The 72,089-nt window shown below is 35.9% G+C and overlaps 2 protein-coding genes and 1 long non-coding RNA gene across 3 annotated transcripts; 2 read left to right on the top strand and 1 right to left on the bottom strand.

Annotated features, from left to right (window-relative positions):
- Positions 1-409: 409 nt before the first annotated feature.
- On the top strand, positions 410-7,316 carry LOC110883395 (probable LRR receptor-like serine/threonine-protein kinase At3g47570). The gene is made up of 3 exons (XM_022131161.2): positions 410-764; positions 1,247-3,555; positions 6,834-7,316. The coding sequence occupies exons 1-2, from the start codon at positions 410-412 to the stop codon at positions 3,145-3,147; spliced, it is 2,256 nt and encodes a 751-aa protein (XP_021986853.1). The 3' UTR covers positions 3,148-3,555; positions 6,834-7,316.
- A 1,693-nt stretch (positions 7,317-9,009) lies between these two features.
- On the bottom strand, positions 9,010-10,039 carry LOC118491386. The gene is made up of 2 exons (XR_004891549.1): positions 9,760-10,039; positions 9,010-9,373 (listed from the first exon to the last, which is right to left on the bottom strand). It is a non-coding gene; the product is annotated as an uncharacterized LOC118491386 (long non-coding RNA).
- Positions 10,040-19,008: 8,969 nt separating this feature from the next.
- LOC110883396 (probable LRR receptor-like serine/threonine-protein kinase At3g47570) lies at positions 19,009-34,824 on the top strand. Its single transcript, XM_035989269.1, has 3 exons — positions 19,009-19,819; positions 32,193-34,058; positions 34,127-34,824. Exons 1-3 carry the CDS (start codon positions 19,009-19,011, stop codon positions 34,498-34,500), a joined length of 3,051 nt encoding a protein of 1,016 aa, XP_035845162.1. The 3' UTR covers positions 34,501-34,824.
- Positions 34,825-72,089: the final 37,265 nt, after the last annotated feature.

Raw genomic sequence — 72,089 nt, 5'->3', positions numbered from 1 at the left:
TGGTAAAGATTGATAAGGAGCGCTATAGAGGGACCCACTTGATTTAAACCAATGATTTTTTTTAATTTTGTTTAATAAGGGGCTTCATCCACACCATGCGAATTAAAGGGGGCTCCATAGCTGAGGTGGATCCTAGGTGACACTGGCGTGGCCTGATAAAGCCCTTAAAGCCCCTAGAGGACTCCAACCACACCCTCCAGCCTTAGAACATATTGAACATTATCCTGCTTCTTCCTGACATTATTCTGCATGTAAAATGGATGTAAGCCAACCAATCACGACTTTATCTTGGATTATATTTCTAAATTCCACCAGCTAGCAATCTTAAATTCCTTGTATTGTGGCTACAAAAGGCCAACGATTATACTTTGTGATCATAAGTTCTTTTTCAAAAAAGAACTCGTACCCAATGGTTAACTTATCATCCTTCTCTTCTATTCATTTCCTCTTTTATTCTCTTGTTATATCTCTCTCTTCCACTGTCATATGTGGTGGAATTGAGACAGATCATGAGGCTTTGCTGAAGATTAAGTCGTTGATCACTCGAGATCCATATGGAGCTCTAACCTCATGGAACGATTCTCTTCATTTATGTGACTGGAGTCATGTTTATTGTGGGAAGCGGCATAGAAGAGTGACTTATATAAACTTGTCATCGCAAGGTCTAGAAGGCTCACTGTATCCTCATGTGGGGAACCTGAGCTTCCTCCGGACGCTTTCTCTTGGTAACAACAGCTTTCAAGGAGCCATCCCTCAAGAAGTTGGTCATCTTTATAGGCTACGTCAACTTTATTTGTACCAAAACAAATTTAAGAGAGTTTTACGCTAGAGGTTGTAACTTAACCGGAACCATCCCTCATGAAATCGGTCATCTCTCCAGGTTGACGGTCCTCAGTCTTGCAATTAACAAGTTCTGTAGGGTAATTCCAACTAACATATCCGGTTGTTCAAACCTTGAAGAGCTTTATCTTTCCGATAACGAGCTAGTTGGAAGCATACCCAAGGAGATCAGTACCCTCACCAAACTTACCGTTCTTTCACTTTTTAATAATAAGCTTACAGGTGGAATCCCAACCATCTGTTGCTGGAAATCCCTTGGGTGGGACCATTCCGGACACCTTAGGCCTCATGAAAAGTTTAAAAGAAATTTACTTTGGTGGTTGTAATTTATATGGAACCATCCCTAATTCTCTTTATAACCTTTCACTCCTAGTTAATATTAGCTTGTCTAATAATCAATTGACAGGTGGTCTTTATTCGGCCATAGGTGCAATGCTTCCTAATCTTTTTTGGCTTCAATTATGGGGTAACCAACTAAGTGGACCTCTTCCGGCATCCATTTCTAATTGTACGAGTTCAAAACTTCTTGAACTCAATAAAAACAAGTTTAGTGGACACTTGACAGTTGACTTTTCAAAGCTAACGAAGATGGAAATTATAAACATCGAAGATAACCTCTTTGGAAGCAAAGAAGCAGATGAAATGAAGTTTAATGATTCTTTGAAAAATTGCAGAAGATTAAAGAGCTTAGCATTTGGTAATTGCGGGTTTCAAGGAGTTCTCCCTAGATCAATTGGTAATCTTTCTAATCAACTCTATGAGCTAACATTTTATGGAAATCAGTTACATGGAAACCTCCCTAGTTCAATCGGTAATCTTGTTGGCTTGAATAAGTTGTCATTAGGAGGAAACCAATTCACGGGAAATATCCCTTCAACCATTGGTAAACTTCAAAACTTGCAAGACCTTTATTTGTATGAAAACCAACTTTCAGGGCAAATTCCTGATTCCATAGGGAACTTGTCATCATTGCTAAAACTTTCTTTATCTTCAAACATGTTAGAAGGGGTAATTCCATCAAGTCTAGGAAATTGTCATCATATATTATCCTTGTTCCTTAATGACAATAAACTTAATGGGAAAATACCTGTACAACTTCTTCAACTTTCAAGTCTCTCCATAACATTGGATCTTTCTCAAAATAACCTGTTTGGTTCACTTCCAACTGAGATTGGAAACCTCAACATGTTGACTACTCTGAATTTATTTGATAATAATTTTTCTGGTAACATTCCTAGTAGCCTTGGTGGCTGTAGTAGCCTATTACGGTTGTCCCTCAAAGGCAATTTATTTCAAGGTATGATACCATTATCATTAAATTCCTTGAAAGGATTGGTGGAACTCGATATTTCTCATAACAACTTTTCGGGGCATATTCCTAGATTTTTCGAAAAGTTTAAGTTAGAATATTTGAACCTATCATATAATAATTTTGAGGGTGAAGTTCCAATGTTAGGAGTGTTCGCTAATGAAAGTACATTCTCTGTTTTGGGGAATAGAAGGCTTTGTGGTGGCATTATTGAACTTGGGTTATCCAAATGCAAGGAGACAAGTAAATTTACAAAGAAGCTTCATCTCTATTTAATAGTCACATTGATCGCATCCGCACTTTTCACCGCAACATGTTTAGCATATGCTTGGTGTAAGAAGAAAAGAAAGAGCCATCTTTCACCATCGTCAACAAGCGAACGACACCTAAAAGTTTCATACAGTCAACTTCTAAAGGCTACCAATGGGTTCTCCGAATCCAATTTGATTGGAACTGGTGGTTATAGTTCTGTTTATAAAGGAATCCTTTTTGAAGATAATGACACATTTGTTGCAATCAAAGTTCTACATCTTCATACTCGAGGAGCTCAAAGAAGCTTTATGAGGGAATTTGAAGCATGGCGGAATCTTCGACACAGGAATTTGTTGAAGATTATAACTTCATGTTCAAGTATTGACTTTCAAGGAAATCCATTCAAAGCTTTGGTATATGAGTTCATGCCCAATGGGAGTTTGCATGATTGGTTGCATTCAAGTGGAAATACATCAAGGCTAAACCTTCTTCAAATGATAAAAATTCTTATGGATGTAGCAAATGCACTTGATTATATTCATAATCACTGTCTACCAACCATTATTCATGGTGACCTGAATCCTAGTAACATTCTACTCGATAATGATATGGTGGCTCATGTTGGAGATTTCGGTTTAGCTCGGTTTCTTGGAACTTCATACCAAAACAACTCAACTGGGATTCGCGGTACAATGGGTGACATTGCTCCAGGTATAATAGGCTTTCATATTTACTTACATTATTAACTTTTTTATAATGTAATTGCTTGTAAGTTGCAGAGTATGGTCTCGGGAGTGAGATGACAAGTAATGGGGATATCTACAGTTTTGGAATACTAGTTCTAGAGGCGATGGCCGGGAAACACCCAACTGATGACATCTTTAATGAAGACCTTAGCCTTCATAAATTTGCTTCAATGGCCTTGCTAGACAATGTAATTGATATCATTGATGTTAACATTCTAAACCTGTATCAAGATGATAGAATTGTTCTGCAAAATAATGAAGAAAATGCCAAGAAAATAGAGGAATGTTTGACTCTAACAATTAAGATTGGAGTAGCATGCTCTGTGGATTCCCCAACACAAAGGATGGATGTCAAAAAGGTTGTGCGTGAATTGCAGCGGATTCTCGATACACTTGAAAATATTTGAGGTACGTTGTTCATTATTCAGGTCTAGGAAAGAGATGGTGTCTCATGCATGTCATCTCGGGCTGTCAAGCCGAGCCAAGCCAGGTTAGGCTTGAGCTCAAACTTAAACGAGCCCGCTTAGCTTGACTCATTTATATCATCGAACTAAAAAGTGGAGCTCAAGCTCGACTAGTAAAAAGTTTGAGCCAACTCTAGCCCAATCGAGCCAACTTTAACTCATTTTCATAATTTTTTAAATATTTACAAGGATTGATAATATAATAAAAAATAAACATTATGTATTGTTTTTGTTTTTTTTTCTAATATTTTAAACACAGAATGACATACTAAAAACATTATATGTGTCTTTTTTTTTTATATGTTACCTAATTAATTAAAACTTAAAATGTTAATACTTTAACTACCTCCGTCATATTTTAAATTTTAATACATATAGAATTTTACCAATATATACAAAATATAATAATTCAAGCCGACTCACGGGCTCACGAGCCAAGCCAGCCCTAGCTCAGGCTTGGCTCGGCTAGGTTCGATCTAGCTCGGACTCGGCTCGTTTACAAATCGAACCGAGCCAACTCGTTTACAACCGAGGCGAGTTTTTTCAAGCAAGCCGTGAACTTTTTAACACTCCTAATCAAGTTTCACTTTAACCATTTCTTTGACATTGACTTGATCTTTGATCGTACTTGAATCTAAGTGGCTTATGATGATGCTAAATGTGTTGATACTAGAGTTGATATAGGAAACTTATATATTGTAAGGCCATAGGGTATGATGCTTGGGTTGGGGGAAAACGCCCAAGCCATCACCCCGGGTGGGCTTGGGTTGGGGCGTGGCCCTTGGGGCTTGGCTTTCAAGCCGGGCGTGGGGCGGGCTAGCAAGGTGACATGGCAGGCTCTCAATGGCCAAAGCAATCTAGCCATTTCGCATGCCCCCATGTGTCAACTCATACCCCCAACCCAAGCCCCCAACCCAAGTCCCACCATACCCCATCCAAAGTGGATTTGAGAATTGAGTTTTGAAATTTACACGTATCAACCAAAGCCCCAACCCAAGTCTACCATACCCCACGGTCTAACATCCTAAAAAGCCTCCAAATGACCCCTTAGAATTTAAGACGTTATTTGTATATTTCAGATACTAAAAGCTAAATTGATGATACATAAAATTAATTTGCCACACAACAATATTATTAATAAATATTAGTGGTAATATTTAATATAAAATTAAATTGCAGACAACAATATTACTAATACATTCTTATCCTTAATTCTACGTCTCCACGAGCTCCTGTCATGGACCATGTTCTCAGAGAGGTGCAATCTTTGCAAATCCTTCATAATCCACTCATCCACTCTAACTGGCTCTATCGTCTGCCTCCTCTTCACATGCCCAAATCATCTCAATCTTCTCTCCTTTATCTTATCTGATATACTAGCTACTTCTAACCTCTCCCTAAAAACATCATTTCTTATCCGGTCTAACCTTATGTGTCCACACAATATCATCTGCAAAAAGCAGGCACCACGGAAGAGCCTCCTGAATTAACTTTGTCAACTCATCTAGGATAACTACAAATAGAAAAAGGGCTCAAAGCAGACCCTTGGTGCAGTCCTACTTCCACCGGGAAAAAATCAGTATCCCCTATAGGCGCTCGGACACAAGTCTCAGTCCTAACATACATATACCTAATTAAGTCTATATACTTCCCAGAAACCCCTCTACTGTCCAAACTATCCCAAACCAGTCTACGTGGCACACTGTTATAGGCATTTTCAAGATCAATGAACACCATGTGTAGGTCCCGTTTCTTCTCCCTATACTTCTCCATCAATCTCCTTAGAATATGTATTGCTTCCGTAGTCGATCGCCCTGGCATGAAACCAAATTGGTTTACTGTGACTTGAGTTTCTCTCCTGATTCTTGTCTTAATTATTCTATCCCATAATTTCATAGTGTATCCTAGCAACTTAATCCTTCTGTAATTCCCATAACATTGGGCGTCCCTTTTGTTCTTATACACAAGTACTACTACACTATTCTTCCATTGATATGGCATTTTCCCAGATTTGAAAATAAGATTGAATAAAATAGTTAGCCAATGTACTCCTTCTTCTCCCAAGCATTTCCATACTTCAATCGGTATGTTATCTAGCCCAACTGCCTTAGCCCTTCCCATCTTTCTAAGGGTTGTTCTCACCTCATCCCGTGTGATACGCCGACAACTAAAAACAACTATATTCTCTCTCCTTCTAATTAAATAATATTTTTATACCTTTATTATTACCTTTTCTCTCACCTCCATTCACAACTACTTTCAAAATATAGTAAAAAATTATAGAGAGTGGATAGTGTCCCCTCGAATATACATATACAGATGAAGAATAACATTTTCTCTCTCATCCATTCACAACCATCTACAACCACCTTTTATAATATAAAAATCTCCTTCTCGGAATTGATGGATAGGATGTGAATGCTCTTAAAACACATTTTCATTCTTATCACTCTCGATCATTCACCGCCTTCTCTCATATCTCTCTCTCACCATTTTTGGCCACCACCACCATTCTCCCCCATTTTCAAATATGGAAACCAGGATTCCAAGAGTATATCCATCATTTTTGCATCATTCCCTACAATTTGATATGTGTTTGTTTACCATTCTTACATTTCTATCTTTTATTTTCAATAAACTTATAAAATCATGTCAAAATGTTCAAAATCATGAACATGTAAACTAGTATTCATCTCGCTTTTAAAACAATCATCTTTCACAACAAAACCATTTCTACAAACTTTTAGGTTTCAATTTGATTTTATATAAAGTTAGGGATGAAAATCATGTTTTTAATTAGTATAGGATTTTGGATAATTTCATATGAAACATGCACATTAGAATCAAGTAGGATGCATTATCATCATCAACATATTGTACAATCAAAAATTTCACAAATAGATAATCCTTGTATAACCCTTCAATAAACGTTATGGGGTAGAGGTAAGACTGTCTACATCTTACCCTCCTGAGACTCTAGCTATGCTATTGGTGGGATTTACTGAGTATGATGACGATGATGATTGATATCAATTGTGACACTAATGAAAGGACGTAGTCTGCTAGGTTTGATTATGCGCTCATGACAATTGCATCACCCTACTTCTGTACTTATTTAACATTGTTGTCTAAACTTATGTTGATTACTACAACAACTATTTATTTTAATCCTACGAACTCACCCACTATTTTTCGTTGCTACTTTTTTCGTGTACTTTTCAGGTAACAATAATGAGTGAAGTTTAGCACGACTGAGCTCTAGAAAGTGACTTGAATCGAAACTTATGTGCATTGAATGTTTATTTATCTGTAAGACACTTGTTTTATTTGGGATTATGTTTGGTTTGTTTTGGTTTGAAGACAAGTACTGCTTACCATTTGGTGTCGACCTATATCGCGACATATTTTATTGAGATGTATTTTAGTATTTTCTTTTGTATTGATGTGCCACGATATGTGATTTTTCATAGTTTTTAAATTAGGATGAAAAAAAATTGTGAGCTCTTTGTTTTTTAGAGTAAAACCACTCAGTTAGGGGGAGGGAGTTGTTGCACTTTTCTCAGATTTTTTTTGTTTGCCACATTAGCGTCACATAAACTTTTTCCCTACTTTTCCTGGTTGTCCCAGAATAAATAAATGATGCTATCCTAATTTTCCTCTTAACTCCCCAAAACTAAATTATTTTAAACTAATTTAAATTTTAAAATATTAATATATTTACCGACCAAGGATACATGAACCTGTTCACAATTTTCACACCCCGAGTTTTCCCCGCTTCCAACCCCCCCCCACCCCGTGGCAACTTCTATCAAAAGAACAAATAAACATAACATGAATAAAGAACATGCTAGAGATCGAACTAATGTAAAAAAGAGCCATGGGATGATTTAAAAGACCTCATAGTCTAAACATTATTTCTGCTTACTATATGTTGCATTACCTTCAAAGAGCAGTTGAAGAAACAATCATGTTTGAAAAAAGATGTTTGCAGGCATTTATAGATTAATTAGGACGACAGGCTTAGGCGCTTAGATAACAATTTTACAGATGCATTTATTAGCTTGTTTAAATTTTTTCCCAATTTAAGTTTTAAATGGGTATTAGACCATGATTAATGAGCTTTATAGGAGCATGAAGTGAATTGATAATGCCCTTAACACCACCCCATGGGCTTTTAGTGGCATGAAAAGGGGGGAGAATTTCTAATATAATGCCCAATTAGAAAAACAAAATTGGAAAGTAAAGATGGAATGTGGGCATTAAGAGACATTAACCATTACACATTTTTTAAAGGGGTTATGATTTTGATGTGGCAGAAAATGCCCGTAGGGACATTAACCATTACGGATAGCCTTACAGGCTTTTTTTTTCTTTTACATAATGTTTCAATTATAATATGATTAGTTGTAAGTCACTCTTTACATTTTGTGTTGAACTAGTTCTTGACCCGTCGCGCGTTGCGGCGGCATAAAAAATTAAAGTAACTCGAAGTTATACCGTCTAATATTTGACCCGACTCGTTTCCGAACAAATATTTTTATGTGTTGAAAGTCTTATAATTGTTCTTGTATATATATATATATATATATATAGGGGGCTGCTAGAATGAGAACCACCCCGAGTTGTAAGAACCGCGAGAACTACACCCCACGGAGCGCCGTTCGCCGCGATTTTTTTTACAAGTAGATGTGTGCATTATAAACACGGCCGTAAAAAATCACGGCGAACGGCGCTCCGTGGGGTGTACTTTTTTACACCTCAAGTTTGGTGTTTTTTAATTTTTTTTCTTTTTTCTTTTTTTTTTCACCAAACTTGAGGTGTAAAAAAGTACACCCCACGGAGCGCCGTTCGCCGTGATTTTTTACGGCCGTGTTTATAATGCACACATCTACTTGTAAAAAAAAAATCGCGGCGAACGGCGCTCCGTGGGGTGTAGTTCTCGCGGTTCTTACAACTCGAGGTGGTTCTCATTCTAGCGGCTCCCTATATATATATATATATATATATATATATATATATATATATATATATATATATATATATATATATATATATATATATATATATATATATATATCGGTGTTAGAATTTGGATGCCCTAGCACAACGTACATCACTATCGTTGAGCATAATACCATGCACATTAGTGACATCATCCCCGTCGAGCACACTATATCATCTCTCTTTATATGTTGGAAAACGTACACAACAATCCTATTCTACAAAGGTCGACCTAGAGGGGCCATAGTAACACAATGAACTGGCAGTTTCCTGCCCGACTACGGAAATGTTTATTTTAAAAAAAATATTAACTTTATAAATTCTATTTTCCTAGACACACGACTGCTTAATAAAGTAAATAATTAAAACTTTGTTAAAGTAACTCTAATGCTACATGTATAAAATATAATTTAACTATAAGTGCAAGCAAATTAAATAATTTTTATGTACTTGTTACATTTTAGAAGTGAAGAAATTAAAATGGTAAATTAACAAAGGTGAGTCACATTCACACGCCGGAGAATGTAATAACGGTCACCACTTCTCATTCCGTCACATTCACACGCCGGAGAATGTGAGTCAGCTCCACCATGAAGGAGCGCAAATCATCTCGTGAGAGTGAGTCGGCTCCCGTCGGCGCACCGATTGTCCTCTCGGCTCCACCATGGGTATAGATTTTTTTATACTCTGTTTTGAGTAATACTTGTTCATTTCCGATTTGTCTCATATTCCAAATATTGGATAGATTGATTGTGGTTATCCTATCCCAAATTGAGTAGAAATTATTCATTTTGTTTAATAGTTGTTATAGCATTCCAAGATCTGGATTGATGGATCGTCTTTATCCTATTCCAAATTAGGAATTAGGATAAAATTTGTTGTTAAGTGGATATTGAAATTTAAAGCTTTATGTTTCAGTTGATGATTCTGAAAATCAGCTAAAATCATGTTTCCAAAGGCTCATTTATGCACTTATACTCGTTAATAATCCAGATTCACGCATAATATCGGATCAAATCGTGTTATAAATGGAAAATTGTATATTTTCAATATTAAATCAAAACTGAATCAAAGAATGCAATTTAGGTTTGATTTCTGTCAAGTTTGTTATATCCTCCAATCCACTCAATTCATACCGAAAACTCACCGAAAGTTGTTCCTGGTTGCCGAAATTGCAGAACTTTGCCGGATTTCTTCTGTTTCTTCTTTTACTCGCAACCGATACGTGTTATTGGTATCAAATGATTCGGTTTTTAATATAGATAAAAAACCCCAACTTATTTTACACTATACAACTTGGATTTGGGGATTAAAGGGCTAGGGTTTCGAGTTGGGTATTGAATAAGGAAGGTGAATGATGGTGGTGAAGGAAGGTTGTTAATGTTAATTGGGGGATTATATATTATTTTTCTTTTTGAGTCCCTGTGTTTTATAGGGGTAATTTGGTCATTTAACAACAAAATTCTAACTGGGTTAGAAATTTGGACTCAAATGGTTAAAGAAAATGTTTATGGGGACTCAGGTCGTTAAACTTTTTGCTTTTGGACTCAACTAGTTAAAACCCATAAAACACAGGGACTCAAAAAGTAATTTACCCCAATATATATATACTGGTAGGGTTCACGCGAGAACCACCTTTATTGCGAGAACCGCCTTTATTGCGAGAACCGCGAGAATCAATGTGAACACAACAAAATAAACACAATACACCACCAAAAACAAAAAAAAAACCTACCCCCCCCCATATGCTAAAACTAAACCCCAAAAAACCTAAAAAAGAATCTTTAAAAATCTAAAAAAACACACAAAAAAAATTTAATTTTTTTAATTTTTTATTTAAATCGCTGCTTTTAGTAGCCCAAAAAAAAATTTAAAATTTTTTTATTAAGGAAAAGTAGCGAATTTTCCATAAATATATATAAAAAAAGTTTTGTGTGTTTTTTAGATTTTTTAGGTATTTTTGGTTGTGTTCACATTGGTTCTCGCGGTTCTCGCAACAAAGGGTGGTTCCTAAATGATTCTTCTCCTATATATATATATATATATATATATATATAGGTAGAGGATCCTGTAAAAGTGTAAGAAGTGTAAGAAGTGTGAGAAGTGTATTATAACACCATATATAATACTATATAACACCATATAAACACCGTATAACAATATGTAACACCATATAATACCATATAACACCATGTAACACTATATATCATTATATAACAAATATAACACTATAGGTTGTCTGATAGCATGTCTATGATAGATGTATAGTGTTATATTTGTTATATAATGATATATAGTGTTACATAGTGTTATATGGTGTTACATATTGTTATACGGTATTTATATGGTGCTATATAGTATTATATATAGTGTTGTAATACATTTCTCACACTTCTCACACTTTAGGCCCTTTTTACACTATCCTTACCCTATATATATATATTAAACATTTTACTGCCAACAATATTTATTGACAAAACGCCAACAAAAACCATATCAAACACTTTCAAAAAAATCTACAAAAATTATATAAAATCATTTATGATATTAACTAACTTCTGACTAAAAATCATGCTAAAATAAAATAGTTAGGACCTCGAAACGGTGTGACAACAGGGCTGACCTGCTATCGACAGCAAATAAAAATCAGTGTTGCGAACATATTATGACCCTTTAACTATGCACGTTTTGACTTCAAACCTTTTCTAGAACTCAAACAAATGTGTGCAAATGTTGATGCAAAATTTTATATGGAAATAAATCCGTTTAGTACCCGAAATACCACTCGACCAATAACTGCGCACTGTGGACAACACCATTACCTTCAACCAATCTAATCACAAGACTTATAATAATATATGTATGAAAGGATTCTACTATGACATAACCACATAAAATGGTTAAGTCCCATAACTAGTCATGGAAAACTTACCTCATAGCTCGTCCTTGTAGGTCTTATCTCTTTGATCTAATTTCGAAGTTCCGTATGCCATACTCGTTCCTTGCCATCAATCAAGAGTCCAATGACATCAACCATTTTGAACTCATTTCAAGCGCATATATTAACATTTATAATAACCTAATTGCCTCTAAATTTGTTTAGGCTCATTCAGGTATCCATCATATTCAACATAGACGAATATAACATACTACTTGTTTTGACCCGTTATCTCTTTCCTTACTTTGTGTTCATACATCGCCATTTATTTTGCTATGATTTCAACTCTAACATGCTTAGTATCTCCCAATTAGATAATCAAAGCGATACTTCTCATAGTTCACAACCTAAGTTGGTAGACATTTAAACGAACACCTGGTGGGCACAAAATATTTAATCACATAATTACACGTGTAGAATACTTCTAACCTCGTACATACACAATATAATATAAAATAATGATTCAAAGCATTATTTAGCATCATTTGCTTAAGAGTAAACTGCTAAAATCATCCCTGAGGTTTGACTCAAATTGCTAGATCAGTCCAAAATCAATTTTTTTTGCTAAAACAGTCCAAAATCAACTTTTTTTTTTGCTAAAACAGTCCTTGAGCCTAGTTTCTGTTGCTATTTCAGTGCAATAAATTAACACCATTAGAACCTCGTTAATGAATGGGTAAAACTGCTAAATTCGTCCCTGAGGATTGATTCAAGTTGCTAGATCAGTCCAAAATCAAGTTTTTTGAATTTGTTAATTATAAACTTATTTAGGTATATAATTTTTCTAGACTTGCATTAATTTTTTGAAATTGTTAATTATAAAAACTTATGTAGATTATAAACTTATTTAGGTATATAATTTTTCTAGACTTGCGTTAATTTTTTGAATTTGTTAATTATAAACTTATGTAGATTATAAACTTATTTAGGTATATAAATCATTAATATCACAAGAGAAAAAAAATTATAATCTAAATAAGTTTATAATCTAAATTATATACCTAAATAAGTTTATAATCTAAATAAGTTTATAATCTAAATAAGTTTATAATTAACAAATTCAAAAAATTAATGCAAGTCTAGAAAAATTATATACATAAATAAGTTTATAATCTAAATAAGTTTATAATTAACAAATTCAAAAAATTAATGCAAGTCTAGAAAAATTATATACCTAAATAAGTTTATAATTAACAAATTCAAAAAACTTGATTTTGGACTGATCTAGCAACTTGAGTCAAACCTCGTGAACGAATTTAGCAGTTTTACCCATTCATTAACGAAGGTTCTAACGGTGTTAATTTATTGGACTGAAATAGCAATAGAAACTAGGCTCAGTGACTGTTTTAGCAAAAAAAGTTGATTTTGGACTGATCTAGCAATTTGAGTTAAACCACATGGACGATTTTAGCAGTTTACTCTTTGGCTTAATAAATCTCAGTTTATGATCACGTTAATATATGTAGTAAAATGCCTTTTAACATTCAAAATACATATTAATCTACGATGGGGATTCTTGGATGATTATAATATTCTATATATAATAGGATACAACTACATCACTTCATTCTCAATATGTATCTACTTAATCTTCCCGCAATAAATGAATGAAAATCGGATTTTAAACTCATTCTTTTTTTAATCTTGTTGAATGCTTCAGTTGCCCCTTCCATCAGACAGAGACAGAGACAGAGACAGACACTGACACTGACACTGACACTGACACTGACACTGACACTGACACTGACACTGACACTGACACTGACACTGACACTGACACCGGAGAATTTTATGATACTAAAAGGACGTATCATTGGAGAGGAAGAAGATTTAGTTATTGTTAACATTTATGGATCAACTTTAAAGTCAAATAGCAGAAGGATGTGGGACGAGTTACTTACAGCAAAAAACTCGATCGATGGTAGTTGGATCATGCTCGGCGACTTTAATGAGGTAAGATTCCTAGAGGAAAGATTCAATTCACATTTTGATATAAGTGGAGCAATGTATTTTAATAGTTTCATTAGTAGTGGGGGTTTTATGGAATATAATATGGGGGGGGGGGGGGAGGATGAAGTACACATTCTTATCAGGAGATGGAAAAAATCTAAGTAAGATCGATCGTGTACTGGTTTGCGGGGATTTTATGGGGAAATGGCCAAATGCTTCTCTTACAGCCCTTAACAGAGACATTTCGGACCACAGCCCCTTAGTATTAACAACGGTGAACAATAGTTTTGGGCCGTCCCCTTTCAGATTATTCAACAGTTGGTTCGGCATTGAAGGTTTCGATGAGGTAATAAAAAGGGGATTGGGTAAAATTTGTGAATCGAGGTTTAAAGATGAGGTATTGGAAGAGAAACTCAAGGCAATAAAAGAAGAAATCAAGTTATGGCGTAAGAATAAAAAAGATGAAGAGGAAAGAGATTTAATCGAAGCACGGAACTCACTTAAACTATTAGACGATGAGGTGGAGAATAGACAGCTAACAGAATCCGAATTATCTACTTGGCACCAATGCAAGAGAAAGATCAAAGAATGGAACGATAAAGCGGCTGCCGACATGCAACAAAAGGCAAGATCGAGATGGGTAGAATTGGGTGATGAAAATACAGCATTCTTCCACACAATAGTAAACAATCACATCGCCAGGAATAAGATATGCGGGCTTTGGTTAGATGGGGAGTGGGTAACGGATCCGGTGGTGATAAAGAATCAATTCTTGTCAGCCTTTCATACCAAGTTCAAGGAACCCGTGTGCTCTAGACCGAGAATCGGAGCCGAGGGGTTTAAGAAGTTGAGTTCGACAGAAGCGGATGGATTAATTTGTCCGTTTTCCTTGGATGAAGTCAGGAACGCGATTTGGAGTTATGGTATAAACAAATCCCCGGGCCCGGATGGAATTACTTTTAAGTTGATTAAAACATATTGGGAGGAATTGAAAGGTTTAATTATGGAGGTTATGCATCAGTTCTTCATACATGGATCGATACACCCTTCGTTTAGCACCTCGTTTATCGCACTCATTCCAAAGGTACATGATCCTATTACCCTCTCTGATTTTAGACCAATATCTTTAGTTGGTGTGGTAAATAAGATAATCTCAAAAGTCTTGGCCAATAGAATGAAAGGGTTTTTGAAGTGTGTAGTATCAAGTGTACAGTCGGCGTTTATATCGGATAGAAACATAATAGATGGACCTTTAATAATAAATGAAGTTGTGGGTTGGGCGAAGAAGTCTGGTAAGAATTTGTTCGTGTTCAAGGCAGATATCGAGAAAGCATATGATACACTAAATTGGAAGTTTTTAATTTCAGTACTTACAAACATGGGTTTCCCAGCTAAATCGAGGAATTGGGTAATGGGTATTTTATTCGCAGGAAGGGGGTCGATTTTGGTGAATGGTTCACCAACGAGAGAATTTCATTATAAGAGAGGTTTAAGGCAAGGAGATCCTCTGTCACCATTCCTCTTTATTGTGGCTATGGAAGGCCTACATGTGATGATGGAGAGGGCCAAACAATGTAATATTTTTTCGGGCATAAAACTGCCTAGAAATGGTCCCTGTATAACTCATATGTTATATGCAGACGACTCCATATTCATTGGTGAATGGGAAGGGAACAATGTGAAGAATCTCAAAAGGATCCTCCGCATTTTTTATCTCATATCGGGCCTCAAAGTTAATCCACGTAAAAGTCAGATTTTTGGGGTGGGAATAAACGAAGAAGAGGTACAAAACATGGCATCAATTTTCAATTGTAAGGTCGGCAAGTTCCCTTTTGTATATCTCGGGTTAAAAGTTGGAGCAAGTATGAATAGAATTGCAAACTGGAGGGAAGTTATTGATATGTTCAGCAAGAGATTAACAAGTTGGAAGGCAAAAACTTTATCTTTTGCAGGGAGAGTTGTCCTCATAAAAGCAGTCCTTGGTTGCGTCCCGAATTATTATCTATCCCTTTACAAGTGCCCGGAGGAAGTTATTAGAATACTGGAAGGAATCAGAAGAAAATTCTTATGGGGGGGGGGGGGAGGCTGTAGCGCAAATAATAAACTAAGATGGGTTAAATGGGAAAAGGTAGTGGCGGCAAAAGACTTCGGCGGCCTCGGAATTGGTAACATTGAAGATACGAATCTAGCTCTTCTATCAAAATGGTGGTGGAGATTGAAGATGGAACCGGAGAATTTACGGGTAAGAATCGTAAAATCACTCCATACAAATAATAGGAAAGCACAACCGTTTCCGTTCAAAAAGTCATTGCCAGGGGTGTGGAAGAGTATTGGTGACATAGACAAAGATTTCATGAAAAGCAATATTAATATTACAACAAACATAAGGAGCAGAGTCGGGATAGGAGACAAAACGCTATTCTGGATCGATATTTGGGCAGGAGATGTACCGTTGAAAGATCAATTTCCTCTTTTATTTCAGCTATCTACAAAGAAAATGGCAACTGTGATGGAATGTTATAGTATAGTAAACGGAGGGAAACTTTGGAATTGGAGTTGGGGAAGAGCACCTGCTAGTATCGAAGAGAAACAAGAGATGGTAAGTTTGAATAATCAATTGCAAAATCAGGTAATGTCACAAACAGGAGACGTATGGTACTGGAAAAATTTTGAGAATCAAGAATTTAGCGTAAAAAATGTAAAACAAACTCTGGGTCAAAATTTGGATCTGAACGTGCCACCAAACATGTTCTGTTGGAATAACTGGGTAACAAGTAAATGTACTACTTTTGTATGAGAGCGGTAGACGAAAAAATTCCGATGTTGCTGGCATTGCGGAATAGAGGTATGAACTTTCCTAATGTGACATGTAAAACATGTGGAGCGGCTGATGAATCGGCACACCATATTCTCTTGAATGCAACTTCGCTAAAAGGGTTTGGGAAATGATTTCAAATTGGTTGAGAATTCCAATGGTGAATCCGGAGCTGAATTTAAAAGAAACACTTGCTGAAATAATCGAAGTACAAAGAAGCCGGAACATCCGGAAGCTGATACACGCTGCGGTGATTCAGACATTGTGGATGCTGTGGAAAACAAGGAACGAACGGGTATTTTCGGGAAGACAAGGTGTGGTACAAACGATTGTGGAAGAAATAAAAGAGGCCTCCTTTCAAGGTGTGAAGCATAGATCAAAACATCGGACGATCTCACGTCAGGAATGGTGGGATTTCAACTTAAACTTGTAATCGGTCCGTCTCTAGTTTTATTTGCTTATTCTGTTTTTTTTTTCTATTTTGTTTGGTCCAGCTTCTGGCTGGAAAACTAATGTGTTTGGTTTGTTTGTTATAATATGAGATCCGTTGGCTATTAAAAAAAAAAATCAGACAGACACATATGCGTATTTGATAGAATGAAAAGTGTGGGTTAACCCCACTTTCAATCTGATTTTAGATTGTTATTTCGGTAATTTGCTTTTCCAATGAAAAGAATAATCCAACTTGATATATTTAACTTTTCATCTAAAATTTAAAAGCCCCATATAACTTTTATAAAAGTTCAACACCTTTGATAAGTGATATTTTAAAATTTATAATATATATTTAGTATCCCTAAAATTTGTGATGTTACACTATTTAGCATGGTTTTAGGATCCTGCAACATGGGGTTAAACACTAGTTTACTATATATATAAAATCCATATTCTAAATAGTTAGGTAGGGTGTTCAGAATTCATTTAAAATTAAAAAAAAAAAAATTGAAATTCGATTAAATTCGATTCGATTACCAAAAATTCGTTTTGATTATAAATTTTCCATTCGATTCAATTCGAGTAAAATAAATCGAATACGAATTTATAAATTCAAATTCGATTCGAATAAAAATTATACATATTTATTTATTATTTTTAGAGTGAATTACAAGTTATGTCCTTTATCTGTATAACAAATTTCAGACGGTGTCCTTTGTCTTTAAAATCAACAAGTTTTGTACTTAATGTTTCAAAATGCTACACGTTATGCCCTTTCGCTCTAACTTAATTAACTTTTTCTGCTAAATATCATCATATGCATTCCACATACTTTAAGTAACCCTATATCCCTTTTTTCTCTCAGTCTCTAATCTCACCTGACAAACGAACACCACCCACCCCTTTCCTTTATCACCTACCATACCACCATCACCCACCCATTTACCACCAGTAACCACCAGAGCACCACCCACCCCACACATCCCAACCGTAGACAACCACCTGCCATCTGCCATCATCTCCACCGTACAACGACAAGCAACCGCCAGCTACATCCACTCACACCACCCATGATGGGTCAAATTACTGATGAGTCTTTAAAAGGGATTTGAGAAAGTTTATTTTTTTTTATTTTATTGATGGTTGAGATTATAATTTATAAACCCTTCTTCGAATAATAATAATGAGTCAACCAGTAATCGAAATGGCGCCACCATTAACCATGACGGTACGGCGGCGCCGGAGAATTCAATGGTGGTTCCTACTAGGTCTGCGTTGAGGCATAACCCGGGGTTATCTGTTGAATGGGCTCCTGATTAACATTTCCTTTTGGAAGAATTGCTCAAAAAGTATGTAATTTTCTTGTTTTGTGAACTTTTTGATAATGGTTTGATGATTTTGCTGAATCTGGAAATTACCAGATGTGAGATGTTTGTGTGACATTTTTTTTGAACGACTGATGTTTGTGTCACTTGTATCTTGAATTTTGATGCTACAAAAGTTAAACATTCTAAACATAGTTTGTTTGAAGTTGGACGACAATACATATGGATTGGTCTTCGCTTTATTTTCTTTTCAAGTTTAGAGATTTTAGTAAGAGTGAATTACAAGTTTTGTCCTTTATGTTTATATCAAATTGCAAGCGGTGTCCTTTACCTTTAAAATTGATGAAATTTGTAATTTATGTTTTCAAATCTTGCACGTTATGTCCTTTGGGCCTAACCTAGTTAATATTTTCTGTTAAATGGTATCATGTGCATCTCACATGAGGGCAAATCTGTCTTTTCCACTAACCCCTTTATCCGTTTGAAAACGGTCAAATCTAAAAAATGGTGCAAATTTGGCGTGATTTAAAACACGCTTTAGAGCTTTTTTTCGAAAATAATGCCGAACAACACCCAAGGAGGTGGGGCCTTGGCGTGTTCTGACGTGTTTGGGGGATTTTTTTTTTTTTTTTTTTTTTTTTGTAAAAATCACACCCACTACGGACGGTTTAACGGTTTAACGTCACTAATGCATTAGAAAATATCCTGCTTTCCGACATTGTACTATTCCAACCAATCACGTAATATCTTGTATTTATTTCCTCTTGAATGCTCGGGTTATTCCAACCAATCACATAGTATCTTGTATTTATTTCCTCTTTAATTGCTCGGGTTATATTTCTATCTTCCACCAGCTAGCAATCTTAAATTCCTTGTATTTTGGCTTTAAAAGGCCAACGATTACCCTTAGCGATCATAAGTTCTTTTTCAAAAATGAACTCAAAGCACCCAATGGTTAACTTATCATCCTTCTCTCCTATTCATTTCCTCTTTTATTCTCTTGTTATATCTCTCTCTTCCACTATCATATGTGGTGGAATTGAGACAGATCATGAGGCTTTGCTGAAAATCAAGTCGTTGATCACTCGAGATCCATATGGAGCTCTAACCTCATGGAACGATTCTCTTCGTTTATGTGACTGGAGTCATGTTTATTGTGGGAAGCGCCATAGAAGAGTGACTATCATAGACTTGTCATCGCAAGGCCTAGAGGGCTCGTTGTCTCCTCATGTGGGGAACCTCAGCTTCCTCCGTACGCTTTCTCTTGGTAACAACAGCTTTCAAGGAGCCATCCCTCAAGAAGTTGGTCGTCTTTCTAGGCTATGTCGACTGTATTTGTACCAAAACAAATTCAACGAGGTCATTCCAACTAACATATCTGGTTGTTTTAACATTGAAGCGATTGTTCTTTCCAATAACGAGCTAGTTGGAAGCATACCCAAGGAGATCAGTTCCCTCACCAAACTTTCTTTTCTTTCACTTTTTCATAATAAGCTTACGGGTGGAATCCCAACCATCTTGGGAAATGTTACATCATTGGAATTGTTTTCTGTTTCCGATAACGAGCTAGTTGGAAGCATACCCAAGGAGTTCAGTTCCCTCACCAAACTTACTTTTCTTTCACTTTTTAATAATAAGCTTACAGGTGGAATCCCGCCATACTTAGGGAATATGACATCATTGGAAGTGTTCTCTTTAAAAGGAAATCCGTTGGGTGGGACCTGTGACAACCGGCACAAAACCGGTAATTTCCGTACACTTTAATCATTATTTAATGACTGCAATTATGTGCTTAAATATCAGCATTGACTGAATTGATGTTAAGCAAGTGAATTCATGCACGTTGTATACTACAGGATACTGCTTTATGCATGAACAAGAGCGTTGCGTCAAAAATACTAAGTAAACTCACCGGTAAGACACGATGTGTCAACAGAACTGCAGAAAGCAGTCAGACATTAGAATGGAGGCCTAGGTGTAGGTCCTACGACAAGAATACATTAAAACCCAAGGATACATATAAGGGTTTAATATATATACGTTGCGAAAGCAAAATTAAGCACCAAAAAGCACCCGAAACGCACTTTAAGTGCAGAATATGTATAATTCAGCAATAATTCAGCATTTAAACATATGAATATTATGCAGAAATTTCGTTTTATCATCCAGAATATTTCCCTAAGTGTTGAGAATTGAAAGGGTACAAGAAGGGTACTTAAAAGGCACTAAAAAGTGTAATTTAGCACTTTAACGGATTACTATCCAACCGAACAACCGGACTTTATCCGAAACATAAAAATAGTGTCAGTAACATTGTTATTCTTTTTCTAAGCTAGTTAGGGTCCCCGAACACCCTAACCCCCATTATAAATCATAACACACTAGTAATAAAATTAATCACTTATCTAAACTAACTAGCTACTAACCATTAGTTGAAATCAAACCAAACCTCCCTTAACCCCCCCCAACAAATCGTTTCCCCCAAGGGGACACATTTCCTCAACTTTGAATTTTTTATTAGTCATGTCTAATATCACAAAGACATAATACACAAGGGATACTAGTGGTGGTGGGTTATAAGAATACCTAGAGGATCACATTTCATTCATTCTAACCTTAAAGAAAATTTCATCTTCCTTTCCCTTCTCTCTTTGGATCGGCCGAACACCCACACCACCACATACCCACTTTCAAATTTCAATTAAGCCATTTTAAGCATACACAAAGGTGAAGGATCACGCATAAGGAGGCTTGGTGCCTACGGAATCACAAGGACCTCTCTACAACGCTATTAACCACCCATTTTTCGTCTAGTTTCTTCCCTAGCCTCGAGCTAGTAGTAAGTGTTCTAAAACATCCTATTGATCTTGTCTAAAGTGGTTAATAAGAGATTTGTCGGATAAAAATTATGAACACTAGAAACCAAAACTAAAAGTCTACTAAAAATAATAAACTTGGTGGTTAATGAATGAATGTTAGTGTAAAACTTATGGAACTTGTTTTGTTATGATTATTTATTATTGTTGGATGCTAGTAGGGGAACGGATCGTCATCTAACCACGCTAGGTCATGTTCATGGAACATGAACTAGCACTATGTTTAGTGTAAAAATAACTAGATGACGAACCCTTTCACTCACAAACATGAACTTGTGTAAAAACGATTTTTCTTATGAAATGGAGTTCTAAACTAGTAGATCTACGGATCTACAAGTGGTATTTTTGAAGAACCAAGAGTATGATGAAATCATGTTTAAAAAGCCAGATCTTTCTCAAAATAAAGACATTTTTGAGAACCAAAAAGTATGTAGACACTTGTGTAACGAAAGGATTTAACAAAGAAATATTTTCGTAAATACCGACTAGAAGTTGTAAAACTTCATATTCTTTAAAAATAAAGTTTCGAGATAATGATTTTATTTTTTTTAAAGATGGAAAGACTTACCAAATGTGCTAGTAAGTTACTACACATTTTTACACAACTTGCAAGTTCATGTGATTGCGATATATGTTTATGTTGGACTAGTTTGATGATGATTGGGAAATTGATTGGTTGAATTTTTAAAAGAAAATGATACGCTAGTAAGCGTGGCCACCTCCAGTTACAGAGGAAACTCTGGCGAAATTTTTTTTCCAGAAATTAACACTTAGAATATTTTTTTTGTGACAAGTGTTATGAATATATTTTTGGCTTGTTTTCCAAACAAACTTCGCCATGATTTTTTTTACAAAATTTCCAATTACCGGAGGAACATTTTCATAAATAAAACTTGTTAAATATATATTTAGAATATATATATTTATCGCTTGTATGATTATGTGATTATTTTGAGAACTAGATATATATTATTTTTAGAGTAAAAATAATATGAATTGGAGATACTCGTAACGAGTAAAAATACAAAAAAAAAAAAAATACACATACAACATACAAGATACATAATTCGGGTGCAAAGTGCAAAACACAAAAGACTTATATTTATTTGTGAGAAAATAATATAACTAAGACATTTAGTTAAAAATATAAAATATTTTTTTTACACAAGAAAATATACACAAAAGAGAGTGACTGTACTTGTGCGACGCAAGTCTAGTGACTAACGTTAAGAAAACTCGTATAGGTTACGACGTTAATTAAGCAAACCCGGTGAAGTTTACGACGCACAGGAACGCAAAGTTGTGAGTTCATGCTCCCCCTTTTCTCTTAACTGTTTTCAGTTTTATAACTTCGGGGGTGAAATACATGTTACAGATATTTTTTATGTTTAACAAATGGTATGATAATAAAAAGCACACTTGGTGAGAACGAGTACCAAGTGTGTAGCGATATAAGAATACAAGAAGCGCACTTGGTGAGAACGAGTACCAAGTGTGTTGTGAAATAAGAAAACGAGAAGCGCACTTGGTGAGAACGAGTACCAAGTGTGTTGTGAAATAAGAATATGAGAAGCGCGCTTGGTGAGAAACGAGTACCAAGTAGGATGCGCTATGAAAAATGATGCGAGGAATCGTGTCACGAATAGGGTACAGAAGCACCATTAATCAACAATATACCTAGACCACAGAACAAAAGGTTAGATCTAACGGGTGCCGGGCAGCCACACTCTCGATGAGGGCGAGTATCGAGTAGTGCTTTTGTGTCTCAGAATATACCAATGCCTAAGGTTTGGTGACTTCCTATGTCGTGTCACATGTTAATGGCTTTGCAACCCATTAACAATCCTGATACATACAGGAATACTTAATTTACATAAAAACTCATACCATTCTAAAACTTGATGAATACTTGAGTACGTGGGGTACTCGAGAAAAGCATGGATTATACTTGAGTACGTGGGGTACTCTAGAAGAATTTGAATCATACATGAGTACGTGGTGTACACATGAAACTGGATTTTATGAAAACTCGATTTATTCACAAAATATGTTTTCATACAAAGTATACAAAAGTGCAAAACAAAACGGCATGAATTCACACCAACATTATGTTGACGTTTTTCCAAAACTCACATGTATTTCAGGTAACTAGGATGGATGTGCGCGTGGTCTCACTTATGCTCGTGGATGTCGCTTGTGTTTGTCTTTAAATAAAGTGTAAACCTTTTAAGACAATGTTTTATGTTAACTCGCGATGTAAACGCTAACTTATGATTTCAAATTATGGTATTTGAAGTTATTTTCATGAGCATGTAGTATGTTTACCTTTCGTATGCAATGAGAACCTTTCATGATCACACCTCGTGCTTCCGCCGCAGAAAGGGGTGTGACAGATTGGTATCAGAGCTGCGATTGTAGTGAACCAGGATTCCTTCTCGAGTCTAGTCTACAATCTCTAGGATCCTATCACGAAAACAATTTTCAAAGAGTTTTCATTGCATAAAACATCCCGCGACATCCACTACCTGAAACTGACTACACGAGTCTAGAAAAGACACTACGAGACTTAGGGTGCACAGGAGTAGCACTTGTCTTAACTGAGAAATTACGTGCAATTATGTGTGATAATTAGCATATACTAGATATAGAATGTCACAGGTATACGTGACTTTACCGGCAACGATGGCCCATCTGAAGGAAGAGATACGAGGATGAAACGAACTGTGCGGACTGTGCAAGGAGTTACGTAATTATGGATGCATACATAATTATGGAATTCAGTGCACAGAAATCACAGCAAGTCTTGTCACGTATAGATTCCCTCAGTACAAGCCTACTAAGTACTCTGCTAGAGTAATAATTATTTGATGTTAATTATGTGGTATATACCTGTGAATATATACTACTACTGTCCAGTATGACGACGTCAAAACAAATGCCTAACCCTGCTGTGTTATGTTCTGTCAGAACATGGCACCCAGGAAAGCTGTGAATGCTCGCAATGATGATCAACCTCCTCCTCCCCCACTACCAAAAACTGCTGAAGAGCTGAACGCTCTACTGGAAGAGAGAATCTCTGCTGCTATCGCCCAGTACGAGGCGAACCGTACCCAAGACAGTGGAGGGCCAAGCAGTGCCAGGCGTAACGGACATGGAGATTCGTCCGGTGGAAACGCAGTTCAAGGCTGCACCTTCAAGCAGTTCCTCGACTGCAAACCTATGAACTACGATGGCACTGGAGGAGCAGTAGCCTTTGTGCGTTGGACGGAAAAGACTGAAGCCACAATCCGCATGAGCAAGTGTACCGCAGATCAGCAAGTCACTTTTGCTACTGGGCTGTTTGTCGACGAAGCACTGACATGGTGGAATTTACAAGTCCAAACCCTAGGCGATGAGGCTGCATACGGCATGACTTGGGATGAATTGAAGGAGAAGATGCGAGAGAAGTATTGCTCTCGCGCCGAACTCCAAAGGTTGGAGACAGAGTTCTGGCACTTGACTATGGTAGGAGCTGACATCACTGGGTATACTCGGAGGTTCCATGATTTGTCTAGGGTGATTCCTTACATGGTGACTCCCAAATTCAAGCGCGTTGAACGCTACATTTGGGGATTGGCCCCAGAATTTCGTGGCATGGTGACGTCGGCCAAACCACAAACAATCACTGAGGCTGTAACTCTGGCTGTCAGTCTTACTGAGGATTGTGTTCGTATGGAGAAGTTATCACTGAACCCCACTGAAAAGACCGTGACGCATGCCGAGTCGTCCGGTGACAAGAAAAGGAAACATGCGAACCTGAATCAGGTAACTCGCAACAACAAGGGTTCCAATAAGAAACGTGACACCAACCCCTCTAAGGAGGCAAAGAATTCAGCCAAAGGATACCAAGGCACCATGCCTAAGTGCCAAAAATGCAAGTATCATCATGATGGAGCTTGTCGCATTCCAAGGTGCGACAAGTGTGGTAGATTGGGTCATCGAATAGAAGACTGTTGGAGTAAGGGAAAGAATCAAAATGGAAACGGTGCTGGTAACAGGAATGATAACGGGAAAGGGCGAAACCAAGGATGCTTCAAGTGTGGAAGCAACGATCATTTCATGAGAGACTGCCCAAAGAAAGACAATGCTCAGGCTCGGGCATTTGTGATTGAAGCAAAGAACGCACGCGAGGACCCTAACGTGGTCACCGGTACGTTTCTCATTAACAATCACTTTGCATCCATATTATTTGACACTGGCGCCGATTATAGCTTCATGTCTGTGGAATTTAAACGCATACTCGGAATAGAATCTAGTAGATTAGAAGTTCCATATTCCATAGAATTAGCCAATGGAAAACTTGTTGAATCAGGCGAAGTTGTTAGAAACTGCACACTAGAACTTGGTGAGCGAAGGTTTAGCATCGACCTCTTACCTATTCAATTGGGTAGCTTTGATGTAGTAGTCGGAATGGACTGGCTGTCCAAGAACAAAGCTGAAGTTATTTGTCATGAGAAGATCATTCGCATCCCTTTGGCGAATGATGAAACTCTCATCGTGCATGGAGAAAAACGAGACGCGCCTCTTCGAATCATCAGTTGCATGAAGGCACAGAAGTGCTTAAGGAAAGGATGTGTTGCCTTCCTAGCACACGTTATAGATAAGAAGGCTGGGGAACCGAAACTCGAAGATATTCCTGTGGCGAAGGAATTTCCTAATGTGTTCCCTGAGGATCTACCAGGACTACCTCCACAACGACAAGTCGAATTCCGTATAGACTTGGTTCCGGGAGCTGCTCCTGTAGCCAAGGCACCGTATAGACTTGCGCCATCCGAAATGCAAGAATTATCTACACAACTTCAGGAGTTGTTGGATAAAGGATTCATAAGGCCAAGCTTCTCGCCATGGGGAGCTCCAGTTTTGTTCGTGAAGAAAAAGGATGGAACCATGCGGATGTGTATCGATTACAGGGAACTGAACAAGCTAACGATCAAGAATCGGTACCCACTACCGAGGATTGACGACTTGTTTGACCAGTTACAAGGGTCAAGCTATTATTCCAAGATCGACCTTCGGTCTGGATACCACCAGCTGAGAATCCAAGAGGAGAGCGTACCAAAGACTGCATTCAGAACACGCTATGGGCATTACGAGTTTCTTGTGATGCCATTCGGGCTGACGAATGCACCAGCGGTCTTTATGGATCTGATGAACCGCGTATGCAAACCATATCTCGATAAATTTGTGATTGTATTTATCGATGATATCCTGATTTACTCTCGGACGAAAGAAGAGCACGAGCAACACCTCAGAACCATCTTGGAGCTACTGAAAAAGGAGAAACTTTATGCAAAGTTCTCAAAATGCGAATTCTGGATTCGCGAAGTACAATTTCTTGGTCACGTTGTGAATGAGAAGGGCATTCCTGTAGACCCGTCCAAGATAGAAGCAATAAAGAATTGGGAAGCTCCCAAAACCCCAACTGAGGTTCGCCAATTTTTGGGCTTAGCGGGCTACTATAGGAGATTCATCGAGAATTTCTCCAAAATAGCTCAGCCGCTAACTACCCTTACACAGAAAGACAAGAAGTATGACTGGGGTGTTAAACAAGAGGAAGCTTTTCAGCTACTCAAAAACAAGCTATGCGATGCACCAATATTGTCACTACCCGAAGGCACGGAAGACTTCGTGGTATACTGCGACGCCTCGCGACAAGGACTGGGATGCGTGCTCATGCAACGCCAAAAGGTCATCGCTTACGCTTCATGGCAACTGAAGGTGCATGAAAGAAACTATACCACTCATGACCTGGAGCTGGGCGCAGTGGTATTCGCCTTGAAAATCTGGCGACACTATCTATATGGTACTCGATGCACAATCTTCACAGATCACAAAAGCCTGCAACACATATTTGATCAGAAGGAATTGAATATGCGCCAGCGGCGATGGGTCGAGCTGCTAAATGATTACGACTGTGAGATTAAGTACCACCCAGGAAAGGCAAACGTTGTAGCAGACGCATTAAGTCGAAAAGAAAGGGTTAAGACCCTAAGAGTTCGAGCGTTAGAAATGACCATTCGAACAAACCTCACTGCACGCATTCGTGATGCACAACAAGAAGCTCTTAAAGGAGAGAACCGTAAAGCTGAATACCTCCGAGGTGCATTGAAGTACATGGCACCAAATGAAGAGGGAGCCTTATACTTCAAGAAGCGTATTTGGGTTCCACTCTATGGTGGCATACGAGAAGTCATCCTTAATGAATCCCACAAATCGAGATATTCGATCCACCCAGGATCGGACAAGATGTATCAAGACTTGAAAGAGTACTATTGGTGGCCGAGACTCAAAAGCGATGTTGCTGTATATGTTGGAAAATGCCTAACCTGTGCTAAGGTTAAGGCCGAATATCAAAAACCGTCCGGTCTACTACAACAACCAGAGATTCCCGTGTGGAAGTGGGAACAAATCTCGATGGACTTCATAACGAAATTACCCAGGACCCCGAGAGGGCACGACATGATATGGGTAATAATTGATCGGTTGACGAAGTCTGCGCATTTCCTACCAATCCGTGAGAAGGATAGCACTGGAAAGCTTGCAGAAATATACTTAAGAGAAATTGTGGCACGTCATGGAGTGCCTATCTCAATCATCTCAGACAGAGATGGACGCTTTGTCTCAAGAATCTGGCAATCATTTCAGGAAGCCTTTGGATCTCAGTTAGATCTAAGCACGGCATTCCATCCGCAAACAGACGGCCAGAGCGAACGGACTATACAAACGTTAGAAGATATGCTTCGCGCATGTGTCATGGATCTAGGCGGCAGCTGGGATACTCACCTACCATTAGTTGAGTTTTCCTACAATAACAGTTATCATACAAGCATAAAGGCCGCGCCGTTCGAAGCTCTGTATGGCCGCAAGTGCCGATCGCCCTTATGTTGGGCAGATGCCGGAGATAAACGTATGGTTGGTCCTGAACTTGTACAAGAGACAACCGACAAGATTGCGCAGATCCGAGAGCGCATTAAGGCGGCTCGAGATCGACAAAAGAGCTACGCTGATCCAAAAAGAAAATCAGTAGAATTCGAGGTGGGAGACAAAGTATTGTTAAAAGTCTCACCTTGGAAGGGCGTAGTCAGATTTGGAAAGCGTGGAAAGCTGAACCCACGATACATCGGACCATTCAGAATCTTGAGAAGAATTGGTACCGTGGCGTACAAGTTGGAGTTACCGGAAGAACTTAATGGAGTACATGATACGTTTCATGTATCCAACCTGAAGAAGAGTCCAACCCAAGAAAACGTGATCATCCCGATGGATGAAGTGCATATTGATGAAGCCCTCCGAATTACAGAACAACCCGTTGAGGTTACTGACTGGAAAGTCAACAAGACTAGGAGGAGCAGTGTGAAACTTGTCAAAGTACGTTGGAGCTCTAAGCACGGACCCGAGTATACATGGGAACGCGAAGACCAGTTCAAGGAAAAGTATCCCCACCTATTCGAAGAGACTCATGCGAGGGTTAGTTCATCCTGAATTTCGGGACGAAATTCTTTTAACGGGGGGAGACTGTGACAACTGGCACAAAACCGGTAATTTCCGTACACTTTAATCATTATTTAATGACTGCAATTATGTGCTTAAATATCAGCATTGACTGAATTGATGTTAAGCAAGTGAATTCATGCACGTTGTATACTACAGAATACTGCTTTATGCATGAACAAGAGCGTTGCGTCAAAAATACTAAGTAAACTCACCGGTAAGACACGATGTGTCAACAGAACTGCAGAAAGCAGTCAGACATTAGAATGGAGGCCTAGGTGTAGGTCCTACGACAAGAATACATTAAAACCCAAGGATACATATAAGGGTTTAATATATATACGTTGCGAAAGCAAAATTAAGCACCAAAAAGCACCCGAAACGCACTTTAAGTGCAGAATATGTATAATTCAGCAATAATTCAGCATTTAAACATATGAATATTATGCAGAAATTTCGTTTTATCATCCAGAATATTTCCCTAAGTGTTGAGAATTGAAAGGGTACAAGAAGGGTACTTAAAAGGTACTAAAAAGTGTAATTTAGCACTTTAACGGATTACTATCCAACCGAACAACCGGACTTTATCCGAAACATAAAAATAGTGTCAGTAACATTGTTATTCTTTTTCTAAGCTAGTTAGGGTCCCCGAACACCCTAACCCCCATTATAAATCATAACACACTAGTAATAAAATTAATCACTTATCTAAACTAACTAGCTACTAACCATTAGTTGAAATCAAACCAAACCTCCCTTAACCCCCCCAACAAATCGTTTCCCCCAAGGGGACACATTCCCTCAACTTTGAATTTTTTATTAGTCATGTCTAATATCACAAAGACATAATACACAAGGGATACTAGTGGTGGTGGGTTATAAGAATACCTAGAGGATCACATTTCATTCATTCTAACCTTAAAGAAAATTTCATCTTCCTTTCCCTTCTCTCTTTGGATCGGCCGAACACCCACACCACCACATACCCACTTTCAAATTTCAATTAAGCCATTTTAAGCATACACAAAGGTGAAGGATCACGCATAAGGAGGCTTGGTGCCTACGGAATCACAAGGACCTCTCTACAACGCTATTAACCACCCATTTTTCGTCTAGTTTCTTCCCTAGCCTCGAGCTAGTAGTAAGTGTTCTAAAACATCCTATTGATCTTGTCTAAAGTGGTTAATAAGAGATTTGTCGGATAAAAATTATGAACACTAGAAACCAAAACTAAAAGTCTACTAAAAATAATAAACTTGGTGGTTAATGAATGAATGTTAGTGTAAAACTTATGGAACTTGTTTTGTTATGATTATTTATTATTGTTGGATGCTAGTAGGGGAACGGATCGTCATCTAACCACGCTAGGTCATGTTCATGGAACATGAACTAGCACTATGTTTAGTGTAAAAATAACTAGATGACGAACCCTTTCACTCACAAACATGAACTTGTGTAAAAACGATTTTTCTTATGAAATGGAGTTCTAAACTAGTAGATCTACGGATCTACAAGTGGTATTTTTGAAGAACCAAGAGTATGATGAAATCATGTTTAAAAAGCCAGATCTTTCTCAAAATAAAGACATTTTTGAGAACCAAAAAGTATGTAGACACTTGTGTAACGAAAGGATTTAACAAAGAAATATTTTCGTAAATACCGACTAGAAGTTGTAAAACTTCATATTCTTTAAAAATAAAGTTTCGAGATAATGATTTTATTTTTTTTAAAGATGGAAAGACTTACCAAATGTGCTAGTAAGTTACTACACATTTTTACACAACTTGCAAGTTCATGTGATTGCGATATATGTTTATGTTGGACTAGTTTGATGATGATTGGGAAATTGATTGGTTGAATTTTTAAAAGAAAATGATACGCTAGTAAGCGTGGCCACCTCCAGTTACAGAGGAAACTCTGGCGAAATTTTTTTTCCAGAAATTAACACTTAGAATATTTTTTTTGTGACAAGTGTTATGAATATATTTTTGGCTTGTTTTCCAAACAAACTTCGCCATGATTTTTTTTTACAAAATTTCCAATTACCGGAGGAACATTTTCATAAATAAAACTTGTTAAATATATATTTAGAATATATATATTTATCGCTTGTATGATTATGTGATTATTTTGTGAACTAGATATATATTATTTTTAGAGTAAAAATAATATGAATTGGAGATACTCGTAACGAGTAAAAATACAAAAAAAAAATACACATACAACATACAAGATACATAATTCGGGTGCAAAGTGCAAAACACAAAAGACTTATATTTATTTGTGAGAAAATAATATAAGTAAGACATTTAGTTAAAAATATAAAATATTTTTTTTACACAAGAAAATATACACAAAAGAGAGTGACTGTACTTGTGCGACGCAAGTCTAGTGACTAACGTTAAGAAAACGCGTATAGGTTACGACGTTAATTAAGCAAACCCGGTGAAGTTTACGACGCACAGGAACGCAAAGTTGTGAGTTCATGCTCCCCCTTTTCTCTTAACTGTTTTCAGTTTTATAACTTCGGGGGTGAAATACATGTTACAGATATTTTTTATGTTTAACAAATGGTATGATAATAAAAAGCACACTTGGTGAGAACGAGTACCAAGTGTGTAGCGATATAAGAATACAAGAAGCGCACTTGGTGAGAACGAGTACCAAGTGTGTTGTGAAATAAGAAAACGAGAAGCGCACTTGGTGAGAACGAGTACCAAGTGTGTTGTGAAATAAGAATATGAGAAGCGCGCTTGGTGAGAAACGAGTACCAAGTAGGATGCGCTACGAAAAATGATGCGAGGAATCGTGTCACGAATAGGGTACAGAAGCACCATTAATCAACAATATACCTAGACCGCAGAACAAAAGGTTAGATCTAACGGGTGCCGGGCAGCCACACTCTCGATGAGGGCGAGTATCGAGTAGTGCTTTTGTGTCTCAGAATATACCAATTAAATGCCTAAGGTTTGGTGACTTCCTATGTCGTGTCACATGTTAATGGCTTTGCAACCCATTAACAATCCTGATACATACAGGAATACTTAATTTACATAAAAACTCATACCATTCTAAAACTTGATGAATACTTGAGTACGTGGGGTACTCGAGAAAAGCATGGATTATACTTGAGTACGTGGGGTACTCTAGAAGAATTTGAATCATACATGAGTACGTGGTGTACACATGAAACTGGATTTTATGAAAACTCGATTTATTCACAAAATATGTTTTCATACAAAGTATACAAAAGTGCAAAACAAAACGGCATGAATTCACACCAACATTATGTTGACGTTTTTCCAAAACTCACATGTATTTCAGGTAACTAGGATGGATGTGCGCGTGGTCTCACTTATGCTCGTGGATGTCGCTTGTGTCACACCCCTTTCTGCGGCGGAAGCACGAGGTGTGATCATGAAAGGTTCTCATTGCATACGAAAGGTAAACATACTACATGCTCATGAAAATAACTTCAAATACCATAATTTGAAATCATAAGTTAGTGTTTACATCGCGAGTTAACATAAAACATTGTCTTAAAAGGTTTACACTTTATTTAAAGACAGACCATTCCAGACAACTTAGGCCTTATGAAAAGTTTAAAAGAAATATACTTTGGTGGTTGTAATTTATATGGAACCATCCCTAATTCTCTTTATAACCTTTCACTCCTAGTTAATATTAGCTTGTCTAATAATCAATTGACAGGAGGTCTTTATCCGGCCATAGGTGCAATGCTTCCTAATCTTTTTTGGCTTCAATTATGGGGTAACCAACTAAGTGGACCTCTTCCGGCATCCATTTCTAATTGTACGAGTTTAAAACTTCTTGAACTCAATAAAAACAAGTTTAGTGGACACTTGACAGTTGACTTTTCAAAGCTAACGGAGATGGAAATTATAAACATTGAAGATAACCTCTTTGGAAGCAAAGAAGCAGATGAAATGAAGTTTATTGATTCTTTGAAAAACTGCAGAAGATTAAAGAGCTTAGCATTTGGTAATTGCGGGTTTCAAGGAGTTCTCCCTAGATCAATTGGTAATCTTTCTAATCAACTCTATGAGCTAACATTTTATGGAAATCAGTTACATGGAAACCTCCCTAGTTCAATCGGTAATCTTGTTGGCTTGAATAAGTTGTCATTAGGAGGAAACCAATTCACGGGAAATATCCCTTCAACCATTGGTAAACTTCAAAACTTGCAAGACCTTTATTTATATGAAAACCAACTTTCAGGGCAAATTCCTGATTCCATAGGGAACTTGTCATCATTGATAAAACTTTCTTTATCTTCAAACATGTTAGAAGGGGTAATTCCATCAAGTCTAGGAAATTGTCATCATATATTATCCTTGTTCCTTAATGAGAATAAACTTAATGGGAAAATACCTGTACAACTTCTTCAACTTTCAAGTCTCTCCATAACATTGGATCTTTCTCAAAATAACCTGTTTGGTTCACTTCCAACTGAGATTGGAAACCTCAACATGTTGACTACTCTGAATTTATCTGATAATAATTTTTCTGGTAACATTCCTAGTAGCCTTGGTGGCTGTAGTAGCCTATTACGGTTGTCCCTCAAAGGCAATTTATTTCAAGGTATGATACCATTATCATTAAATTCCTTGAAAGGATTGGTGGAACTCGATATTTCTCATAACAACTTTTCGGGGCATATTCCTAGATTTTTCGAAAAGTTTAAGTTAGAATATTTGAACCTATCATATAATGATTTTGAGGGTGAAGTTCCAATGTTAGGAGTGTTCGCTAATGAAAGTACATTCTCTGTTTTGGGGAATAGAAGGCTTTGTGGTGGCATTATTGAACTTGGGTTATCCAAATGCAAGGAGACAAGTAAATTTACAAAGAAGCTTCATCTCTATTTAATAGTCACATTGATCGCATCCACACTTTTCACCGCAACATGTTTAGCATATGCTTGGTGTAAGAAGAAAAGAAAGAGCCATCTTTCACAATCGTCAACAAGCGAACGACACCTAAAAGTTTCATACAGTCAACTTCTAAAGGCTACCAATGGGTTCTCCGAATCCAATTTGATTGGAACTGGTGGTTATAGTTCTGTTTATAAAGGAATCCTTTTTGAAGATAATGACACATTTGTTGCAATCAAAGTTCTACATCTTCATACTCGAGGAGCTCAAAGAAGCTTTATGAGGGAATGTGAAGCATGGCGGAATCTTCGACACAGGAATTTGTTGAAGATTATAACTTCATGTTCAAGTATTGACTTTCAAGGAAATCCATTCAAAGCTTTGGTATATGAGTTCATGCCCAATGGGAGTTTGCATGATTGGTTGCATTCAAGTGGAAATACATCAAGGCTAAACCTTCTTCAAATGATAAAAATTCTTATGGATGTAGCAAATGCACTTGATTATATTCATAATCACTGTCTACCAACCATTATTCATGGTGACCTGAATCCTAGTAACATTCTACTCGATAATGATATGGTGGCTCATGTTGGAGATTTCGGTTTAGCTCGGTTTCTTGGAACTTCATACCAAAACAACTCAACTGGGATTCGCGGTACAATGGGTTACATTGCTCCAGGTATAATAGGCTTTCATATTTACTTACATTATTAACTTTTTTATAATGTAATTGCTTGTAAGTTGCAGAGTATGGTCTCGGGAGTGAGATGACAAGTAATGGGGATATCTACAGTTTTGGAATACTAGTTCTAGAGGCGATGACCGGGAAACACCCAACTGATGACATCTTTAATGAAGACCTTAGCCTTCATAAATTTGCTTCAATGGCCTTGCTAGACAATGTAATTGATATCATTGATGTTAACATTCTAAACCTGTATCAAGAGGATAGAATTGTTCTGCAAAATAATGAAGAAAATGCCAAGAAAATAGAGGAATGTTTGACTCTAACAATTAAGATTGGAGTAGCATGCTCTGTGGATTCCCCAACACAAAGGATGGATGTCAAAAAGGTTGTGCGTGAATTGCAGCGGATTCTCGATACACTTGAAAATATTTGAGGCACGTTGTTCATTATTCAGGTCTAGGAGAGAGATGGTGTATCATGCATGTCATCTCGGGCTGTCAAGCCGAGCCGAGCCAGGTTAGGCTTGAGCTCGAACTTAAACGAGCCCGCTTAGCTTGACTCATTTATATTATCGAGCTAAAAAGTGGAGCTCAAGCTCGACTAGTAAAAAGTTTGAGCCAACTCTAGCCCAATCGAGCCAACTTTAACTCATTTTCATAATTTTTTAAATATTTACAAGGATTGATAATATAATAAAAAATAAACATTATGTATTGTTTTTGTTTTTTTTTTTCTAATATTTTAAACACAGAATGACATACTAAAAACATTATATGTGTCTTTTTTTTATATGTTACCTAATTAATTAAAACTTAAAATGTTAATACTTTAACTACCTCCGTCATATTTTAAATTTTAATTCATATATAATTTTACCAATATATACAAAATATAATAATTCAAGCCGACTCACGGGCTCACGAGCCAAGCCAGCCCTAGCTCAGGCTTGGCTCGGCTAGGCTCGATCTAGCTCGGACTCGGCTCGTTTACAAATCGAACCGAGCAAACTCGTTTACAACCGAGGCGAGTTTTTTAAAGCAAGCCGTGAACTTTTTAACACTCCTAATCAAGTTTCACTTTAACCATTTCTTTGACATTGACTTGATCTTTGATCGTACTTGAATCTAAGTGGCTTATGATGATGCTAAATGTGTTGATACTAGACTTGATATAGGAAACTTATATATTGTAAGGCCATAGGGTATGATGCTTGGGTTGGGGGAAAACGCCCAAGCCATCACCCCGGGTGGGCTTGGGTTGGGGCGTGGCCCTTGGGGCTTGGCTTTCAAGCCGGGCATGGGGCGGGCTAGCAAGGTGACATGGCAGGCTCTCAATGGCCAAACCAATCTAGCCATTTCGCTTGCCCCCATGTGTCAACTCATACCCCCAACCCAAGCCCCCAACCTAAGTCCCACCATACCCCATCCAAAGTGGATTTGAGAATTGAGTTTTGAAATTTACACGTATCAACCAAAGCCCCAACCCAAGTCTACCATACCCCACGGTCTAACATCCTAAAAAGCCTCCAAATGACCATTTAGAATTTAAGACGTTATTTGTATATTTCAGATACTAAAAGCTAAATTGATGATACATAAAATTAATTTGCCACACAACAATATTATTAATAAATATTAGTGGTAATATTTAATATAAAATTAAATTGCAGACAACAATATTACTAATAAATTCTTATCCTTAATTCTACGTCTCCACGAGCTCCTGTCATGGACCATGTTCTCAGAGAGGTGCAATCTTTGCAAATCCTTCATAATCCACTCATCCCAAGTAATTTGGGGTCTGCCTCTACTCCTACTTCCCTCCACCTCGAGAGTTTCAACCACTCTAACTCTAACTGGCTCTATCGTCTGCCTCCTCTTCACATGCCCAAATCATCTCAATCTTCTCTCCTTTATCTTATCTGATATACTAGCTACTTCTAACCTCTCCCTGAAAACATCATTTCTTATCCGGTCTAACTTTATGTGTCCACACAATATCATCTGCAAAAAGAAGGCACCACGGAAGAGCCTCCTGAATTAACTTTGTCAACTCATCTAGGATAACTACAAATAGAAAAAGGGCTCAAAGCAGACCCTTGGTGCAGTCCTACTTCCACCGGGAAAAAATCAGTATCCCCTATAGGCGCTCGGACACAAGTCTCAGTCCTAACATACATATACCTAATTAAGTCTATATACTTCCCAGAAACCCCTCTACTCTCCTAACTATCCCAAACCAGTCTACGTGGCACACTGTTATAGGCATTTTCAAGATCAATGAACACCATGTGTAGGTCCCGTTTCTTCTCCCTATACTTCTCCATCAATCTCCTTAGAATATGTATTGCTTCCGTAGTCGATCGCCCTGGCATGAAACCAAATTGGTTTACTGTGACTTGAGTTTCTCTCCTGATTCTTGTCTTAATTATTCTCTCCCATAGTTTCATAGTGTATCCTAGCAACTTAATCCCTCTGTAATTCCCATAACATTGGGCGTCCCTTTTGTTCTTATACACAAGTACTACTACACTATTCTTCCATTGATTGATCTGGCATTTTCCCAGATTTGAAAATAAGATTGAATAAAATAGTTAGCCAATGTACTCCTTCTTCTCCCAAGCATTTCCATACTTCAATCCGTATGTTATCTAGCCCAACTGCCTTAGCCCTTCCCATCTTTCTAAGGGTTGTTCTCACCGCATCCCGTGTGATACGCCGACAACTAAAAACAACTATATTCTCTCTCCTTCTAATTAAATAATATTTTTATACCTTTATTTTTACCTTTTCTCTCACCTCCACTCACAACTACTTTCAAAATATAGTAAAAAATTATAGAGAGTGGATAGTGTCCCCTCGAATATAATGTGAATTGCATTGAATGGCAGGCTGACAACTGTAGACAGTTAAAAAAATGGGCAGGTTGCACAGGGAGCAAGATGAATCATTTGGTTCTTTCTCCGAAAAAGGACAGGAAATTGGATCCATCCCTGGAGGCATAGGCATAGACGAAGAATAACATTTTCTCTCTCATCCATTCACAACCATCTACAACCACCTTTTATAATATAAAAATCTCCTTCTCGGAATTGATGGAGAGGATGTGAATGCTCTTAAAACACATTTTCATTCTTATCACTCGATCATTCACCGCCTTCTCTCATATCTCTCTCTCACCATTTTTGGCCACCACCACCATTCTCCCCCATTTCAAATATGGAAACAAGGATTCCAAGAGTATATCCATCATCTTTGGATCATTCCCTACAATTTGATATGTGTTTGTTTACCATTCTTACATTTCTATCTTTTTTTTTCAATAAACTTATAAAATCATGTCAAAATGTTCAAAATCATGAACATGTAAACTAGTATTCATCTCGCTTTTAAAACAATCATCTTTCACAACAAAACCATTTCTACAAACTTTTAGGTTTCAATTTGATTTTATATAAAGTTAGGGATGAAAATCATGTTTTTAATTAGTATAGGATTTTGGATAATTTCATATGAAACATGCACATTAGAATCAAGTAGGATGCATTATCATCATCAACATATTGTACAATCAAAAATTTCACAAATAGATAATCCTTGTATAACCCTTCAATAAACGTCATGGGGTAGAGGTAAGACTGTCTACATCTTACCCTCCTGAGACTCTAGCTATGCTATTGGTGGGATTTACTGAGTATGATGACGATGATGATTGATATCAATTGTGACACTAATGAAAGGACGTAGTCTGCTAGGTTTGATTATGGGCTCATGACAATTGCATCACCCTACTTCTTCTGTACTTATTTAACATTGTTGTCTAAACTTATGTTGATTACTACAACACACTATTTATTTTAATCCTACGAACTCACCCACTATTTTTCGTTGCTACTTTTTTCGTGTACTTTTCAGGTAACAATAATGAGTGAAGTTTAGCACGACTGAGCTCTAGAAAGTGACTTGAATCGAAACTTATGTGCATTGAACGTTTATTTATCTGTAAGACACTTGTTTTATTTGGGATTATGTTTGGTTTGTTTTGGTTTGAAGACAAGTACTGCTTACCATTTGGTGTCGACCTATGTCGCGACATATTTTATTGAGATGTATTTTAGTATTTTCTTTTGTATTGATGTGCCACGATATGTGATTTTTCATAGTTTTTAAATTAGGATGAAAAAAAATTGTGAGCTCTTTGTTTTTTAGAGTAAAACCACTCAGTTAGGGGGAGGGAGTTGTTGCACTTTTCTCAGATTTTTTTGTTTGCCACATTAGCGTCACATAAACTTTTTCCCTACTTTTCCTGGTTGTCCCAGAAAAAATAAATGATGCTATCCTAATTTTCCTCTTAACTCCCCAAAACTAAATTATTTTAAACTAATTTAAATTTTAAAATATTAATATATTTACCGACCAAGGATTCATGAACCTGTTCACAATTTTCACAGCCCGAGTTTTCCCCGCTTCCAACCCCCCCCCCCCCCCCGGGCAACTTCTATCAAAAGAACAAATAAACATAACATGAATAAAGAACATGCTAGAGATCGAACTAATGTAAAAAAGAGCCATGGGATGATTTAAAAGACCTCATAGTCTGCATTACCCTCAAAGAGCAGTTGAAGAAACAATCATGTTTGAAAAAAGATGTTTGCAGGCATTTATAGATTAATTAGGACGACAGGCTTAGGCACTTAGATAACAATTTTACAGATGCATTTATTAGCTTGTTTAAATTTTTCCCAATTTAAGTTTTAAATGGGTATTAGACCATGAGTAATGAGCTTTATAGGAGCATGAAATGAATTGATAATGCCCTTAACACCACCCCATGGGCTTTTAGTGGCATGAAAAGGGGGGAGCATTTCTAATATAATGCCCAATTAGAAAAACAAAATTGGAAAGTAAAGATGGAATGTGGGCATTAAGAGACATAAACCATTACACATTTTTTAAAGGGGTTATGATTTTGATGTGGCAGAAAATGCCCCTTAGGGACATTAACCATTACGGATAGCCTTACAGGCTTTTTTTTTCTTTTACATAATGTTTCAATTATAAAATATGATTAGTTGTACGTCACTCTTTACATTTTGTGTTGAACAAGTTCCTGACCAGTCGCGCGTTGCGGCGGCATAAAAAATTAAAGTAACTCGAATTTATACCGTCTAATATTTGACCCGACTCGTTTCCGAACAAATATTTTTATGTGTTGAAAGTCTTATAATCGTTCTTGTATATATATATATATATATATATATATATATATCGGTGTTAGAATTTGGATGCCCTAGCACAACGTACATCACTATCGTTGAGCATAATACCATGCACATTAGTGACATCATCCCCGTCGAGCACACTATATCATCTCTCTTTATATGTTGGAAAACGTACACAACAATCCTATTCTACAAAGGTCGACCTAGAGGGGCCATAGTAACACAATGTACGGAAATGTTTATTTAAAAAAAATTAACTTTATAAATTCTATTTTCCTAGACACACGACTGCTTAATAAAGTAAATAAATAAAACTTTGTTAAAGTAACTCTAATGCTACATGTATAAAATATAATTTAACTATAAGTGCAAGCAAATTAAATAATTTTTATGTACTTGTTACATTTTAGAAGTGAAGAAATTAAAATGGTAAATTAACAAAGGAAGTCACAAAAAATAATCTCACAATAATCTTCCATTCTCTATATGATGTTAAAGGCTAGTCATGAGCAAAATCTTTTAATAATTAAAAATTGGTTTAAAATACGTACAACATTTAGATATATTGTATAAGTAACTTATTATCACTTTTCAGACACAAAACCTGCAAACCCAACCCATCTATTTCTCTAAACCCCTTTAAACCCCAGATTGAATCACTCAACCCTAGATCTAAACTCTCTTTATTTGAAACCCCCATTCAACAATGAGCCATATCCAGTGTTGTCAGTGCTCACCATATCCTCATTTATCGCCGATTGAAGACATCACCACCACACCCGATTATCTCCAGAAGCGGCGGTTTTGTGTCATTGGACTTGGGATGTCCAGATCTACAACCGATCTGTTAATGGGTGAAGTTTTGGAGCTCCGATCAAATTTCCGGTGAGGCACAACCAAGCAATCCTTCATCATGCATGTTATAGAATCGTGTGGATCGGAAATAGTTAAGGTTAAACTCAGCCAGTGCGCATTTCCGGTGAGCCGGCTTCCGACATGTGGTTAAGGGGGTGGTCCCAACGAAGATGAACAGAGAAGGTGATGATGTTAGCGGTGGTCTTGGGTGCTCGGACGACAGTAGGAGAGAAGAGAGAGTGAAAGCTGACAGACACAACACCAAACCTTGATCTACGTAGTAAAGATTTCAGATTTGAGAATGAATCAAGTCACGGTAACGGTCGCTTGTACACGGACCACTTCTGCCATTCCATCGCAACTGTATTGATTTGAAAATGTATGGTCTTACTCTAGAAGAACGAAGGGTAGTTCTGTAATTTTAGACAAAAGGTCGAATTGTAATGTGTGTCTGTCGGTGGCACTGTAGCCACCGACCTTTCATTTTAAGATTATATAAATAGATGTTTTGGAATTACCAAAAAATGACATATCTCTCTCTCACACACACAGACACACAAACATATATAGGATTCGGTCAAATGAGGATCACCTTGAATTGTGAGAACCGTGAAAGCTTTTACTTCCCATGCGAGTTTTGCCAAATTTTTTGCACAAATGTAGATGATAATATAACAAACACATCTGTAAAAAAACATAAAAATCACCATTGCAGAGCTGGTTTTTTCAAAAAAAAAAAAATTAAAAATCCTAAAAACCTAAAAAAAAATATTCACAAAGACATGTAAAAAAATAGAGAACTCAACCTTACAAAAGCTTTATTCCAAAAATATTTTACCAAAAATCATAAGATTAACTTTTCCAATATATATATACCGGTAAGGTTCACGCGAGAACCACCTTTATTGCGAGAACCGCGAGAACCAATGTGAACACAACAAAATAAACCCACTACACCACAAAAAAAAAAAAAACCTAACCCCCCTCCCAAAACATAAACCCCCCACCCCAAGCTAAATGCTAAAAACTAAACCCCCAAGAAAAAACCTAAAAAAAAAAACCTAACCCCCCCCCCCCATATGCTAAAACTAAACCCCCAAAAAACCTAAAAAAAATCTTTAAAAATCTAAAAAAACACACAAAAAAATTTAACTTTTTAAAGTTTTTTTATTTAAATCGCTACTTTTAGTAGCCCAAAAAAATTTTAAATTTTTTTATTAACGAAAAGTAGCGAATTTTCCATAAAAATATATAAAAAAAGCTTTTGTGTGTTTTTTTAGATTTTTTAGGTATTTTTGGTTGTGTTCACATTGTTCTCGCGGTTATCGCAATAAAGGGTGGTTCCTAAATGATTCTTCTCCTATATATATATATATATATATATATATATATATATATATATATTAAAGATTTTATTGCCAACAATATTTATTGACAAAACGCCAACAAAAACCATATCAAACACTTTTAGAAAAATCTACAAAAATTATATAAAATCATTGATGATATTAACTAACTTCTGACTAAAAATCATGCTAAAATAAAATAGTTACGGCCTCGAAACGGTGTGACAACAGGGTTGACCTGCTATTGATAGCAAATAAAAATCAGTGTTGCGAACATATTATGACCCCTTAACTATGCACGTTTTGACTTGAAACCTTTTCTAGAACTTAAACAAATGTGTCGCAAATATTGATGCAAAATTTTATATGGAAATAAATCCGTTTAGTACCCGAAATACCACTCGACCAATAACTTTGCACTGTGGACAACACCATAACCATCAACCAATCTAATCACAAGACTTATAATAATATATGTATGAGAGGATCCTACTATGACATAACCACATAAAATGGTTAAGTCCCATAACTAGTCATGGAAAACTTACCTCATAGCTCGTCTTTGTAGGTCTTATCTCTTTGATCTCGTTTTCCAGTTCCGTATGCCATACTCGTTCCTTGCCATCAATCAAGAGTCCAAGCCTTGTTTATATAGGACAAGGTTTGCACATGGGCTTTGGTCTGGGCCAGGACATTCTCCAAGCCCATAACACTAAATGACTCCCTAACCAATATGCTAAGCCCAATGCAAAATATTCAAAGACTTAATAAACAAACTATTAAGTTGTTGTCGCAAAACATGCACCAATACATCATTTGGTTAATAAATCTCAGTTTATGATCAGGTTAATGTATGTAATAAAGTGCCTTTTTAACATTCAAAACACATATTAATCTATGATGGGAATTCTTGGATGATTATAATATTCTATATGTAATAGGATACAACACATAACACGTACCCACAAGTAGAAGATGAAAATAGAAATTTTAGCTAAATCTAACACTTACAATTGATGAGATGTTGAATGTGATCAACCAAAACAACTCATAGAATGGAGATTCATCCATTGATTGAGGTTGATCCAGAAACATGTACACACATCGCCTCATATGTATCTACTTAATCTTCCGTCCAGCAATAAATTAATGAAAAATCGGATTTTAAACTCATTCTTTTTTTTTTTCTATCTGATTTTAGAAATTGTAATTTGGTAATTTGCTTATCCAACCCTCGAACTATTCAAGTAGGTAAACTTTAAATCCTTAAAATCAATGGAAATAATAATCCAACTTGATATATTTAACTTTTCATCTTAAATTTATAATCCCCATATAACTTTTATAAAAGTTCCACACCTTTGATAAGTGATATTTTAAAATTTATAATATATATTTAATATCCCTAAAATTTGTGATTGTAACGCCGTCTTATAAATCAGGATTTTATTAACAAGATACAGATTTTATATGCTAAAATGTGACTTTACAAAAAAATAAACTTGATATGCTAACATTCCCATAGTTTACAACATTTCAAAAAATACATGTTTATAAATGTTTACATAATTCACTTTTAGCAAACAACTCAAGATTTGACGCGGAAGCTTCATTTAGCGTATGTTCGGTTCTTGCTCGCTACTTGATCTTCATCCGGGACTCTCGACATTCACCTATGATCAAAACCAACTTAGAAGTCAGTTTTGATAGTTAAATAACAAGTACAACAGGTTAATCGGGTCAAATATTCGAAATAAACAAGAAAAATCAAAATTTTTAGCATTTAAGCTGTCACCGCGCGCGACCATGGCCGCGTCGCGCGACGGGTTTCATGCCTGGCTGTGGCGCTACGCCACGGTCTTGTTTCGACAGATTGTTGCTACTGGTTGCTGCATATTCTCAGCACGACCGGATTTTACGGAAACGAGCATAACTTTCTCGTTTTTGATCCGTTTTACATGATTCTTTTTCCTACGTGACCGTAATTTAATTCTCCATCTTATGGAGTTAAAATCTGACACCCGGATTAACAAAATTTCAGACTTTTAAGTCTTCGACTTACTACCCCTTTTACCAAATTTTGACCCATTCATGATTTTATCACACAAACATGTTTATTTGATCTTTAAACTCAGGAAAATCATAATTTCAATATCTCCTATCATATTAATCTCAAATAACGGGTTTCTTATATAATAAAAACCTTTTTATGCTTAAATGCTTATTTTGATCCATTAAGGGTATTTAAGCACTTTTAAGCTTAAAATCGCTTTCATTCCTTTCTAGCATTGTAATCCTACATTTCTTATCAAGTAATCTTCCACCACAACTATATGTGTGGTGGAATTAATGAGGATATCTATATGTTCCGAGTTTTACCCCTCGGAGTATAATTTTTACGGCAAAGACCCATATAGAGTCATTTGACCCAAGATTTACCCCTTTCACTTTTTATACTTATTCAAAGTATTTTCTTGATCACGATTCTCATTTCTAAACGACCCTTAAGGGTCGTTTGCTCAATTTCAGGGCATTTTGGTAACTTTTACCCCTCCTATTACGACGAAGGACTTTTAAAGCCATGTTCGACCAAAAGCCCACTTTTTAAACTATAATCTTGTTTAGAAACTATTATATTTCTAGAATACCAGAATCATAACTAAACTTATTCGGTTCACCGCAAAGATAACCGAATATCTATATTTTATCCTTGTCTAACTCTTAAAGAACCTCAAGTTCTATATGATGAGTTGAATCATTATACAAACCTGGCTCGGATCAATATATTGACCAGTTTCGGTACCTTGCCTTAGTAGCCGCTAAGCAATAGCAATGTACATATCCATCTAATATTTATTCCTATAATCATATAGCTCAACAAACTATTAATCGATATTGTCAAAGGGTGATTATTTCACCTTTTGACCCGTTTGGTCTAAAGGACCATGAAACTCTATGAGATGGTATTTATTACCATCTTATCCATATGACTAACTCCGGTTTACACTGTATAGTCGTTCTACTTGTAAATCATCTGTTAATTTCTTTGACCCATTATAACCCTAGCTATAATGTGTCTTCCACTAATTTAACGGTTATTGTCAACAAGTGACCAAAGTACCATTTTACCCTTATTATATTTGCAATGGTTTCCCTTATAAGGTAACCATTTAAATCTTCATTATCTTTTAGTCATTTCATGACTAATTAACCGCATTAGCTCCTTTTTTATCCATTAAACATGATTTATGACCATTGTCTTTTGTTCCGGACCGCACTTGCCGTGTCGGAACATCATAAATTAAAACAAGACTTACTATTCTAAAGTCAACTACCTTTAATCATATAATATGCACGATTAAGGCAAATCAACATTATGATTAGAACCCGTTTTTTCCCATATCTCATGTAATTAATCAAGCTTGCAAATTACGCGTTTCACTTAAATTTCAACACTTTACTTCTCATTTAGGCATTTTAACAAACACCTAATGGGTATAATTCTACACATTTGCTAACTAGTTCATAACTAGTCATTTTTACCAAGATTAACATCAAAATTCAACCACTATCACTTACGATCAAATACTTAAACTTGCAAATTTTTTAAGTATTTCCTGATTACTTAACATGTATGATGATTCTAATCATAATCATATCATCAAATCCATCTTATGACTAATACCCACTTAGCCTAGTGTGGGAATTCATTCAATCATTCAATTCATATCATGTTATGCATGATTTTCACTTAGGGTTTTGTTACTAAACATGTATACATCACTAATTCAGTCCTAATTTCTACGATTCATACCAAAATCGCATATAGTGATGTTCATCCAACTTTTACAACTTCATGTAACAACAAAATTTTACATACCTCTTGATCCACTCGACTTGGTGATCATTTGTATGTATTCGTGCCTTTAATTCGAGCCCGATTTGGCCTTCAATTTGATTGATTTTGTGTAAGCTAAGGTTCAATGTAGAGAACCCCTTTTTCTCCTGTGGAAATCTCGACCAGAACACACACTATAGTGTGTGTTGTGGTGTTTTATTTTTAATAAATTAAAAACCATTTAAGTACTTTGTCAACTTTGGTCCGTCCACTTATTTAAGTTTTATAAAGGGTGGTTTAACCAAGTTTTCTTATTATCCGTAAAACACTTAACTAACTAGGTTGATATTTCTAGTTACTTAGTGGGTCCCGGGAGTTATAATCCGGTTAATTTTAAGCCCCGTTAACCCGGGCTCTTATAAACTCAATTCCTTAAAACTTTGATTCACTTGTATTTAATATTAGGATTTCTTATTTAAATCCAAATATTTACGGGGTTATTTTTACTACTAACGGTACTTTACCCGTCTTTTAGTATTAACGGAGTTTGATTACCAAACCCGTTTTCGGGGTGTTACAAGTCTACCCCCTTAAAGAGGTTTCGTCCTCGAAAATTTTTTTTCTTACATGATTTATCGAGTTTAACTCCATGCATTTGATCTCGATAATCAATTGAGCATTGCTCATATTTTAACCAATTGTTAGTATTACCAGAAAAGTATAATAATATCTTTTTGGTTACTAATCATCTACGTATCTCATACGACATAATGCAACTTGAAATAACGTAATCTCGTTATTTCCACTAGTTTAGTTAACTTAGCAATATTCGTCGCTCGGCTCTAATGTGATTATACTTCACATTACACTTTTTGACTGTAATCATGTCACGTCATGCCAAATTTTATATCAACTTTTTATTTTCAAAAAATCTCACTTTTCGAATATATAGTCTTGCACCTATTAGTGTCAAGACTTATATCTTTCATGCTTACTATCTATATGTCTATCAGAATTCATATTTGTAAAAACGTTATTTCTTACCAAAACTGAAGTTTTAGTTTAGCATCTTCTCTTTAACTTTTGTCAATTATCCATACCGGGATAGTGACAGTCCAAAATTTATTCTTTTACGGTCTGTTTTGTAAGCGAGGATTCTCAACTGATTCTCTCGCTTTATCTAGTTAACCCGTAGGTTTTATCACTTAGCCTTATGGGCTATTTTGATTAGACTTTCACCTCTTTAAGGCGAAGTCCTTATAATTTCTTTTAATCATGACTCGTGGGTCATTTTAGTCTCGTAGACCTTTCATATGTTTATAACCCTAAAGGTTATGTTGATCTCATAGATCATTCCTTACTCATGTTATTCTTAAAATACATGTTTGGTGTCAAGGCACCCTGTTTTTGTTTGAAGAATCATTTGGTTTCAAGCTTAGGTTCCGTTAACCTTGATTGTAGTTTCGTGGCTACAATTGTTTTCTTTCGGAAAATTTTCTGACTTTATGACTTCTCACGTCATTTATGCGTCAGTTCTTCTTATGCTTACTGTTATTTGGTTTGCATATATTCTTATTTGGTTATATCCCATTACCGGGTTCATTATTCTCTTTCATTTAACACTACCTTCATCTGGCTAGCGCTTATTTGTGCCATTCGGCGTTGTATGGTATTCAACCTGTTTGACTTGTTAGTGTGAAATTCATCGCTTATAATCAATCAACTTTATTCTTTATTCAACCCGTTCAACCTCAAATGGTTGAACATATTATTCAAAATTTCTATTTACGAAATTTTATAGTCATAATTCGTAATCCAAGTCTTTTGATTTTCAACCCGCGTTCACGTCTCTTGGTTTACATATGTGTTTAAATTCCTACCCATCAACCGGGTGTTTTACCGAGGTCGTTATTATTGCAACCTCCCGGTATGCATTAAGACCTCGCTTCACTTTTATATTCCGACTTTGTCCTCAAGTTTGACGTTTTACAAAAACGACCCGTTAAGAGACATATTCGCATTTTCCGGGTTCGAATGTGAGTACACTCCCTCCCAATGCATATCTTGATCATTTTACATGTTTGCATTCTCCGGGTTCGAGCGTAAGTACACCCCCTTCCCAGTGCGTACTTTAATCATTTTACATGTTTGCATTCTTTGGGTTCGAGTGTAAGTACACCCCCTCCCAGTGCGTACTTTAATCATTTTACTTGTTTGCATTCTCCGGGTTCGAGTGTAAGTACACCCCCTCCTAGTGCGTATTTTAATCATTTTACATGTTTGCATTCTCGGGGTTCGAGTATAAGTACACCCCCTCCCAGCGCGTATTTTAAACATTTTACATGTTTGCATTCTCCGGGTTCGAGTGTAAGTACACCCCCTCCCAGTGCCTACTTTAATCATTTTACATGTTTGCATTCTCCGGGTTCGAGTGTAAGTACACCCCTTCCCAGTGCGTACTTTAATCATTTTACATGTTTCTTTGTCCCTTCCCTCGGGCTCATTATCCTAATATAATACGCTTCCGTCACCCGGCTGTGCGTTTTCATTATTATCAAATATTTTGCTTATCTGATTCATTTGGGTACTTTTTAATTTGTCCCGCTCACCCCGTCCTTACTACATTTGATGTAGGCATGTCCATCATAAAAAGTTCATGGCACCACGTGCTCACCACTTACTTGGCCAGAGTAAGCGACCAACACCTAGTATACATGACCTTTTTATAATTTTCACATTACACCCCATGTAAGTAATGCCTCTATTCGTTTCTCTTGGAAACAATATCCCGAATAGGTTTTCTATTCGGGTTTTTCCAAGTTTTCAATCTACATATGCAACTTTCAATCTCTACGTATTTGTTGCATATTACTATATGTGCAATTAAATTTAAAATTTGCACCTGGTAACGCTTGCCCTGACAGGCTTTTCTTGCCATTAGCCTTGTTCTCGATCGCTACGCGATTTAGGTCCTTGGTGAGCATGTTCTACTTGTCGTACTTTGGACCGTTCCTCCGTCAAGTCCACAATTTGTTAGACTCCCGCTATCTTTAGATGCGAGTGTCCTTCAACTATAACATTTACCAGAGTTAATAATATCAACTTCAATAATCGCCCGTATTATAATACAAGGCTTTTTCTACTATACGCGTCAACGCGCGTATTTTCGTCAAATATATCAATCATTTTAATTAGGGTAACGTGTATTACACGATAACCCTATGTGTTGCTTACAACACTTTAACACGCTAAACCATTAACATACATGTACTTACCGGATTTGCGATCAAGCCTCGAACCGAACACGCTTTACTATTCTAACCTGGAGCTCTGATTACCAAATTGTAACGCCCGTCTTATAAATCAGGATTTTATTAATAAGATACACATTTTATATGCTAAAATGTGACTTTACAAAAAAATAAACTTGATATTCTAACATTTCCATAGTTTACAACATTTCAAAAAGTACATGTTTATAAATGTTTAATTAATTCACTTTTAGCAAACAACTCAAGATTTGACGCGGAAGCTTCATTTAGCGTGTGTTTGGTTCTTGCTCGCCACTTGATCTTCACCCGGGACTCTCGACATTCACCTATGATAAAAACCAACTTAGAAGTCAGTTTTGATGGTTAAATAACAAGTACAACAAGTTAATCGGGTCAAATATTCGAAATAAACAAGAGAAATCAAAATTTTTAGCATTTAGGCCGTCGCCGCGCGCGACCATGGCCGTGGCACGACGCCACCACCCGTCGCGTCGCGCGACAGGTTTCATGCCTGGCCTGGCACTACGCCACGGTCTTGTTTCGACAAATTGTTGCTGCTGGTTGCTGCATATTTTCAGCACGACCGGATTTTACGGAAACGAGCACAACTTTCTCATTTTTTATCCGTTTTACATGATTCTTTTTCCTACGTGACCGTAATTTAATTCTCCATAGTTAAAATCCGACATCCGGATTAACAAAATTTCAGACGTTTAAGTCTTCGGCTTACTACCCTTTTTACCAAATCTTGACCCGTTCATGATTTTATCACACAAACATGTTTATTTGATCTTTAAACTCATGAAATTCATAATTTCAATATCTCCTATCATATTAATCTCAAATCACGGGTTTCTTATATAATAAAACCCCGTTTACGCTTAAATGCTTATTTTGACCCATTAAGGGTATTTAAGCACTTTTAAGCTTAAAATCGCTTTCATTTCTTTCTAGCATTGTAACCCTACATTTCTTATCAAGTAATCTTCCACCAGAACTATATGTGTGGTGGAATTAATGAGGATATCTATATGTTCTGAGTTTTACCCCTCGGAGTATAATTTTTACGGCAAAGACCCATATAGAGTCATTTGACCCAAGATTTACCCCTTTCACTTTTTATACTTATTCAAAGTATTTTCTTGATCATAATTCTCATTTCTAAACGACCCTTAAGGGTCGTTTGCTCAATTTCAGGGCATTTTGGTAACTTTTACCCCTCCTTTTACGACGAAGGACTTTTAAAGCCATGTTCGACCAAAAGCCCACTTTTTAAACTATAATCTTGTTTAGAAACTATTATATTTCTAGAATACCAGAATCATAACTAAACTTATTCGGTTCACCGCAAAGATAACCGAATATCTATATTTTATCCTTGTCTAACTCTTAAAGAACCTCAAGTTCTATATGATGAGTTGAATCATTATACAAACCTGGCTCGGATCAATATATTGACCGGTTTCGGTACCTTGCCTTAGTAGCCGCTAAGCAATAGCAATGTACATATCCATCTAATATTTATTCCTATAATCATATAGCTCAACAAACCATTATTTGATATTGTCAAAGGGTGATTATTTCACCTTTTGACCCGTTTGGTCTAAAGGACCATGAAACTCTATGAGATGGTATTTATTACCATCTTATCCATATGACTAACTCCGATTTACACTGTATAGTCGTTCTACTTGTAATTCATCTATTGATTTCTTTGACCCGTTATAACCCATGCTATAACGTGTCTTTCCCCAATTTAACGGTTATTGTCAACAAGTGACCAAAGTACCATTTTACCCTTATTATTTGCAATGGTTTACCTTATAAGGTAACCATTCAAAAACTCGTTATCTTTTAGTCATTTCATGACTAATTAACCGCATTAGCTCCTTTTTTATCCATTAAAAATGATCTATGACCATTGTCTTTTGTTCCGGACCGGACTTGCCGTGTCGGAACATCATAAATTAAAACAAGACTTACTATTCACGACCTATCAAACCAATACGTATTAAATAATTAGAGTGTAAGCTTTACTTACCTTGTATCCGGATTATGCTCTTTTCCGCGTATACGATCCGTTTGACCCACTTCTTTCCCCAAACCTCCATCTAGCTTGTCAAGAGTCAAACTAGCATCATAATTAGTAAGATGGTTAGAATAGTCATCATTATTATGACTATTTCATCTTACGGATCTTATGTCGAAACTTCTATTCGACTTCATCATAGGTTTGTTTGACTTTCTAAAGTCAACTACCTTTAATCATATAATATGCACGATTAAGGCAAATCAACATTATGATTAGAACCCGTTTATCCCATATCTCATGTAATTAGTCAAGCTTGCCAATTACGCGTTTCACTTGAATTTCAACACTTTACTTCTCATTTAGCCATTTTAACAAACACCTAATGGACATAATTCTACACATTTGCTAACTAGTTCATAACTAGTCATTTTTACCAAGATTAACATCAAAATTCAACCACTATCACTTATGATCAAATATTCAAACTTGCAAATTGTTTCAGTAGTTCCTGATTACTTAACATGCATGATGATTCTAATCATAATCATATCATCAAATCCATCTTATGACTAATACCCACTTAGCCTAGTGTGGGAATTCATTCAATCATTCAATTCATATCATGTTATGCATGATTTTCACTTAGGGTTTTGTTACTAAACATGTATACATCACTAATTCAGTCCTAATTTCTACGATTCATACCAAAATCGCATATAGTGATGTTCATCCAATTTTTACAACTTCATGTAACAACAAAATTTTACATACCTCTTGACCCCCTCGACTTAGTGATCATTTGTATGTATTTGTGCCTTTGATTCGAGCCCGATTTGGCCTTCAATTTGATTGATTTTGTGTAAGCTAGGGTTCAATGTAGAGAACCCCTTTTTCTCTTGTGGTGTTTTATTTTTAATAAATTAACAACCATTTAAGTTCTTTGTCAACTTTGGTCCCTCCACTTATTCAAGTTTTATAAAGGGTGTTTTAACCAAGTTTTCTTATTATCCTTAAAACACTTAACTTACTAGGTTGATATTCCTAGTTACTTAGTGGGTCTCGGGAGTTATAACCCGATTTATTTTAAGTCCCGTTAACTCGGGCTCTTATAAACTCAATTCCTTAAAACTTTGATTCGCTTGTATTTAATATTAGGATTTCTTATTTAAATCCAAATATTTACCGGGTTATTTTTATTACTAACGGTACTTTACCCATCTTTTAGTATTAACGGAGCTTGATTACCAAACCCATTTTCGGGGTGTTACAGTGATGTTACATTATTTAGCATGGTTTTAGGATTTTGCAACACGGTGTTAAACATTAGTTTACCATATATATAAAATCCATATTCTAAATAGTTATGTAGGGGTGTTCAGAATTCATTTAAAATTAAAAAAAAAATTAAATTCGATTCGATTACCAAAAATTCTTTTTGATGATAAAATTTCAATTCGATTCAATTCGAGTAAAATAAATCGAATACGAATTTATAAATTCAAATTAAATTCGAATAAAAATTATATATTTTTAGAGTGAATTGCAAGTTTTGGCCTTTATGTGTATAGCAAATTTCAGGCGGTGTCCTTTGTCTTTAACATTGACGAGTTTTGTTATTTCTACTTTATCATCATCATCATCATCATCATCATACTCAGTAAATCCACCAATAACAAAGCTAAGATAGGGTCTGAGGAGGGTAATAAAAATAACCCGGTAAATATTTGGATTTAAATAAGAAATCCTAATATTAAATACAAGCGAATCAAAGTTTTAAAATTCAAAAAAAAAAATTGAAATTCGATTAAATTCGATTCGATTACCAAAAATTCGTTTTGATGATAAAATTTCAATTCGATTCAATTCGAGTAAAATAATTCGAATACGAATTTATAAATTCAAATTCGATTTGAATAAAAATTATATATTTTTAGAGTGAATTGCAAGTTTTGGCCTTTATCTGTATAGCAAATTTCAGGCGGTGTCCTTTGTCTTTAAAATTGACGAGTTATGTCATTTCAATTTTATCATCATCAGCAACGTCGTCATCATCATCATCATCATCATCATCATCATCATCATCATCATCATCATCATCATCATCATCATCATCATCATACTCAGTAAATCCCACCAATAGCAAAGCTAAGATAGGGTCGTAGGAGGGTAAGATGTAAACAGCCTTACCTCTACCCCGTAGGAATAGAGAGGCTGCTTCTAGTGAGACCCCCGGCTCAATGGTAGTTTTGCATCAAACCTTGGACATAAGGCACATAACACTCGGCAATTAAGACAAAGGCCAATTAGTGCATGTACTCTCTTGTCGTTCGGCTATCAACGCCATCACATGATGCGTGATTAATCATCCCCCTCTTTTAACATTATTTTCACGAAATTAGTAAAATAACGTTAAAATTAGTGCACTTTCACTTTTGCCCCCCGAGCGCCCACATATATATACATTATATGCGCATACCGCAAACGAGGCATATGTCATTTCAACTTTAAGTAAGCCTATATCCCTTTTTCTCTCTCAGGGGTGTTTGGCCTAGCTTTTTTATATAAGCTTATAGCTTTTTTAGCTTATTTTTACAAAATAAGCACTAATGGGTGTTTGGTTTAGCTTTTTAAGTTTATGCTTATAAGCTAATTCCAAGAAGCTTATGGGAACATGGTTTTTTTGCTTATTTGAATAAGCTTATTTGAAGAAGGTGGTTTTTTACTCATTACACACAATGATATTATACCCCTTCCCATAATACAAAATAACTTAACAAATAACTAAAGATTAATTATTAATTATCAACTTGTAGAATATAAACTAATCCAAACACTTAAAAATAGCTTATTAAATGAAAGAAAATAAGCATAAACTACTTTAAAATATAAGCATAAGCCAAAAAAAAAAAAAAAAAAATTAAAGAAAGGCCAAACACCCCCTCAGTCTCTAATCTCACCTGACAAACCAACACCGCCCACCCCTTTCCTTTATCACCTACCAAACCACCATCACCCACCCATTTACCACCAGTAACCACCACAGCACCACCCACCCCACACATCCCAACCGTAAACAACCACCTGTCATCATCTCCACCGTACAACGACCAGCAACCGCCAGCTACATCCACTCACACCACCCATGATGGGTCAATTACTGATGAGTCTTTAAAAGGGATTTGAGACAGTTTGTTTTTTTTTAATTTTATTGACGGTTGGGATTATAATTTATAAACCCTTCTTCGAATAATAATAATGAGTCAACCAGTAACCGAAATGGCGCCACCATTAACGATGACGGTGCGGCGGCGCCGGAGAACTCGATGGTGGTTCCTACTAGGTCTGCGTTGAGGCATAATCCGGGGTTATCTGTTGAATGGGCTCCTGATTAACATTTCCTTTTGGAAGAATTGCTCACAAAGTATGTATTTTCTTGTTTTGTGAACTTTTTGATAATGGTTTGATGATTTTGCTGAATCTGGAAATTACCAGATGTGAGATGTTTGTGTCACATTTTTTTTGAACGACTGATGTTTGTGTCACTTGTATCTTGAATTTTGATGCTACAAAAGTTAAACATTCTAAACATAGTTTGTTTGAAGTTGGACGACAATACATATGGATTGGTCTTTGCTTTATTTTCTTTTCAAGTTTAGAGATTTTAGTAAATTGGAACATTGTCTCGTGGAAAAAAGATGGAATGTTTAGACAATGTGGTGATATAATGATTGTTTTTGCTGAATGTAGCAGGTGAATTTGGTATGATAAAGTTATGATTTTTTACTAAAGTAGAAGACTTTTAGATAGGGATGTAAACGAATAGAAGGTTTAGCGAACAGTTTGTGAACCGTTCGGCGGGAAGTTCGTTTATGTTCGTTCGTTTAGTAAATGAACGAACACAAACAAGAAATTTCGTTCGTTAAGTTAAATGAACGAACACGAACAGAGGTTGTGTTCGTTCGTTTATGTTCGTGAACGTTCGGTAATGTGTTCGTTTATGTTCGTGAGCGTTCGGTAATGAGTTCATTTTTGTTTGCTCGTTAATATTTATTTGTGTTAGTTCGTTTAAAGGTTTTTATATGTTGTATTTTGTTTTATTATTTCTAATTTTTAAAATTTTGATACCCTAGTTATCTTATGTACCTCTCATAACATCCCTTATTTCACTATTTCAATTTTAGTTTGGGTTAAAGCTTGAAATTCTAAATTTTGTGTTTATCATATTTTTGATAATCATGCCAACTATGTTTGGATAATTATGTTAAGTGTTTATTTATTTTTTATGGATTCTTCACAATGTTTGTGATGAAAATGCAGATTTTATTCTAAAATGAATATTGTGTTCATAAACGTCGTTTGTGTTCATTTATGTTCATGAACATTTGTTAGAGTTCATTAGCATATGCTAAGTATTCATGAACAGTTCACGAACATGTTTGTTTCCTTAATGAACGAACACGAACAAGAAATATCGTTCGGTAAGCGTTCGTGAACAGTTCATGAACAAGCTTGTTCCTTAACGAACGAACACGAACAAGGCCTTGTTCGTGTTCATCCGGTTCGTTTACAGCCCTACTTTTAGATGAAAATTAAAGTAATAAAAAGTTTGAATTTATTTTTCAGTGGGTTAGAAAGCAAAGGTCTGGTTAAAATCAATGGGAAAACTTCAAAATTGAGTGAAGTTCATTAATTTCTTTTAGAAAATTTTGTTAATTGGTTTTGATTTTCTAGAAATGTAAACATAATCAAATGCCTTGTATATCAAACGGTGATTGGGTTACAGTGATGGTTGTTGATGGTGGTGGTGGTTGTTCGTGGTTGAATGTGACGGTTGTTAGTGGTGATGGTAGGGAAAAGTATGGAGAAAGGGATAGAGGGGTTTTTATATGTATTTATATTAATATATTCTTGTTTTATTTATTTTAATATTTTTACATTAATAGGTAAAAAGACTAAACTACCCTTGTGTGATCTAATTTAACTGAAAAATAAACTGGGTCAATGCTAAAGGACATAATGTGTAATATTTTAAAATATTAAGTACAAAATTTGTCAATTTTAAAGATAAAGGACACCGCCTGAAATTTAATATATAGATAAAGGACAAAACTTGTAATTCACTCTTATCTATATAGCATGTGTTTTCTCGACCTGATTCTTGGTCATCTAAAAACTAGGTGGCGGCATCACTTCCAGGAAGCCTATGTTGTAAGTATGTAACCATTCGGTTTTTTATTCTTGATTCTAAACAAATGTTTGTCGCACAAATAGTGGTGTAGGGTTATGATTTCAGTCTGACAAAACAAGAAAAAGTGATTACGTTTGTTGAATGATGATAATTTATTTTATTGCACATGATCATCACTCCAGATCACGGATTTTGTAGTTAGCAATTCAAACCTACTATCTTTCTTCATGTCACTTATCTTATTGTTCATCTCGTCTTCAAATCAATGTAGAAAAATGTAATAATGTCATATTTCACGAGTCACTTGTTATTTTCATATCTCATATCCTTTTCTAAGTGTACTCAATACTTCTTGTGAAAGCTTTTCTTAACGCATACATGGCCACAACGTAAAATAAACTCTTTATATTGATGAAATAAAGTGATATAGGTTATTTTTTTAATATTAAAAAGGGTATATAATCCACACCTACCATGGTTAACCAAGTGAATTTAAGTAACATAGTCGATAGCAATGTTGTAGATGACGTTAGACGCTAGTCGTGCGGTGAGGTACCGCCTAGAGATTAATCGAAATGAACTTTTAATGTATAAAATCAAATGAATTTAAGTAATACATCGTTGCCACCTTTTCGTTAAGCCAAATCGGTAAATAAAATCAAGGAATAATCTATCAAAGATGAGAGTGAAAATTATGTGTGTTTGCCTACGCCCTACAAATAGGCGAGGTGACACACAGGCATAGATTTTTTTTACCGGCTAACCTTACTCTCTAAGACTATCTCCAATGGGCCCTTGGAGACCAAGCCCTCAGAGGCCCTTGGATGCCCTTACCATTGGAACACATCCATCCTTTAAGGCCCTTAGGTGAGATGTCCTTTTGGTTTATGTGATGAGGTGGGCCAAAGTAAAAAAAGAAAAGTTTTATTAAAATGTTGTGTGTAATGGGTGGTTGATAAGGTGAAAATTAAAGAAGGTAAGGATATTTGCAAGGTTGGAGATGAAATAGGGGTTTTTAAGGATTTGTAAGGATATTATGTGACAGATGATAGGGCAGTTAAAGGTGCAAAGAACACCTTTAGCATAAGGGGTGTTTGGCCTAGCTTTTATTTTTTGGCTTATGCTTATATTTTAAATTAACTTATAGCTTATTTTCTATCATTTGATAAGCTTTTTTTAAGTGTTTGGATTAGCTTATAACTTACTAGGTTTTTACCCGGGATTGCTTCCCGGGCTTGGGAAAGTTATTTAGATTAATCAATTACTATTTGTTTGTAATACGACCACATTACATCAACCATCTAATTCGATTAAACAACAATGTCTTTAAATCACCGGATTAGATCATGAACTCATATTAGAGGACAAACAAAAGCACAACAGGACCATATGAATAATCTCATTTCCACTTTTACTTCAATGCACTTACATGATAGGGTGATTTGGGATTTTGAAAAAATCTTTGTTTTTTTTTTACCTCTTTTACAAAATAAGATGTTGACCAAATTTGAAACAGATGTTGACCATAAGTCAATAAGATATTGACAAATAGTCAAACAGATGTTGAGCTTAAACAGATGTTTGGTTTAAGGCCAAACATCTGTTTATGGCCAAACATCTGTTTAAGTCCAAATATCTGATATAGAAGGAGAACATCTGTTTAAGGCAAAACATCTGTTTAAGGTCAAACATGTGTTTAAGGTCAAACAACTGTTTAAGTCCAAACATCTGATATAAAAGACAAAACATCTGTTAAAGGCCAAACAACTGTTTAAGCCTTAACAGATGTTTAACTTGTTAAGATCTACTGTCTTCTCACACAGTTTTCCTCTTCAAAACACTGTTGAGCCTAACATGGAAAGTTATTTAAAAACACTGTCTTCAAATCACCGTTTTAACCAAACAGCGGTTTCAACCACAGTTTTAACCCAACAGTGGTTTTAAACCACCATTTTCACCAAACAGCGGTTTCAACCACAGTTTTCTGAACAGTAGTTCCAAACATCTGTGGACATCAATCTGTTGACCAAAGTCAACAGATTTATCAACCACTGTTTTATTTTCAAATATCCGTTTCCAACAACAGAGCTTTGATCATTTAAACATACCTTTGCCAATATTACAAGGTTTTACAATATCAAACCTAAATATTTATAAAAAGTACAAGTGTTAAACAGCATACAAAGTTCATCCATCAGTTGACCCAATTCAACAGATGTATCAACCACTGTTTAATTTTGAAACATCTGTTCTCAATAACAGAGCTTTGATCATTTAAACAGACCTTTGCCAATATTACAAGAATTTACACTCTCAAACATCAATATTCATTTACTTAATTTTAATAACAAACATTATTAATAATTTTAACACAACTAATTATATAAAAAATACAATTGTCAAAACAGATAATAGCATTCAATAAAATACAGGATCCTAATTCCTAATCTATTGGTGAAACAGTAGATTCGATAAGTAAAGCTCCTTTCGGACCATTGTAGTTGTCAACATGTTGGACGTATTTCAAAAGTTCATTGGTCAGATCAACTTCAATCATATCCCCCCAGATGCTTGTTATCAGCCACTTGTTGTCTTCAATTATATTAGTACTTCGGCGTGCATCAACATAATCAACTACACGAGGATTATTGAAAATAAACATCTTCTTCCAGCCTTCTTCTTCATATCTGAGCAAATCAGCAGTTAGCTCAGCACACTTTCCAATAACAATCAAATGCAACCTCTTTGCAATGGTCAAAAATGCCCTTGGCAAGGATTGACTACAATACTCTCAGGAAAGTGAAGCATTCTGAAAGTCTCACTAACAACATCAAAACAAACGATGTTCCTCTCACCTACTGGATACCAATAATTTGAAACCATAAAATATATGGTTTTATCAGCATAAACTCCAGTAGACCATGAATAACGACTTGAACTATAATTGTTTACGATACCGGAATTTATTGTTGTCCATGACTCACGACGTTGTGAGTAAACACGAGTAGCAGTTACATTACGGTAACATCTGATGTTCAGCACTTTCAGATCATTGAACTGATCAAAATAAATTCCACCGGTATCAGAGTTTCGATGATGATTGTAATTAAGTAGTCATCACACAAAACCTTATACTGCCTAATAGTTGGATTCCAAAGAATCAACTGACAACAAATCTGTTGGTGCATATGTCTGTCGACTACATCTTTTTTCGAGTCTTAGGTTAGGATTGTTTGTACAGTGCACGAAAATCAAGAAAACATGTGTTAGTGTTGATTTCGCTCATAGTGTCTTAGAGGTGATTTCAGGCGAAATCACTATAGTTGATTTCGCTCATGTGGACAGGTGGTCATCTAGGAGCGAAATCTGGGCACTATATATATGTGCTCCTGAGCGAAATCATGAGAACAGTTGTGATTTCCGACGGCGAAGCTCCGTCGAAGTGTCTCCGCGTCTGTAACAGCTTTCTGATTAATACAAGAGACAATTAATAGTGAAATCAAGTTAAACAAAGACAGAATCAATGAATTCCGCCTCTGATTCTGTCTGAGCACTCTTCTGATCGACTCGTCAGATCGTTTCTCGATCCTACAAGTGGTATCAGAGCTCAGGAGGAAGAGTTCTTACCGTTTAGCTCGTTTTCGCTGGAATATTCTGATTCTACACCTTCTTTCTTCACTAGATCGAGATTTAACGGTCAAATTTCGCTCAAAATTTCACAGACTGTGCATAATCGGACATAGATAAACCCTTGAAAGTTTGACATTGAAATACGGACTAAAAATGGACCAAATAGACATCCGATTAGATTTCGCTTGTATGAACATGTATGATTTCGCTCAAAGTTCATCTCAGATTTCGCTCAAGATGGTAATTTCGATAAAGAAGTATTGCTAATTTCGCTCCTGGGATACACATATTTTGATTTCGCTCCAACATTAGCTAAGATTTCGCTCTAGGGTGTCTGTTCAGTTTAATTTCGCTCCAAATAACAGTGGTGATTTCGCTCTTGGGAAATTTAGTATCAGATTTCGCTCAAAAGCACTTTCTGATTTCGCTCAAGTGGTTACCATCTAATTTCGCTCAAGGGACAATAGTTGTTTTTGTGAGAAAATTTGTCGGGACAGTTTAAAAAATGACAATGGTCTTTGATGAAAAGGAAAACAATGATCTTGAAAGGTTAAATGATTGGTATCGAGGATATTTCAGTGGTTATTATCAAGGTTTGCCCAAAAAGGTTTGGAGTATCCGGTTCAAATGTTTTCTGTGTAAGAAAGATGAAAAATTGGATGATTTGGAGAAGCGTTTTGATCGTTTGATTGACTATTTGAAAGAAAATCAAATAGTAATTTCAGAAGCTGAAATGGTATCAAAGTTTGCTAATGGATTACCAGCTGAATGGGATGATTTTTTGAAAAATCTGAGAGAAAATTCAAGTTTTTCAAAATTATCTTTGAGTAAATTCATCAGTGAACTTAAAAATCACAGTTATGAAATTTATAAAAAGAAGAGAGATTTGATGGATAAAGTAAAAATGAATTTAGATGATTTGAATTTAGACGTGATAAATGAAATAAACAAAAGAATGAAGAGGGGTTGTTATATTGATGATAATGGAAATCCTCTTGATTTCGTTAAAATCTTTGATGCAGGAACATATAAGATAGAGAAAGAGCAAGTTCCAAAGAAAGAAGAATTTGTGAAGAATGAATCTTCAAATTCTGAATCAGTGTCCTCCAAATGTGACAACTTTAAGACTGACAATGACAAACTCTTGAAGGATGCGGAAAGTTTGATACCGGAAGTCAAGAAGTTGAAAGATGAGAAGCAAACTGATGTAAAACAGATTCTGGATTCACAGGGAAATTGTGTGAAAATGAAATCTGAGAATGTTAAACTGTTAAATGACTTAAACAGTTTAATATCAGAAAACAAAACTTTGAAAGAAAAAGAAAAAGACTTTGAAAGCAAAAAAGAAATCTTCAGAAAATGAAAATTTCTGGATAAAGCTGGAAAACAAGAATTTGAAAGCAAATGAAACAAAATTTCAAGAACAGCTAAAAGTTTTGGAAAAAGAAAAATCGGTTCTTGAAAACATAAAAATTGAAAATGAAAAATTATCAAGTCTCAGAACTTTGAAAGAAAAAGAAAAAGACTTTGAAAGCAAAAAGAAATCTTCAGAAAATGAAAATTTTTGGATAAAGCTGGAAAACAAGAATTTGAAAGCAAATGAAACAAAATTTCAAGAACAGCTAAAAGTTTTGGAAAAAGAAAAATCGGTTCTTGAAAACATAAAAATTGAAAATGAAAAAATTATCAAGTCTCAGAACTTTGAAAGAAAAAGAAAAAGACTTTGAAAGCAAAAAGAAATCTTCAGAAAATGAAAATTTTTGGATAAAGCTGGAAAACAAGAATTTGAAAGCAAATGAAACAAAATTTCAAGAACAGCTAAAAGTTTTGGAAAAAGAAAAATCTGTTCTTGAAAATGAAAAAATTATCAAGTCTCATCTTGAAAATGAAGCTGAGAGTTCAAGGAACAAAATAGATGAACTTGAAAAGAAATTGAAAGGTTTTGTGATTTCTTCGGGTTTTCCCTGTCCAAAACCGATCAATTCTGTTCCAATAAGTGACGATGTCACAAATTTTGACAAAGTCAAAATTGAAGATTGTGATGAGAAATCTGATGATGAAAATGAAAAAATTGAAAAACAAAAATTGTTTTTGAAATTAAAAGAAAAATTTCAGAAAACTGTTCTACAATCGACTGAAAAAGGAGAATGCGCTAAACATTATGCGTTGTTTTCTCTGCATATACGGAAGTATCGACCTGATTGTTAATGTTTAAACATTCTGCGTTGTTTTCGCACAAATCACAGTTGATCAAAGTTTAAAGGCATTACTTGAGTTAGTGTATTGCATGATGAGGGGATATGCTGAGATCGTGGGGTCCATAAGAATTTAGTGCAAAATTAATATACCTTAAACGTATCGGTAAGCTTTTCGAAAGTTTTTAGATTGAGTTTAAGTGGACAACGATATTGTCAATCTATGTGAATCGTTTAGAACTTAGAACGATTAAAAGCTTAACGGTGCTTGTGACGTGTCTCAAAACTGATATGATCCTCTTTCGCAAACTCACAAAAATATTTTTGTACATATTTCATTTCTACATTTAATTTTTGTTATTGCATTTATGTTTCATATTATGAAAAATCCAAAAAAGATTTTCGACAACTGATGTTGGAAAACTGATATTCAAAATCTCAAAGGCTAAACATGATGAATAGATAGTTTGGTTAATTGGTTTGAAATGTTTAAAATGATTCATTAAATTGAATCAGAATTTGGAATGTTTTAAATTCTTAATCAATTTTAAATGAAAATGATTCTCAAAGGTTTAGTTGATTCATTAAGGTGAATCACAATATTGTTTACTTGTAATAGAGTGTTTGAGATTGTGTAGGTTTCTGATCCTGTTGCTACGGAAAGCCAGGAGATGATTTAGAACCTGAGAAAAGCTTAAACTGAAAAAGCCAGGATTTGATTTCAAAGGTGATAACAAATTCCAGACAGCGAATCCCAGCTTGATGCAAGGGGGAGTCTGACGAGAGTTAGAACCAGAGAAAGATCCGGGTAGATTCCAGGAAAAGTTCCCGAAGAAGACCGATCAATATTGAAGAGTTGTCATGTTGAAGCCTCTCACTGAAGATTCCGTCAACATTCAAGGGGGAGTCTGTTGGTGCAGTTGTCTGTCGACTACATCTTTGTTCGAGTCTTAGGTTAGGATTGTTTGTACAGTGCACGAAAATCAAGAAAACATGTGTTAGTGTTGATTTCGCTCATAGTGTCTTAGAGGTGATTTCAGGCGAAATCACTATAGTTGATTTCGCTCATGTGGACAGGTGGTCATCTAGGAGCGTAATCTGGGCACTATATATATGTGCTCCTGAGCGAAATCATGAGAACAGTTGTGATTTCCGACGGCGAAGCTCCGTCGAAGTGTCTTCGCGTCTGTAACAACTTTCTGATTAATACAAGAGACAATTAATAGTGAAATCAAGTTAAACAAAGACAGAATCAATGAATTCCGCCTCTGATTCTGTCCGAGCACTCTTCTGATCGCATCGTCAGATCGTTTCTCGATCCTACAAAATCCCTTCATTGGAAACTAACAACAACCCATTAAATGAAGATAGAATACGTAAGAAGCTAGAGTGGACATTGTTAGGAAAATTTAAGGTTTTACTACTAACAACATCCAACTTACCACCAACTACGTCGTCAATGACAATTGACGTGTCTTTAAAGGATAATAGTTTCTTTTCTACTGAATCTCCACTTCGGAGAGCATGCATCATCTGAAATGCATGACTTGACAATTCCGTATAAAAACTCTTGGAAAGACATTTGAAACGGCAAATATCTTCTGCAGAGAGCCTTGAGAAAACCTCGTCAACAATCACTTGAAAACCAAAATTTTCCATCCTGCAGAGAGCCTTGTGAAAATCTCGTCAACAAAATTTTTGAAGATGATTTAGTAGATAGATGAAAACGGTAATGATCAAAACCTCTTCCAAATGTATTTTATATACCCAATGAAGAAGGCTATGGCTAAATACATCGTCCGACGAAACAATATCATGCGACACTCATTAGGCTTTTAATGCATTTACATGGGAAAAATATAAAATTAAACACATTATAATAATTACAATTAACCTATTCATTTACCTATAACACGCCTTTAGCATAAGACAGAAGTGATTGCTTAACGTGCATTAATTGCAAAGTATATATCCCAAGGCATTTTGAATTTGAAAATACCGGCAATTTCAAAACCACTGCTATGGTATATGTTTGCCAAAGGAAATATCTGCTAAGTTATACTTTCTTGGCTATGGGCAGTAGTTTGCTGATCTGATTTGAAAGCAATTGTCATGATGAGTTTTCTAATAGCATTAATTATTGATTTAATTTACAACAAATAGTCATCAAGAATTTTTTTTTATTTTGTAATTTAACTTTAAATTTTATCATTAAAACAATGTTTTAAATTAAATACTGTTAAACATCTAATCTGGACATAAACAAATGTTTGAAATTAAATAAATATTTGACCTCAAACATCTGTTTGACTCAAACATCTGTTTGAACATAAACAGATGTTTGAAATTAAATACTGTTAACATAAACAGAGATATAATATCTACAGTTTGGACATATAAATACTGTTAACAAAAACAAAGATAGAATATCTACTGTTGATGATGAACCACTTTTGTTGTTGGGCAGTGGTTCATCTTTGAGTTTGTATAGGTTTGCCTCGAGAGATAAAGTATAGAGAACCACTGCTACACTAAGCGCTAGTCTTTAACAAGATAAGTGCTAGTCTTTAACAGGACTTTGCCTTCAACAGTGCATAGGACTCATGAGACAATAAGCCCATCAGTCTTTATATGGAGCAGGAGTTAATTATCACAGTTGATGACTGTCGTAAGGGTCATGCAAAAACCTAATTAAACTACGTAGATAACGTAAGAAGGGTATCGTATCCACGGAGAATTTGTGGTTAGTGTTCAGCTAAATTATCTAATTAACTACTAGTAATCTAGATTTGGGGGTTTTGATTAATTTGAAAGAAACTAAAAAAACTAACTACAAGAAAAAATATCAGATTTATAAAACGTAACTTCCTCCAAACTTCAGGTTCTAGGTTTCACAAAATTCAGTTTACTCAGTTAATTGGCCATCACATAGACATGATGTTGGAAAGTTGGTTAATTTAAGATGATAATCAAAACTAGGTCCTTGTCATCAGATCTTTTATAATTTGATTAACCCTATTTACTAGTGTGAGTCAACCTACTCTATGTCACTCAAAAAGTTACTAGGTTTTGTCATCAACCGAACTAGTTGTAAAGCAAGAACTCAAAATGCAAGCAACTAGTTTAAAGAAACCAACACATCAATGTATTCATACAACTTTGTCAAGGTCAAAAATGTAATGCCCATAAATTTAAAATCATTATTCTAGAAATAAAAAGAATAATAGTAATTTATAAATTAACCACTAGAAAACCCTAATTAAGACACCCAAGCATGTCAATCAAACAAGTATGTAGGCATGTCAATCAAGCAAGTAGGTAGGCATGTCAATCAAGCAAGTAGGTAGGCACGTCAATCAAGCAAGTAGGTAGGCACGTCAATCAAGCAAGTAGGTAGGCATGTCAAGCAGGTAGGTAGGCATGTCAATTAAGCAGGTAGGTAGGCACGTCAATCAAGCAGGTAGGTAGGCATGTCAAGCAGGTAGGTAGGCACGTCAATCAAGCAGGTAGGTAGGCACGTCAATCAAGCAGGTAGGTAGGCATGTCAAGCAGGTAGGTAGGCATGTCAAGCAGGTAGGTAAGCATGTCAAATTTCTGGCTATAAATAGCCGACTTTGGCACTTGATTTCTGGTGTCAGAGCGACGGAAATTCTCTGAATATACGTCGAATTAGAGTAGTTACAATCCAATTAAACACACACGAATCACGAAGTGCTGCCGCAATCAGGGTAATTACTCGATCGCTATTACGATTCATTTCCGGGATCAATAATTCGATAAACGTTGGGTTATGCTTTGTCAATCCAATTAAACACACACGAATCACGAAGTGCTATCTAAGTGCCGCCCACATTGGGTTATGCTTTGTCGTTTGTCGATAATTCGATAAATGAGTTGAAGCATTATACTTTGTCGTTTGTCGATAATTCGATAAATGAGTTGAAGTATTATACTTTGTCGTTTGTCGTTAATACGATAAATGAGTTGAAGTATTGCACTTGGTCATTCATTAGGAGAATTTGATCTCGTAAATTATCGTAACTGCTGTATTGATCACTAACCCTGTTTTGTGTGCATATGGTGAAATTAGGTTAAAAGATTAATCAGTAATCTTAATTCTGCCCATATAAATCTAAAATATTAGCACAAGGTAACTTCACTTTGGAGTTATTAAGGTACGGATCCTTACCCCACTCTTTATTGCTTCATATTCAAATTGTTATAAAACCACTAAATTACTATATCGATTAAAAACTCCTCACGTCTTTGATTATCGATTCATTTGACAGTCCGTTCGATTCCTTTCATTTGATTTAGCTTTCATGTCATGCGATAGTATTATGTTGTTATACTCATTATCGCATGTTCCAATATATGTTCCGTTTTATTATGAAAATAAGTTTTACAAGTTATGTGAATAAAACCATTTGTACTCTGATACCCTGAGTATCGCTTCTCGTGGAGTGTCCCACGAGCATGTTGTTGTGGCATCAACATCATGTGCTCCATCCGTGACGGAGAGATCAGTTCACGGCGTCTCTTAAGTACAAGTGTGGTACATAAGGCTATTAGGAGGCGTATGGATCGATCCTAGAATTTAAGTATAAGGAGGTGGATAACGGGTATGCCAATTCGCCATCTCATGTGATAATTATGCAGGAGTAGCTACCTGTGTATTGTCACGTTTTAAGTTTGCTCATGGGTACATCCGTAAGATATGATTATGAAATTTTGTTCTTGCATCATTTTCGCCTAAAGTTCCATCCGGATAAGATTTCATATGAAGCATTTATTTGTTATTTGAACCTAAAATTCCGTACTGAGCACTCGGCTCATTCCGTAAACTTTTTGTACATACAGGTCCACAGGCTACTTTGGGAGGGGAAAAGAGAGAAGAATAAAGCCTAGGAATAAATCTGAAGATATTAGTTAAATAAGATGAATGTCTCCGCTTGTATATTAGTCTTAACTTTAATGATCGTATGGTTGTGTCCTTATCAAATAAATAAATGGAATTATGACTTTTGTTTATGTTACCGTTATTGTGACACGTCAGCCCTTCCGGGTTGGGGTGTTACAGCTATGGTATCAGAGCAAAGGCTCTTTCCTGTAGAAAACTTGAAGATAGTAATTAAGACCTGTGAGGAATGGGTAGATATCTATTATAGGATTCAACTTGATCTCTTATTTGGTTTAACTCCTATGTCTATTCTTATAGATGCCTCCTCATCGTCCGCCACGTAGGAAATATCAGTACTAATAGTCACTCTAAGTATCCGTAAGTCTCTATTGACTTTTCGTACGGTAAGATATTTTATTAAGATACGTTATAAAAGGACCATTAGGGCACATATAAGGTAATTGACAAGTATAGTCATGACCTTAGTTATGAATTTCAGATACACATGTGTGGTTAGGAGATTCTGGTTATATAAGTTAGTAACTCTGCTATAAAAGTTTCGTTTCTGTTACTTATGCAATAGGTTATATTCTTATTTGAAAAAAATTTCGAGGACGAAATTTCTTTTAAGGGGGTAATAGTTGTAATGCCCATAAATTTAAAATCATTATTCTAGAAATAAAAAGAATAATAGTAATTTATAAATTAACCACTAGAAAACCCTAATTAAGACACCCAAGCATGTCAATCAAACAAGTAGGTAGGCATGTCAATCAAGCAAGTAGGTAGGCACGTCAATCAAGCAAGTAGGTAGGCATGTCAATCAAGCAAGTAGGTAGGCACGTCAATCAAGCAGGTAGGTAGGCATGTCAAGCAGGTAGGTAGGCATGTCAATTAAGCAGGTAGGTAGGCACGTCAATCAAGCAGGTAGGTAGGCATGTCAAGCAGGTAGGTAGGCACGTCAATCAAGCAGGTAGGTAGGCATGTCAAGCAGGTAGGTAGGCACGTCAATCAAGCAGGTAGGTAAGCATGTCAAATTTCTGGCTATAAATAGCCGACTTTGGCACTTGATTTCTGGTGTCAAAGCGACGGAAATTCTCTGAACATACGTCGAATTAGAGTAGTTACAATCCAATTAAACACACACGAATCACGAAGTGCTGCCGCAATCAGGGTAATTACTCGATTGCTATTACGATTCATTTCCGGGATCAATATGTCCAAAGAATGTCTAAGTGCCGCCCACATTGGGTTATGCTTTGTCGTTTGTCGATAATTCGATAAAAGAGTTGAAGCATTATACTTTGTCGTTTGTCGATAATTCGATAAATGAGTTGAAGTATTATACTTTGTCGTTTGTCGTTAATACGATAAATGAGTTGAAGTATTGCACTTGGTCATTCATTGGGAGAATTTGATCTCGTAAATTATCGTAACTGCTGTATTGATCACTAACCCTGTTTTGTGTGCATTATGGTGAAATTAGGTTAAAAGATTAATCAGTAGTCTAAACTCTGCCCATATAAATCTAAAATATTAGCACAAGGTAACTTCACTTTGGAGTTATTAAGGTACGGATCCTTACCCCACTCTTTATTGCTTCATATTCAAATTGTTATAAAACCACTAAATTACTATATCGATTAAAAACTCCTCACGTCTTTGATTATCGATTCATTTGACAGTCCGTTCGATTCCTATCATTTGATTTAGCTTTCATGTCATGCGATAGTATTATGTTGTTATACTCATTATCGCATGTTCCAATATATGTTCCGTTTTATTATGAAAATAAGTTTTACAAGTTATGTGAATAAAACCATTTGTACTCTGATACCCTGAGTATCGCTTCTCGTGGAGTGTCCCACGAGCATGTTGTTGTGGCATCAACATCATGTGCTCCATCCGTGACGGAGAGATCAGTTCACGGCGTCTCTTAAGTACAAGTGTGGTACATAAGGCTATTAGGAGGCGTATGGATCGATCCTAGAATTTAAGTATAAGGAGGTGGATAACGGGTATGCCAATTCGCCATCTCATGTGATAATTATGCAGGAGTAGCTACCTGTGTATTGTCACGTTTTAAGTTTGCTCATGGGTACATCCGTAAGATATGATTATGAAATTTTGTTCTTGCATCATTTTCGCCTAAAGTTCCATCCGGATAAGATTTCATATGAAGCATTTATTTGTTATTTGAACCTAAAATTCCGTACTGAGCACTCGGCTCATTCCGTAAACTTTTTGTATATACAGGTCCACAGGCTACTTTGGGAGGGGAAAAGAGAGAAGAATAAAGCCTAGGAAAAAATCTGAAGATATTAGTTAAATAAGATGAATGTCTCCGCTTGTATATTAGTCTTAACTTTAATGATCGTATGGTTGTGTCCTTATCAAATAAATAAATGGAATTATGACTTTTGTTTATGTTACCGTTATTGTGACACGTCAGCCCTTCCGGGTTGGGGTGTTACAAAAAATACATCCAAACCTGAGTATAAACTGAATAATGTAAAAACCTAACCGAACCGTCCGCCTGGAAGAAGCCACGAGAGAGCCTAGCCGCTCATGATTGTCTTCACAACATCGGTTGTCATCCCGCGTTGATTGAACATCCTTGATTGGCTTGAGAGGTGAAAAGTAATATAAAAAATATGTCCCCTCTAATCTATGCAACGTCTGCGAATCAATCTGTAATGCCCCAAATTGCCATCTTTTATGATGGTGATGAAGAAGTCCAACCAACCCAATATGTGTGGATTTATATTGTGATAAGAAAATATAATGTCCATCACAAGTCCATGATCTCGGCCCACTCCCTCTAGTCCACGTGAGTGTGTATAGCTTCAAAATCGTGGGCCCCTGGCTGCCGTGATGATTAATAATGTTGTTATCAATTTGTTGTTGACTTTTGTCCTTCACGTGCATATATCACCCCCAAAAAGTGATTGATGAAAACTATATATTTGATTTCCCAAAATAATAATAATAATAATAATCCTCCTAATGGCTGCCAACCATCATCCAAAAGATCTCATCAAAATTATGTGTCTAAACTTGATAGATTTTTTTCTTTTCATGTCTTGTATTAACCCGTGAAACTTGCTTTCAGTTTGTTTTCCTCCATTAAACATCTTTAGAGCACCTGTTACACACAAGACACCCATACACTATAAATATATAATACTTAGTAATTAATATACTCAACACGCTAAAAACCGACACGAACTAATATAAAATATGACTTCTTTTTACCCGGCATCACATCCCCACACTTATTTTTTTTTTCGTCCCGAAAAAATTATATGCAATGGAATCACAATCAGAAACATTGGCATTCAATATATTCAGTTATTTTATTAACAAATCAAACCACACGTTAATCAAGATTGTAGGTATACGATCCACTTAAACCCAACCGCCAGCTTCTAAGCCCTTATTCACGATTCATTCAAGTTCAAGTAATTTATAGTTATCTATGGATCTCACACTCAAAAGATTACAACGCCACCTAATCCCACTTCAAGCTTATAAGGTTAAAAGATTATATCTACCGTCTTATATAAAAAAACCCTTATGTTATTCCGATTAAATTTATGATGGATAGATGGATGATATTTTGAGCTTTACATGCTTTGCTTATGATCAGTTTAGCGGACATACGCCACACGAGTCACCATCCCCATGGTTAATGCCATAAACTTCACGTCTTTTTTTTCTTTTGTTTTTACATGTGCTCAGATGAATTGATGGAATATTTTTTCGGGCGCCACCCTGTTTCGGATTTGTTTTCACAAAAAGAAACAGGTGTGCCAATTTAACCGGAAAAATTATAAGTTTTTTACTTATGACGTACCTCTTATACTCTCCACAGTTTCAGTTTTGTCACAGCTCCTAAGGTGAGAACCCACAAGATTTCTAATTTAAGTTATTTCATATCGATCCTAAGAAACTCATCAACTGGCTGGGCCTACCCACATATCCTAAAATAGACGCGTGACCGACCGTTCGTTATCTCATATATATAGTAATCAAATGCCAACAATCCAATTATACCTATCATTTTCCATTTATTGCAAAAACTTTCTCGAGACATTTTCTATTTTTTTCATCTTTTTTAATTTTTGATTTTTTCAATTTTTTTTTAATTTTTTTATATTTACGACACGACTAAGACACACTAGACGCTAGTTTCCCCTCCCCACACTTAATTCCTACATTGTCCTCAATGGAGCGAGAACTACTGACCAAATAAACTAAAAATAAAAATAGAAATAAAAATACAACAACAAATGGAACAGACTCCCCTGATTTGACGCGGTTGAATCCTTTGAGCCTCGTTCCACCGCAACCGTATAACATTTCGTTCGCGGCTGCTTCAACTCGGGACGCTTGTCTTGACATAACTCGAATCACTTTCGTCCAAATGGAGATTGAGTATGGACAAAAGCGATCGACACCTGCAAAAAAAATCTCACAAGCTCCCAAAAACAGGTTAAACGGTTAATAACAAAGAGAAACGAGTGAAAATAGGTTCAACGAGCGACCAAACCTCCTCCGACTTCCCCACACTTGTCCGGTTCGAACACAAAAACACAAAAAACAAAAACAGATGAAATAAAAACAAAACCTGGGTTGCCTCCCGGTCAGCGCTAAATTTTTGTTAAGGTCTTCAGCCGGACCATACCCGGGTTGTCGGTTATGGTGGTCTCGTAGGATGCTTCCTTCCTTCAGCTCCTGAGTTTGTTCTATTCTCACCATCAGTTTCTTCCCATACCTGATCATACCATTTACAGGCTTCTCTGTAACAATCGAACTCAAGAACTTCCTTAGCATTTTTCCTTTTCTTTTTCTTTGACTTCTTCTTTGTTTTATCTTCAAGTACCCTGTCAGTCATAAAACATTCTTTCTTCTCTGTTTGATTCTCCTTTTCAGGAGATCCACATTTATCAGTTTTGTGATTAGGTGAACTAGAAAACAACTTTAAACTCATTTTCGTATCCCCAAACCTCATTCTGACCGTTCCCTCAGCACAATTGATAATAGCCTTTGTTGTAGCTAAGAACGGTCTGCCTAGAATAACAGTTGGTTGTGCATTCTTAGCATAATCGAGCACTAGGAAATCTACGGGATAATAGAATTCACCAACTTTTACAATCACATTCTTTATAATCCCCCTAAGACCTATAGGAGTTTGATCAGCCAACACCACTGTGGTTTTAACTTTTTGTAGTGACCCAAAATCATACTGATCATATAAACTCCCTGGTAAAATACTCACACAAGACCCAAGATCTAACAAAGCCATGTCTAATTTAACATCACCAATTTGTATTGAAATAACAGGTGTTCCTGGATCTTGAGTTTTCGGGGGAGAGGTACCCATCAAAACAGCGTTCACATTAGCAGTTAGATTAAGATGTTTAGGAAATTTGTGACATCGTTTATGGTTACTTAATTTTCTAAACACTCAACATGATCAGGGCTCTCTTTAATTTGTTTAAGAAACGGTTTATTTATTTTTAGTTTTTCAAAACTTTCCCAC

The sequence above is a fragment of the Helianthus annuus genome, chromosome 4 (assembly GCF_002127325.2).
Source record: "Helianthus annuus cultivar XRQ/B chromosome 4, HanXRQr2.0-SUNRISE, whole genome shotgun sequence".
Lineage (NCBI taxonomy): Eukaryota > Viridiplantae > Streptophyta > Magnoliopsida > Asterales > Asteraceae > Helianthus > Helianthus annuus.
Note: the sequence above shows the minus strand (reverse complement) of the source record. Positions and strands in the feature narration are given on the sequence as shown.

Excerpts from the sequence above, each read along its gene's own strand:
- LOC110883395 (XM_022131161.2), top strand. The coding sequence starts at position 410 with ATGGTTAACTTATCATCCTTCTCTTCTATTCATTTCCTCTTTTATTCT. Across the intron at positions 765-1,246 it reads AGCCATCCCTCAAGAAGTTG|GTGGTCTTTATTCGGCCATA; the intron begins GTCATCTTTATA and ends ATCAATTGACAG.
- LOC110883396 (XM_035989269.1), top strand. The coding sequence starts at position 19,009 with ATGAACTCAAAGCACCCAATGGTTAACTTATCATCCTTCTCTCCTATT. Across the intron at positions 19,820-32,192 it reads TGACAACCGGCACAAAACCG|GAGGTCTTTATCCGGCCATA; the intron begins GTAATTTCCGTA and ends ATCAATTGACAG. Across the intron at positions 34,059-34,126 it reads AATGGGTTACATTGCTCCAG|AGTATGGTCTCGGGAGTGAG; the intron begins GTATAATAGGCT and ends TGTAAGTTGCAG.